The sequence below is a fragment of the Dendropsophus ebraccatus genome, chromosome 4, assembly GCF_027789765.1.
Source record: "Dendropsophus ebraccatus isolate aDenEbr1 chromosome 4, aDenEbr1.pat, whole genome shotgun sequence".
NCBI lineage: Eukaryota > Metazoa > Chordata > Amphibia > Anura > Hylidae > Dendropsophus > Dendropsophus ebraccatus.
The window spans coordinates 110,304,164-110,376,252 of record NC_091457.1 but is presented as its reverse complement, the minus strand read 5'-3'; the positions used below and the strand labels follow the sequence as shown (position 1 = coordinate 110,376,252).

The following is a 72,089-nucleotide window of genomic DNA, read 5'->3' as shown; positions in this document are numbered from 1 at the left end:
CATAAGCAAGGAGACAATAATCCGATGCACTCACCGATCAGATGCAATCTTCAGTAGTTTGATATCGTATCATACCAAGGAGGGGGAAGGGTGGAATAGGTGCGGGAGCGTCTCTACAGTAACAACAGTTTCACGCCGCAGCGCTTTGTCAAGTTCAGAGTACGTCACTACCGGGATAGGAGTGTCTTATATACAGTTAGTATACACATGTGTCAAAACAGAAATACAAAGTGCAAGTGAATAAACAAATAAAAACAAGTCTTGTGAAGAAGAAATCTTACAAGAAAACACTCCAGTCGTTTCTTTCATTTAGCCCGTTTGGGCCAATAGCGTCTAATTCCGCTATCCAGACAGCTTCTCTTCTGAGAAGCCTCTGGTGTTTGTCACCCCCTCTGTCTTTGGGATCTATCTTTTCCAGACCTAGGAAGCGCAAGCACTTTGCGTCTCCTGCATGGACCGTATTCACATGGTCTATTAGGCGGGGGACGCCTTTCCCCGTTTTAATAGAATACATGTGTTCTTTACATCGGGTCCATATAGGTCGTTTTGTCTTCCCTATATAGAAGCGGTTGCATGGACATATAATGCCATATACTATGAATGCTGATCTACACGTGATTAAGTTATGGATATAGCAATCTATGCCATTAAGCTTGATGTAGTCGGTGGTAATGAGCTGGGAGCAGTAGTTGCAAGTCCCGCAACGCTTATTGCCTTTTAGGTGAGTGTGGGTCAACCATTCACTGCCAGTTTTTTTAGAGGCTGTGTTCATATTGAGAACGTCGCCAATGGTGCGATTTTTTTCGATAAGTGATTAGAGGGCCATGTGCAGCAATTTGACCAATATCCTCGTCCTGCTCAAGTATGTGCCAGTGTCTACGTACACTTTGGGCTATGATGTTATTAAGTGGAGAATTTTGAAAAGCAAAGGTAAATCTTTTTTGCTGTGTATTAATGAGGGGTTTTGTCCTAAGTAGGCGATCTCTGGGTAGCATGTCAACCTTCTTTCTAGCCTGGGCTATGATCTTGGGGGGATATTGTCTTGCTAATAATCTGGATTCAAAATTTTTAGCTTGGCTGGAGAACGATTGTTCTGTGTTATTTATTCTTTTTAAACGGACCAATTGGCTGAATGGAATCGAGTTTTTAACACTAGCGGGGTGGGAACTGGCGTAATGGAGGACTGAGTTGCAAGCTGTTTTCTTCCTAAAGACGGATGTCAAGAGGTGGCCATCTTTTATATCGACTTGGACGTCTAGAAAATCTAGGGACAAACCCCCCACCTTGTATGTAAACAGCATATTTACTCCATTGGAGGAATTGAGGAATTCCACAAATTGTGCAAAACTGCCGTGGGGTTCCTCCCACACAACGAACACGTCATCGACATACCTAAAGTATGCCTTGATGCTGCCGATGTGCGGATTACGGGTACTGAAAACAAGATAATTTTCGAGTTTGGCCAAAAATAAATTTGCGTACGTGCAGGAGACCGGCGTGCCCATTGCCGTCCCGATCTCCTGCACGTACCACTGATCCTGAAATAGAAAGACATTGTTATTCAAAATGAAAAGCAAAGACTCTTTAACAAAATCCCTGAATTCTGTGGACTTGTCACATCTGGATATAAACCAGTTGATCGCCTCTACACCCGCATCATGCGGGATGCGGGTGTAGAGGCTCTCAACGTCAATGGATGCCAAAATGCATCCTTCAGTGAGATGGATATGCTCCAGGACATTAATAAAATCACCCGAATCTTTTAAATACCCCGGTGTCTCTACCAGGAGAGGTCTCAGCACCCAGTCCAGGACAAAAACTCAGTGGTGGATCCTATAGCTGACACAATAGGGCGCCCAGGCGGTCTGTCCAGATTTTTATGGACTTTAGGAAGGAAATACCACCTGGGCGCTCTCGGTGCCAGGGGAAGCAGTTTTTCTGCTGTGGATCTGTCAATGGCTCCTATACCACTGTACTTGTTGAGGAGGCATCGTAGTTGTTCAAATATCTTGGGCAAAGGATTCTTGGCCAACGGGGTGTAGGTAATACGGTCCTGCAGTTGTCTGTTAGCCTCCTCATTGTAATAGGAGCGTGACATAACCACGGTGGCCCCCCCTTTATCCGCCCTCTTCACAATTAGGTCAGGGCGACCTTTTAACCATTTCAAAGCGTTACTTTCTGTGGCTGATAGGTTACTAGTGGGCTTAGGATAAAGGAGGGCTTTCACGTCCCGAGTGACGAATTTCTGGAATGTGTCTATGGGGCCTCCTGGTGTGACTTGGGGGCAGTAAGTTGACTTCTTCCCTCCTTTAAAGGGTTCATATAGATCAGGTCTGTCCATCAAGATGTGTTCGTCCATGTCCGCTAGTAGGCCTATATGGACCCGATGTAAAGAACACATGTATTCTATTAAAACAGGGAAAGGCGTCCCCCGCCTAATAGACCATGTGAATACGGTCCATGCAGGAGACGCAAAGTGCTTGCGCTTCCTAGGTCTGGAAAAGATAGATCCCAAAGACAGAGGGGGTGACAAACACCAGAGGCTTCTCAGAAGAGAAGCTGTCTGGATAGCGGAATTAGACGCTATTGGCCCAAACGGGCTAAATGAAAGAAACGACTGGAGTGTTTTCTTGTAAGATTTCTTCTTCACAAGACTTGTTTTTATTTGTTTATTCACTTGCACTTTGTATTTCTGTTTTGACACATGTGTATACTAACTGTATATAAGACACTCCTATCCCGGTAGTGACGTACTCTGAACTTGACAAAGCGCTGCGGCGTGAAACTGTTGTTACTGCAGAGACGCTCCCGCACCTATTCCACCCTTCCCCCTCCTTGGTATGATACGATATCAATAAACTACTGAAGATTGCTTCTGATCGGTGAGTGCATCGGATTATTGTCTCCTTGCTTATGCCAATTATAGTAGTTATACTCTTGTACATAGGAGGCAGTATTATAGCAGTTATATTCTTGTACATAGGAGGGAGTATTATAGTAGTTATATCCTTGTACATTGGAGACAGTATTATAGTAGTTTTATTCTTGTACATAGGGGGCAGTATTATAGTTATACTCTTGTATATAGGAGCAGTATTATAGCAGTTATGTTCTTGTATATAGAAGACAATATTTTAGTATGTATATTCTTGTACATAGGAGCAGTATTATAACAGTTATATTCTTGTACATAGGGAGCAGTTTTATGGCCTCCCTTCCCTCACTGTGCACGCCTGCGGGGGTGGTGGTCACTGACTGGCACAGTGTGGACTTAGTGTAGGAACCCATGTGTATCAGATACCTGCACGTGGTACATGGGGCAGTGTGGCTTGATCAATTCATACACCAAATTCTGATGTTTTTTATGCAGCCGAGAGGCACTAGTGTCAGCCATAGGTGTGAGGTGCAGCACTCTTTTCTCTCCTGTATTGCATTATAGTAGTTATATTCTTGTACATAGGAGGCAGTATTATTGCAGTTATATTCTTGTACATAGGGGGCAGTATTATAGTGGCCAAAGCAGTGGTGACTTCTCTTGGTGAGCCCTACATTACTCAGCATCCTTATTCTTGCTAAGAATCACTATAGTAAGACCTTATTTTGTTTGAAGGTTTGGAGATGTAATGTGTTTGGAGATGTGTGTTTTATTTATATATATATATATATATATATATATATATATATATATATATATATATATATATATATAATATATTGTGATACAGTATTATGCTGCTAGGTTCTAGACACCACTACAGACGTGCAGACAACTTGAGCAGAGTGATATAATCTGGAGAAAACAAAACCGCCCTGAAGATGATGGGAGAGCTGTGAGCTGCTAACACTGGCTGTCACATTAATGACTGGTAATTACCCCAGAATATATATGTATACGTACCTACTGAGTGCATTCTCTGATCCTGTGTAAACATCTCTTTACAAAATTACAGCATCAAGATGATGTGAGCAGGAACAATAGAGAGAACATCAGTGAGATGATCATTCAGATTAAAACTCCCTCCTACACACAGGTGCATGCACAGATCAGACACTGCAATTGATTCACAGCTACCATTAACGCTGCAGCAGTCACAGATATAAGTAACTGATGACAAACACGGGGGGGGGGGGAAATACACAGTGCTTAAAGGGTAACTCTGGTCACTGCTGAAAATAATACCAAGCTTCCAGTCCACAGTGATATGTTGACAACACATTCTGTATTTTGAATGTTTCATTTCCATCATGCGTCAGGATGGAGCACAGATTTTATATTCATTGTTCCCTCGGAAGAGTTTTTCCTTGTTCTCCCCAATTTGATAGCTCTTCTACATCTGACAAAAAGCAGTCCTTTGTTTACTGTGCATTAGTAATGACAGCAGTGGGCAGGAAAGAAAGCGAAAGGGTCGGTACATGAACAGACCAATCGGGGAGAAGCACTGCATGATGGGAAGTGTAATTTCCTGGCCAGCGACATCTTGGATATAGACCGGCTTTAAACCCTAGACAATCCTGGATGTACCTGTACGCCATGGATGCCTGTCCCTAGACCACCCTGGGTGTACTGGTACGTCCTGCGCTTTCTGCGGCTGCAGGCAGTAGCGGATTCTAATAGGTCCGTTTCGGGCGGTAGCCCGGGGCCCATGGCCACCCAAAAAGACATACTTTCAGTGGTGTATTTGCTACGCCCTGGCCCCTAGGGGCCACTCCGCAGTATAGATGGTGCTAACAGGCAGGAACCGGGGCAGCTGTAGGATAATGTGGTCACGGTGTAGGCACGAGGGTGATACAGCTGGAAACCGGACTCCTGACCCTGCGGGAATACTGGGCATGCGATTCTTCGTTGTCCTTAGTCAGGGCACCAATTATCACACCAATGCCAAGGTTCAGAAACAACGGTAGTTGTATATTTATTGTAACAGTGGTAACTAGTAGCAACAGTCTCTCCGGATGCAACCGGGAATAAGGCAATCTTGAATAAAGCAGAGTAATGGGTGATGCTGCAATAGGCTGTGGGAGTAGCGTGCTGAATGATGGGAGTAGTAGTGAAACCGAAGTTGAGATGCTGGGTGGAATGAGACTTGAATGAGATACTTGCTGTTGATGATTTGAGAAGATGATGATGAGAGGAACTGAAGAATGACTGAAAAATCGACACCCAGATGAGAATCTTGAGACTTGAGACAGGAACACAGCCAGTGGACTGGAGCAGCAGAGCACACGCAGGTCTCTCTCTTAGCAGGGAGAGAGGATGGACAGAACTTGTCTCCTGAAGGTGGAGGACAAGACTAGACTGCACAGGAACAGCAGAGCAACACACCCTATCCCCTATGGGGCAGGAGATAGACTGAGGTAGCACAGGAAGTCACATGGTAACCCCAGCCAAAAGCTCGATGACCATTGGAGTTACCATGGAAGCAGGGGCACAGTCACGTGACATCCAGCCATTGCATCATCACACCATTAGGCATATGCAGAGAAATATACATGAGAAGTACCATACTTGAACACTAGGAGGCGACATAATACCATTAGGCACTGATACCTGAATATACATGCAATAAATGAATGGAATAGCAGACCTGAATACTGCAGGGGTGTCACAATACACGCAGTTTGCAGTGGACCATAGCTTTCCAAAACAGAACTGGTTGTAATAAAAGTATGAGTATTCTGGGACACTGCATATTGTCTCCTGGCTACAGCTCTGCCATGATTTGCAAAAAAATCACTGCTTTTTACTGCAATTTTGCACAAATCCGAGCATCATGACATTATCTGTCCTGTACTATGAACACCACGCTAGTGCTGCCATCGTTACAGTGGAGTTGGGGGGCCCAGGCTTATTGAACAGCCCCGGACCTATGATAAAGTTAATGCGGCCCTGGCTGCAGGGGTTATTTCTGCCCATATATAGTAAAAATGGCTGCTGCTGCTTCTCTTACTAATATGCAGCTGGGAAATCGCTCCCCACCTCCCTGATCGCTGTAATAGGCTGATCAATTCTGACCAGCCAATCACAGCCTTTCAGGGGGATTGTGGAAGTCATGCCTCTCTGCTCGCGTCCTTTCTGTCAGGAGAACGCGAGCAGAGAGCGATCCATGCGAGTCCTGCTTCCCCCCCTTGTGCCCAGCTGTCCGGCCCTGCCAGCCCCAGTGCCACTGCTTCCACCCCTGTGCCGCCTGCTGTGTGTGCAGGGAAAGATCCTGCTAGCAGTTCTGTGCCTGCCAAGTATGCCATCAAACTCTACAAACTCTTTGAGAGTACCTCAGGGTACACTCACAAGTTTAGAGTTCATGAAGGGAGGGACACCCACATCCAACCTCCAGAATGCTCTCCCACTCTGGGAGTTAGTGAGAAGCTCGTCTGGGAACTGGTATTTCCACTACTGGATAAAGGTTACCACCTCTACGTGGACAACTTCTACTAGTCTCCCTCTCTTCCAATCCCTCGTAGCCCGAGCTACTGTAGCTTGTGGCACTGTGAGAAAAAATCAGAGAGGCCTCCCGACTCATCCTGTGGTACAACCACTGCCACTGGGTGACAGCATGGCACTTTGTAGCTGCAACCTGTTGTTAGTCAAATATAGGGACAAACGCGATATCCTTATATTGACAACAATCCATGGTGCTGGGACGACCCCTGTCCCAGTCTTTGGTACCACCGCAGTTGCACTGAAACCCGATTGTATTTTGGACTACAATCGGTATATGGGAGGAGTTGATCTGTTGGATAAAGTCCTCAAACCATACAGTGCTCTGCGAAAGACCAACGTGTGGTACAAAAATCTGGCAATGCACATGGTCCATACGGCAATGTACAATGCTTTTGTAATTTATCGTTGTGCTGGCCACCCTGGGAAATACCTTGAGTTTCAGGAGGCAGTCATCAAAGCCCTAATTTTTTTGTGGTGGAGACGGAGGAGGGCCTAGTACTTCTGGAACTGGAGGTCCCCGTATTGTCCCAGGGCAGCACTTTCCTGGCCCAGTCCCACACACTGGCAAGAGGGGCAGAAGCCAGAAAAAGTGCAGAGTCTGCTACAAAAGGGGGTTTAAAAAGGACACGTGTTATCAGTGCAATATCTAACCCGATAAACCAGGCTTCTGCATCAACGAGTGCTTCAAGGCGTACCCTACTATGCCCATGAAGTACTAATTCCCAAATTTCAAAACTTTCAATTTTCCCAACCTTTACATTTTCCAGTCTTCAAATTTCCCAAAGTTCCTAATTTTTTTTTTTAATTTTTATTTTTTATAGGAGACATACACGGCATAATTAGTGGAGGGCAGACTTGTTTCGTGTCGGCATCACATACCTATGTGGAAAGTCATACTGGCCTGACAGTTGAGCAGTGTGAAAATTGCCATTTCTACTTTTCAACCGTGCTTATCTCCTAATTTAGACCACATTTAAATTTTTTTTTCTAAAGGGGAATGTTCACAATGAGCAAAATCTGGAATTCCGTGGCAGAGCTCCGCCTGCCTCAGTGTCAAAAAGTGTGTCTATGGGAGGGCCTGTGCGCCTCAGCTCAAAAAATTGACATATCAATTCTTTGAGCAGAGGGGCGCAAGCCCTCCCATAAGCACACTGGTTTACACTGAGGCAGGCAGGATTCCGCATTTTAGAGTTCTGCCGCAGAATTCTGCCAATTTTGCTCAGTGTGAACGTACCCTCAGGGTAGATTCACATGGAATGGATCTGCAGCGGAATTTTAGCTGCCAATTCGCAGTGATATCAGCCCGCTGTGGGTATGTAACAGTCAGCCCCCTTAACCTAATTGAAAATGACAGGAAGGGATCCGCAGTGGCTTTCACTGCGAATTTGCAGCATAAAATCTACTGCGAATCCATTCCATGTGAATATACCCTAAGGGTATGTTCACACTGAGCAAAATAGGTGGAATTCCATGGCGGAGGAGTGCTGGCATGCCACTGCTCTCGGCTCACAGAATTGACATGTCAATTCTCTGAGCGGAGGCACGCAAGCCCTCCCATAGACACACTGGTTTACACTGGGGCAGACAAGATTCCAGTCCGGAAAGCTCTACCATGGAATTCCACCAATTTTGCTCAGTGTGAACGCACCCTTAGTGAAGGGCAGACTTTCCATGTCGGCATCAAATACCGACGTGGAGAGTCAAACTGGCCTGACAGTTGAGCAGTGTGAAAAAAATTCTACTTTTCACCCACTGCAGCATATTCAGTCCAGGAAAATACATTTTTGAAATGCTCATACACCCTACACCTCTAAATACATTTTTTGGGTGGTGTAATTTCTCTAATGGTGTCTTTTGGTTTTCGTTTTGGGGTGTTTATCTATTTATTTTCCTGAAAATGTCTGCAATCAATTGTCAGCCAATTCTGTGCATGTCTAATTTAATTTTCCTCTATTATCCCTACCTATGTGCCTGTCATCAGTAAGGTCCTGGTAGCATGAGGGGTCAAAAAGGCACTCTGTCCTGTGTCCACATAGTGATTTATGTCCACTTGTGAGGTATTTCCCCCTTGGGGGGAAATTGCTCTACTCATTCCCCACCCACCCCGCTTTTAACCCCTTGTGAAAATGAAAGATTCCAGGCTAGACCAACCTTTTAGTCTAAAAAATTAAGGTTTTTTTTAGACTAAAATGTTGGTCTAACCTTACATTTTTCATTTTAACAAGGGGCTAGAAGAACAAAAAACCCACTAAACATGTAGAGAATTTGGCCCCAAGTACAGATATACCCCACATGTGGACGTAAATTGCCAAGCGGGCGCAAGAAAAGCCTTCAAAGGCTTCATTTTTTCATTTTCACGCCACATTGTTCCACATTTGTACCGGTCACCAGTGGGGTGCATATGCTCACTATACCCCTTGTTATGTTCCTTAAGGGGTGTAGTTTCCATAAGTGTCACTTGTGGGAGGTTTCCACTGTTTTGGCAGCACTGGGGCTTTGTAAACTCAACATGAGCTCAGTCCTTCAATCTGTCCAAATCCAGCTTCCAAAATCCAAACGGCGGTCCTTCCCTTTGGAGGCTTTCCTAGCGCCCGCTTGGCATTTAACGTCCACATGTGGGGTATTTCCGTACTGGTGGGGAATTGCTCTACATGTGTAGCAGTTTTTTTTTTCTTTTTTAACCCCTTGTGACAAAATTCAAAGCTAGACTAACTTTTTAGTAAAAAAAAAAGTAATTTTTCATTTTCTTGCCACATTGTGCCTGCCACCAGTGGGGTCCATATGCTCACTTTACCCCTTGTAATGTTCCTTAAGGGGTGTAGTTTCCATAAGGGGGTCACTTGTGGGGAGTTTCCACTGTTTTGGCAGCACTGAAGCTTTGTAATTTCAACATGGCCTCTGTCCTCCAATTTGGCCAAATCCAGCTTCCAAGATCCAAACGTCGCTCCTTCCCTTTGGAAGTTTTCCTAGCACCTGCTTGGCACGTTATGTCCACATATGGGGTATTTCTATAAACTGCAGAAACAGGGTAATACATATTACTGTACATTTCTTTTGTAATAGGTTTTCTATTATGAGAAAAAAATTGGATTACAATAGAATTTGTGCACAGAAAATTGAAATTTACAATTTTCTTACACATTTAGCTTTTATTTCTGTGACTCAACTAAAGGGTTAAAAAAAAAACTTTTGGGAAGTTATTTTGAACAGTTTAGGGCATGCAGTTTCTGAAATGGGGCGATTTGTGGATGGATTATAACATACAATCCCCTTAAATTCAAACATACATTTAGTGATTTTTCATAAGGATTCCCAATAAATATCCACTCAAATTTACAGTAATATAAAGTAGAATATGTCACGAGAAAACAATCACAGAATGATTAGGATATGTAAAAGCATCCTAATGTTATTAATGAATAAAGTGAAAAAGATCAAATTCACAAAATTTGGCCTGGTCCACTTGGTCATTTTGGGAATGGTGCTTAAGGGGTTAAAGAGTCAATGTTGTTATAACTTTCAAAATCTAAATCAACAGTAGATGTGATATAAAGCGAGTTTGCAATTTACATTGATTATTTATTATATTTTGTTAGTTATCATGGAGAACACGCACTTCTTGCTGTATACAAGCCAGACCCTGTCTCTGCATGAACCATTTCGCCAATCCTCTGGCCTCCTCCCTCCACATATTATTGATTTTAAATGTTTTTTTATTTGTCTAGATAGTTGTCTTTCACAATGAAGATATGTGCTACATTTTTGTCATAAGAGTTTATCTAAAGAGACTTTATAGAAAAGTTTTGATGTTCTATGATTCTGAATATAGAATATTTGGTGAATATTTTAAACTTTCTAGGTAGAAAGACTACAGCAATGAAAATCAATGTTTTTTTCTTTCTTTTTAAATAGCTATTTTTTCCATCTCACCAAATAAATAATATAAAATTATAAATGTATTAGAGGGTGAATCTAAGGGTGCGATTTTAAACTTCTGCAAATAAAAAGGCCTAATACAGATAGGTTGATGAGAGTTAGTTTAAAAAAAAAAAGGAAAAAAAAAAAAAGGTTATGGTCCTTAAAAAGGTGAGGATAAAAAGGCAAGAACACTGGCAGAGATTACTTATGCGTCTGGGCTATAATTCAGTCCAAAAACTGACTTTTCTCAACATTTACACGTACAGGATCTGCAGCAGATTTGATGGCGCATATTCAATGCAAAGCAAATCTGCGCCATCAAATCTGCTGCAGATTCTGTACGTGTACACATCCTTAGGGTAGCTTCACACGTACCGACTAGGTCTGGCAGATCACTTTGACTACATACACACAGCGGTCTGAACGACCGCTGCGTGTATGTAATTCTGCCGGCCGCTTAACCCCTTCAGCTCCCGCTCTGTATACATTACCTCTCCTCGCTGCACAGGGTCCCGGTGTACTGCTCTCCCGCCCGGCCAATCAGTGGCTGCGGCAGGGCAACACACTGATTGGCCGGGCGGGAGAGTAGTACGCCGGGACCCTGTGCAGCGAGGACAGGTAATGTATACAGAGCTGGAGCGGAGCGGGAGCTGAAGGGGTTAAGCGGCTGGCAGAATTACATACACGCAGCGGTCGTTCAGACCGCTTTGTGTATGTAGTGAAAGTGATCTGCCAGGACCTAGCCGACTCGGAGCGTTATTAACGCTGCAAGTCGGTACGTGTGAAGCTACCCTGAGAGTTTAGAGTGGACAGTCTTCACATGCGACAGATTAATCAACCATCCTGCACCACATTTATAAATCTGGCACATTTGAAGACTGTCTACTCTTTTGCACATAGAAAGTGTTAGCAAATTTGGGCCACCATTGGGAAAAAAAAAAAAAAAAAAAAAGTATGAACAAATTAGCAGATCCAACTATTTTAGTCTGGGAATGAAACCGCTTTCTGCCACTAGGTGGTGCTGTGAACTAATATATAAAATGGTTTTGTAATAAAATTATCATTTTTATTCTCTGCAGTTTATTCACCCTCTTTCCTGTTTTAATATTTACTGAAGAATTAACCAGCTTGTGGCTTATGAACCATAAATAGTTTCAAAAATATTTAGTTTGTGGTCCCAGGGCTTCCTTTAGAAATAAAAAGACTCTGTTGTACAACAGCATTTTTGTTGCTAACAGTATTTGCCCCTTACACGTCATTCTAGACGGAAGGCTGCTGGAGGTATCTGGATTGTGATGAATTCTGATATTGAAAGTAACATCCCTTCATCCTCTGTGGCCCAGCATACACATAAACACCTAAAGAAGCTTTCTGTTATATATCATTTATTACTTTTATTTATTTATTTATTTTTAATTTATTTTTTTTAATAGGTGACTGGCACTAAGATGCTGTGCTCACTCATCCACACCCCTCTGTTATCCTTCTTTGTACTACAGGGCCCACTTGTCAGAGACCTGGTCTCTGGCTAGTTACTATTACTATTTACAGCTTCTTTGGACAGACTCCATACAAGGTCTCATAAGGAAACATACAGAGAAGTGACTTCCAGTCACTGGTGCCACCTAAGAAAAGGGGTGGTACATATGTGCAAATATTTGCAATATACCAGACTACAGAAGATAAGTAATGTTGGTTTCATATGCCAAAGTGCTGTATGTCTGTGGTATACATTGGAAAACTGTCAGAAAGGTGTGCTGACATATACCATGGTGTAGTGTAGTTTTCTAATGATGATGATTTTCCTAAACATGATTTAAAAAAAAATTGCCATTTTTACTCATCTCCACAGGACAATCCTGCATAGGTACCTGCTTCTTCCCTCCTTTCCCTCTTGTTCTTCCCCTCTCAATGTGTCTTGTCTGGTCTCGTCAGTTTGTCATGGTTGTTTTTTGTTTGTTCTTCACTTGTTTGTTTTTTTGCTACAAGACGAGGTTATTTTGGAGGACGATTTTCTTGAGCCTTTCGCCTAATTGCCCTTCATCGTAAACAAGCCTCCTACCTTAAGATGATATTTGACTGTTTTTGAATGGCTATTATATTTCAAAGTACATCATTGATAGACAATATTTTGCCTCCCGCTATTGTACTTTCCCCTGCGTGGGACCTGCTTCCTTCCTCCTTTCTTATACATTTCTGTCATTGTTGTAAAACATTCATAAAAACTTTAATAAAAATTACATTTATAAAAAAAAAAAAAAAAAATTGCCATTTTAAAGTAGACCTCTAAAATGTAAAAACAGACCACTCTTTACTGGTGACAGTAAAGAGGTAAGTCCCCAAAAAATGTTTTCACCTTGAAGCTTTGGGTTAAAGGTAAACCTTAGGCTATGAAAAACTTTATAAATAGGATACTGCCAGGGGCGGTCTTGGCATTTCTGGGGCCCCAAGCGAAGCTATGTCTGGGGCCCCCCCCTCGACATGCGTTCCAAAACAATAGACCGATGTGTGTTGCCCCGAGTAGTATATACCCCTTGTGCGCTACCGCCAGTAATATATACTCCTTGTGTGCTGCCCCCAATAGTATATACCCCTTGTGTCCTGCCCCCAGTAGTATATACTCCTTGTTTGCTTCCCCCAGTAGTATATAGACCCCTGTGTGTTCCCCCAGTTATATATAGCCCCCCGTGTGCTCCCCCAGAAGTATATAGACCTCCTGTGTGCTGCCCCAGTTGTATATAGACCCCCTGTGTGCTGCCCCCAGTTGTATATACCCCCTGTGTGCTCCCCCACTTGGATATAGACCCCTGTGTGCTCCTCCAGTAGTATATAAACCCCCTGTGTGGTTCCCCCAGTAGTATATAGACCCCCTGTGTGCCCCACCAGTATTATATAGACCCCTTGTGTGCTGCCCCAGTAGTATACAGACCCCTGTGTGCTCCCCCAGTTATATATAGACCACCTGTGTGCCTCACAAGTAGTATATAGACCCCCTGTATGTTCCCCCAGTAGTATATAGACCCTCTGTGTGCCCCACCAGTAGTATATAGACCCCTGTGTGCTCCCCCAGTAGAATATAGCCCTCCTGTGTGCTCCCCCGCTTGGATATAGACCTCCTGTGTGCTCTCCAAGTTGTATATAGACCCCATTCTGCTGCCCCAAGTAGTATATAGACCCCCTGTGTGCTGCCCCCAATAGTATATAGACCTCTCTGTGAAGCCCCAGTAGTCTATAGCCCCCCCTGTGTGCTCCCCTTGTTATATAGCCCCCCTGTGTGCCCCCCCCCCCATTTATATAAACCCCCGATGTGCGCTTCCCCAGTTAAACAGACTACTGTGTGCTCCCCCTCCCCTATAGTATATAACACAATAAAACAAACACTTATACTCACCTGGGTCCGGGTGTCTCCTCTTCTCTTCACTCTTGTGGCCGCAGGAAGGGTTTTCCCTGCGATCACAAGAGGCCGCACTCCCCTTGTCCTGGCGCCGATGCTCCAGTGATGTCTCTGGAGCGCCGGCACCACAAGGACAAAGCTGCCACTTATGACCGCAGGGAAAACCCTTCCTGCGGCCACAAGAGTGACTGACAGGAAGGGAGCCAATGTCTCCCGCCCTGTCAGTGCTGCTGCATGTAACTATGAGCGCTCATTACGAGTGCTCATAGTTACAGTTCAGATGGCAGCAGCGAGCGGGGCAGCGGCCCTGTCCAGCGGTCTTGAGCACAAGAGCAGGGCATGGGGGCCCCCCTGGATGTTGGGGGCCCCAAGCGATCGCTTGGGGTGCTTGGTGCCAAAGACCGTCACTGGATACTGCTGTACTCATGCTAACCTGCGGAAGAAAAGATGACAATTCAGATTTACTGCACAAAAATTGTATTGCTTCAGGTTCTATTATTCCCCATTGACTATGACAGCCCCAGTACCAGGAGAGAGAACATTCACTGAACCTGTATATCTGACCCTCCTATATCATACGGCATATTTCATGCTTCATTCATGACAAGGGACATGTTGGGTCTTATACCAATGGTTCCTCCCTTCGGCTCACATTCCACAGCTCTGCTGCTGGCGACACAAACTGTTTCAGATGTAAGAGGATTTTTTTGGGTTCCATAACATTTCCCCTGCTCTGAGCAGCCGGTCATGTGCCATGGGGTGGACAGAGGCAGCTATTGTGTTAAGGAGCTGGATTACTTTGCCAGCTCCTTATAGGACTCCAGTCTCCTGGCCACATAAGTGTTTATTTCTTAGCCGAAATCCATAAAGAACAAGCAGAGCGTTACTTCCTAAAATTTCCACTAAACACAGTCATGCTTAGATGTACTGTATCTGTTTTGGAAAAGCACAATACAGCCACCATCATCACTGCAACCCAAAGGTATCACTCAGCTTTAATGGACTCCAGTTATGGAAAGATATCAGGGAAGGAGATGTGTCACAGCATAACTAGACGGACTGACAGTTCAGGCCTGGAAAAGATGGGTGACATCTTGGTTGTCATTCAGCTCTCCTAGAAACGGGCTTTTAATGTGTTCATTGGAATAAAAGTTATCCTATGAGGGCATATAAACATAATAGCAGGAGGTCTCCTATTTGGGACCCCTCTATTTAGGTCAGAGCTGTGGCTTCTGCACTGGAGGTATCACCACGACCATGGGCTACGTCACTTGTTTATATGGGCTCCACGCAACACCTCATTGCTCCTGTAGAAGCCGCTGACGTAAAAAGTTTCTTCCTTAAAAAGAAAAAAACAGTGGCACTCTTATTCTCTGTTTGGTTGTGGTATTGCAAATCACTTTCTTGGAGGTTAATGAAGCCGAGTTGTAATACCACATGAAACCTGAGGAGAGATGTGGTGCTGTTTTTGAATAAACCAGCTATGTTTTTTTTTTTGTTTTTTTTAATTCTGGAAGGCCTACTTTTGATGCCTATTAACATCTGCTTTCCCTGCCAGGCCCATCATTAGGCTGTATAGAGGGTACTGCTGTCAGGGGCTCATCTGCCTACTGACTGTTTAGGAGAAGCAGCTTAGTGATATATACTTTTATCTGCTAACAGATACCAATGCATATAAAAGGGATATTCCCATCTCTACTAATAATAATATACTTGTAGGACTCATCAAGTTAATTATTTTTTCAAACACATTCATTTAGCAAGGATGTCTCCTTCTGATATGCTGCTCCTTCCCTCTGATTGCTGACAGCTCTTAGTTTAGGTTACTGACCACCACTCTGCTCCTAAAAAAAAAAAAAAAAAAAAAAAAAAAAGGTCCACCTGATATATATAGCGTATATATTATACATTAATATACTAAAAGTAAGTTTGTTAAATAAATGCCCTACAAGTTTAACTAGATTAGCTAATATGGGAGTACCCCTTTAATAATTTATACAGCTCCCAAAGAGTTATTTTAACTCTTATTTTATTAAAGAATTTTTGAAATAGGGGTTACAGACATATCAACAGAAACATTATCATAGTGCTTAAAGTGTACAATGACATTAAGGGCCCAAAAGTCCAACGGAGAGCCTTGTAGAATAGCACGAGCACCAAGTCCAGCGCGAGTTCTAAAAATCCGTGCCAAGAACCAATAGCTGGATAAAGACCCTCCCACCACGTATGCACAGCTCAACTGCCCCAGATGAGATGCTCGAGCTAGTATGAGAACACAGATACGCATACCTATAGCAGGAAACCAATAGATGTTACACAGCAAATATATAACAACTTATTTGCAAAGAAAGGGTGAACAGGCAAGACTAACACAGACAAAAGACACAGGGAAAGCACAAAGGGGAACAGTCATGGCTAAACAATGTTCATATGGAAGGAAAAGCACGGCAAAGATAAGAGACCTACACTCACCGGCCACTTTATTAGGTACACCTGTCCAACTGCACGTTACCACTTAATTTCTAATCAGCCAATCACATTGCGGCAACTCAGTGCATTTAGGCATGTAGACATGGTCAAGACAATCTCCTGCAGTTCAAACCGAGCATCAGTATGGGGAAGAAAGGTGATTTGAGTGCCTTTGAACGTGGCATGGTTGTTGGTGCCAGAAGGGCTGGTCTGAGTATTTCAGAAACTGCTGATCTACTGGGATTTTCACGCACAACCATCTCTAGGGTTTACAGAGAATGGTCCGAAAAAGAAAAAACATCCAGTGAGCGGCAGTTCTGTGGGCGGAAATGCCTTGTTGATGCCAGAGGTCAGACTGGTTCGAGCTGATAGAAAGGCAACAGTGACTCAAATAGCCAACCGTTACAACCAAGGTAGGCAGAAGAGCATCTCTGAACGCACAGTACGTCCAACTTTGAGGCAGATGGGCTACAGCAGCAGAAGACCACACCGGGTACCACTCCTTTCAGCTAAGAACAGGAAACTGAGGCTACAATTTGCACAAGCTCATCGAAATTGGACAGTAGAAGATTGGAAAAACGTTGCTTGGTCTGATGAGTCTCGATTTCTGCTGCGACATTCGGATGGTAGGGTCAGAATTTGGCGTCAACAACATGAAAGCATGGATCCATCCTGCCTTGTATCAACGGTTCAGGCTGGTGGTATTGGTGTCATGGTGTGGGGAATATTTTCTTGGCACTCTTTGGGCCCCTTGGTACCAATTGAGCATCGTTGCAACGCCACGGCCTACCTGAGTATTGTTGCTGACCATGTCCATCCCTTTATGACCACAATGTACCCAACATCTTTCAGCAAGATAATGCGCCATGTCATAAAGCTAGAATCATCTCAGACTGGTTTCTTGAACATGACAATGAGTTTACTGTACTCAAATGGCCTCCACAGTCACCAGATCTCAATCCAATAGAGCATCTTTGGGATGTGGTGGAACGGGAGATTCGCATCATGGATGTGCAGCCGACAAATCTGCGGCAACTGTGTGATGCCATCATGTCAATATGGACCAAAATCTTGTTGAATCTATGCCACAAAGAATTGAGGCAGTTCTGAAGGCAAAAGGGGGTCCAACCCGTTACTAGCATGGTGTACCTAATAAAGTGGCCGGTGAGTGTATGTTGTCACAAAACACATGGAATATAACAACAGTGCCCCTAAGTCAGGAAGGAGAGGAAATCAGGTGAGCTCTCAAAGAGAATCAACGGGGTCCAGATTTTAGACGTTTGTTTCACGCGGTCCTGCACCTCGGCTACCAGTTCCTCCGCTCTCTGTATGGCCCGCAATTCTTTATGCCACTTAGACAGGGTAGGAACCCCCACCATTTTCCAGTGGCGTGGAATGATGGTCTTGGCTGCAACCAATATGTGTCGGAGCATGCTCTTTTTTTGGGAGGCGAGAGTGCCAGGTAATAGCGAGAGGAGAGCAATCTGCGGAGTGTGCGGAATAGTTTTACCTGCATACTTTTCATAGATGGCAAAGACACCTTCCCAAAAGCGTTGAAGCAGGGGACACTCCCACCAAATGTGGAGGAGGGAACCCTCCCCAGTGTGACATCTCCAGCACCTATCGGACACTTCTGGATACATACGATGCAACAAGGTCGGACACCGATACCAACGAGATAGGATTTTATAATTCTTTTCCTTGGAGTGGGAGTCGAGGGACAGACCGTGTGAAAAGAAACACATTTCAATTCATCTTCCGGAGTAAAGGTGACACGAAGGTCTCCTTCCCACGCGGAGAAAAAGGACGGTCTGTCAGTATTGCTCAGGGTAAGAAGTAGAGCATACAATCTGGACAATGTGCCCGACTCATCCCCCGAGGACAGAATCCAGTTATCTAGCTCTGTGAGTTCCGGGCTCGTAGGAACACCCACAGCGGAGGCTTGGAGAAAGGAGCAAAGCTGATTGTAAGCAAACCAGGACAGGGTTCTATCAGGACACTGCGCCTGCAATTCAGGCAAAGTTGGAATCTTCGAGGATATCAAGACCTGGTGTAACCTAGGAGAGTCGCCCGCCCGCCAAACCAGAAATGAAGAGTGTGCCATACCTGGCCCAAAAGCTGGGTTAGCGAACAAAGGAGTCATCAATCCCGGGCGATGGGAGAGTTCATGCCTGGTCACCCAAAGGTCCCACACACAAAAGGTATGCTTGGCCAAGTACGGCCAGCCCTGAACAGAGTCCCGATCCATCTTTAGGAGCCAGGGCGTAGTGACCAAGGTCAGGGGCGCTAAAGTCTCCTCGAGAGTCACCCATCGTTCCGTGGCTAAGTGATGGGACCAATCTACTATTCTGGACATGACAGCCGCAGCATGATACAGGCGGAGGTCCGGTAGCCCCGTCCCACCCCGAGATTTATGCTTAGTGAGAAGTTTGACGCTCAGCCTAACCCTAGCATTACCCCATACATATGTGACAAAGGCACGCTAATGCTGTTTAAAGTAGGTAGCCGGAACATGGATCGGTACTGTCTGAAAGACATAAAGAAAGCGCGGCAACACATCCATTTTAAGCAACGTTCATCCGACCAAACCAAGAGAAAAAGGTGCAGTTGTAGGATTGGAGCATGCTCAAAGTCTTCCTCTGCAGTGGGAGATAGTTCAGCGGAAACAGCAATTCCAAGCGTGAAGGGATCTGGATTCCCAAATAAGTAATACTCTCTTTCTGCCACTTAAAAGAAAAATTCTCCTGCAGCAGAGAGAGTTCATGAGGGGTGATTGAAATGTTAAGGCCCTCCGTTTTGGAAAGGTTCACTTTAAAGTTGCTGAGTCCTCCAAATTGCTCAAACTCTTTTAGTACTGTGGGGAGAGTTGTGTGCGGGCGTGTATCATATAGGAGCAAATCGTCTGCATAGAGCGCCAGTTTAGTGTCAAACAGATCAATTTTATTGCAAGCTCAGGGCAAAGCATAGTATAAGCATACAAGCCTTTTCGGCCTCTAAAGAGAACAAAAAACAATCATGCAAGTAATAAACATAGGGAACAAACAGAAACAGTGCAGTTCGATATCAAAAGCTAAAATAATCAAGCAGTGCCAAATCATGTAGTAATATAATACAAAATATCCCTCACGTGGGAAGAGTTTAGAGCGCCAGTTTATGATGTTCTCCCCTAACCTCTATGCCTGTCACGTCAGGATTATTGCGTAACGCAATGGCAAGGTGTTCCATCGTGATTATGTAGAGCGAGGGCAACCAGGGACACCCCTGCCTCGTGCTGTTTTTTTATTGGGAAGGCCTCCGACAGGGATCCGTTTGTCCTGACCCTGGCCGAAGGAGAAGAGTACAGGGCCATAACTATTGTGATAAAGTCAGTTCCGAGACCAAGCTGAGTCAGGGATGCGATCAAAAACTGCAAACGGACCCTATCGAAGGCCTTCTCCACATCGACAGATAAGAGGCAAGACCTGGTGGAGGTAGTGGTCGCGTGGGCTATCAACGTTATAGTACGCAGGGTGTTATCCCGCCCCTCCCTCCCCGGAACAAAACCCACTTGGTCGTAATTGATGACCTGGGGGATAATCATGTTCAGTCTAGTAGCTAGGACCTTTGAGTATAACTTGATGTCACAGTTGATAAGCGAAATAGGTCTGTAGCTACTACACTGAGATGGATCCTTCCCTGGCTTGGGTAAGACTACAATGTGGGCCTCCAGGGCCTGCTTTGGGAACCCATTAATCGCTGAGATGGAATTAAATACCTTAGTCATAAAGGGGAGCAACCGCTCCTTAAACACTTTAAAAAACACCGCCGTATACCCGTCCGGGCCCGGGCTCTTCCCACTTTTCAATGCCGTTATAGCCGCCCCCAACTCCCCCTCACTAAAAGGCATATCTAAATCGTCCTTAGCCTCTTGATCCACTACCGGCAGAGCCATGGCCTCAACGTAGTCCCGTATTTTCCCCTCCAGAGTATGAGCAGGGAGATCAGAGTAGCGCCCAACCAGGGCATACAGGGAGCTGTAATAGGTTCTAAATTCAGCGGCAATCAGCCAGAGATCGTGAACTTGCACACCCACGTGATCTCTAAGGAAAGAGATATATACGTCGGGGCCGTACGTGGGTGGAGATATCGGGCCAGGGCTCTACCACATTTGTTAGCGTTTGCATAAAGATAGCCTTTATACCTACTCCTCTGAGTGTTGTCAATAGTGGTGATGCATGCTTTAAGTTGTGTCCTAATGTCTGTCAGTTGTGGCAGCAGTAGCGGATCTGGCGTTCGTTTGTGTTGTTTAGACAAGTTGTCAAGGTCATGGAGCAGCGCCCTAACTTTAGCCGCATGCTCCTTTTTCAGCCAGGAGCCCTGTTGGATACAGATTCCCCTTCCTACGCATTTCAGGGCCTTCCACTGCAGAGGAAGGGGAGTAGAGTCATGCTCATGAACACTTAAAAACTCTGATATAGCTTTCTCTATCTCTGACTTACAGACCAGATCCTTCAATAGCGATTCATTCATAGCGAGTCGCCACGTCCATTCAGTAGGAACTCCGCCCGGTATAGCTATAGAAAGAAATACGGGACAGTGATCCGACCAGAATGCTGTGCCTATGGAGGCACTTGGAGAGTGAACCAGTGCATTATGCGAGAGAAACAGCATGTCTATACGGCTGTGAGAATCATGGGCAGGGGAATAATAAGAGTAGTCTCTGTCCGTCGGATGCAGAATCCTCCACACATCTACTAATCCCTAGGTACAGAGGGTGTTTTTCACCGAGGTTACGACCTCCCCGCCAAGGTATCTAAAAGTGGGTCTAGAGTCAGGTTACAATCGCCCCCCAGGATCAAAAGAATATCGCTGAGAACCCTTCCCTGGTTTGCATTAGGGAGATAAATGAAGCCCAATGTGTATAAAGTATTTTCTGAGATTAAGCTATAACTGGTGATCACTTTTTTTTCAAAGTTGTCTTTTCCAGAGAAGCAAACATTAGAATCTATTAGATGTAACGTAAGTAATGTATAGCATAAAAGTCATAGGTGCAGAGTATATATAGCCATATATTGTAAACACAGGCTACAGAGGATGCATTCACACTGCTCAGCTCAGAACATAAAGCTCTAACCACAGGGACACAAATCGGAGGTTGTTTCCTCTCCTACAACTCCTGGCAAATAATATGGAATCCTCACACTTAGAGGACCCAGCTTTTCACTGTACAGAAATACAGAAAGGCAGATGTTTTACTACATCAAGCAGTGGAAAAAATTATGGAATCATCAACTAAAGTCACAATTATTCCTGTACTGCTCTCCTCAAACTTTTACTGTATAATATATACAAAGGTATAAGGTGTATGGGGACTTTTAGGCTGAAATCACACACAGCAGGTTTTTGTGCCAAAATCAGAAGTGGATTACAAATGGGATGGAAAATATAAAGGGAGGACGTGTACTTCTATTTCCTGTTCGATCCACTTCTGGTTTGGGCACAAAAATCTGTTGCGTGTGATTCCAGCCTTAGAGAGAAGTCCATGCCTATCCAGCTGCTCAGGAGGGAGCGTTTTCTGTGATTTAAGCTCATCTTGATACCAAGGGGTACAAATAATACCCCAAATTTGCTGGCCCTCTGACACCCACAGTGAGAAACGTAAAGAGAAGTGTTGAGCAAACTTGCGGAATGTTTGAGTTGGATGCCGCCCTAGGGAGTCGAGGAAAATGTGGATGCAGCCATATACATTATCCTTGTTTTCCTTGCAGCTCTATGGCTATATCCATGTTCTCCAGGCAGCTGGAGTCAAATGCCAAATGTTCAGGTGCTAAGGGTTCCGGTAAATGTTAGGTAAGTTTACACAACGCTATAGTTGCCTTTCTGTATCCATCACGGACTATAATACTATCTTCCAATCACTGTTCTGACCCACAGCGAGGAGCCCAGGGGGCGGCAAGTCCACTACAGTTACTGTGACACATTTTTCTGCTCAGTATCAGGGCTACATCTGCCGGACAAAATCTGCAAATATCTGAAATAAAAAAAAACAAACAACTTAAACTATCTACATTCACTGTTGTATTTCTCATAACACGTATGGACTAGATATAAAGTTTGCGCTTGTGACATGGAAAGGTAATAAGATATTGAATAAAGAATGACGTGTGTACCTTCTTTTGTACGACTAATTGACAAAATGCTATCATCTTAGCTTTTCCCAACATTTCTGTACTAAACCATTTTAGCAGTGAAATTGTTATCAGAGTGTTTCTATTAAAAATGCATGATAAAACATTCGGGCCATACCATACAGTCTTTATCAAGAACTTGCTTTTTTATTTTAATAATTATTTTATAGACCAATTAGAATATTTAAAGAGACATGCAGTAAGGGTTAAAATCTTGAAGTCAGAGAATGATCTTATAGCTTCTAGTAAGAGATCCCCTTTATATATATGGAAAAATAGCTAGCTCCATACCATCACCACTTCAGGGAGCACAAGAGATTACGGTATACTGTATATGCAAGACCGTATAGTTACAGTATGGATGAAAACACAGTATGTTAGTTATCACCCAGCTTTCTTGCAATCAGACAGTATTTGTGTAAGTTTAGACCTATATGAAAGAACAGGACAGAGTAGCGTGCCCCATGATGGATCTCGTAATTTATTCTACACTAGGTTAGTGGTGAGTGGATCAGATTCCCTGTAGCGACCAATAATTTATGGGGAGGTAGAGAATCCACAAGACCCTGCAAAACATATTTCTTCCTCCACTTCATTACTCTAATTCTATTTATAAAAATTCTCAGCTGTTCTTGAAATTTGGAAAATTTCTCATACAACCTTGTGGTTTTGGGAACAGCAGACAGCTAGACAGAATGTAAGGAGCTGACCACAACAGAGCATGCAGCGGATGGTGGATTCTACAGTTCCAAAGTTAATGAGATGGCTGCTTAAAGATGACTTTTTAACACTTCCTTGAGACAATTTGAGGAGACTGGAGTAATTGGTGTCCCCCTTGCAGTACCCAAAGGAAATGCGCTAGTTAAATGGCCTAGTTAGTTAAATGTCCAGAGTAGAGATGAGCGCAGCTCATGCTGGAGTCTATCCAAACTCTGACATCTCAGCATTTGATTAGCTGTATCAACGTTTTCCAAGCAGCCCTAGGGCTGCATCCAACTTCTTCAGCCACCGCTAACCAAATGCTGAGACTTCTGGGATCGGACGGACTCGAGAATGTTCGAGCTGTGCTCATCTCTAATCCAGAGAGATCTCCATTTATTACAAGGATAAAAATGTCCGCCTTCTCTGGATAACACAATGCTGTATTTGGAAACAAGTTTAGTCAGACCCATCCTAAGAAATAACAGGTTTCCTACTGACCGGGGGCTGTGGTGCCTATTTCCTAAGAACACTGTGGTGTGCGGTTACCACCATGTCCTATCTTATATGAAATTGTAGGTTTTGTAAGACATGGTAGTCGATTTAGTAACACAGTTAAAACATTGCACTGGGCGATGATGAAATCGAGGTTTTGGGGAAGCTGGTAATAGAGAGATGAGAATCATGTACAGGGGGAAAATATGTGCAAGTAACTGGCTCAGTGATCGGAAGCAGAGGGGGATTATGAAAGGAACATACTGTAACTCATGGGATGCATCAGAAAAAGGCAGAGATGCTATTGACACGGTTTTGCCTCTGTACAAAATCACTAGTCAGACACATATAGAATATTATGACCAATTTTGTGTATCGTTTGTGTCACGTACACACTTACCAGCACGTGACATGGATGCCACTGCAAGGGGTTAATCTATTTCCACTCACTCAATCTTGCACTCACCTACCCTTCAGGTGGCAAATTGAGCATAAATCACACCCCAACACAGTCCCAGCACCTCAACAAACACGCTGCCACCACCTTTCAAATTAAGTGTCAACCCACAACACCACTCACTGGCACTCACAGGGTTAAAACACTACATTCAAAGGCTATGGATTCTTAGAGCATACAAGGACCAAACTTATTAAGGTTTTAAGCTTTAATAGACAAAAAGTACAGTGCTTACAAAAATAAAGGTAAAATAAGATGACACACATACATGCAATAACAGTATAAAATAAAAGGGAGAAATAAGCAGAAACTATCTAAGACTTACAATAGTTGTTGCCTTCCCAGGGGGTAGGGGAAATCATGGATCGCAGCTCAGTGAGACTGACCCCCTACACTGCCACCAGGTTTTGCTGTTGCCGCCATATTTTATACCATCAAAACTCAGCTTAGATTTCATGGCCGCCCATCAGGTGATTAGGATAATGAGTTGTCCCTAATTGGCTGATTAGGTGATAATGAGGAAGGACCAGGGACACCTCATTGCATATGTCCTTTAATTCAACCATTGTCCTACGGTTGGGGGGTGTTGTGCTTGAGTGGATCTATCCATTCTTTGAAGTAGGTAAGAACACCCTCAATAAACCAGGCCTAGTGTTTCCTGACCAGAGACCCTCAATAAACCAGGCCTAGTGTTTCCTGACCAGAAACCCTCAATAAACCAGGCCTAGTGTTTCCTGACCAGAGACCCTCAATAAACCAGGCCTAGTGTTTCCTGACCAGAGACCCTCAATAAACCAGGCCTAGTGTTTCCTGACCAGAGACCCTCAATAAACCAGGCCTAGTGTTTCCTGACCAGAGACCCTCAATAAACTACTCAGAGTTTATGATGTTTGGACAAGCTAAGGTATAGAGAGTGGAATACACATAACAGTCTGCAGTGTTTGAATGAGTAAAACACTTTCATAACCACATATAATATAACTGTACACACAATAGGGACAGGGCTGTCCATATTCCTCACAGTATGTGAAAAAGACATGGCTGAACTGGAGTGGGTACAGAGGCGGGCGAACATGGTATGGGAATGACTGTTTTGCAGTACCAAGCAGGGGCGTAACTACCACTATAGCAGCCATAGCGGCTGCTATGGGGCCCTCCACATCAGGGGGCCCCATGGCCTGCTCCTGCAATACACTGGGCCCCCTGAGCCGTCATCATTTGCAGCACCGGGTGGCCCTGCTGGTCTCCTGGGTTTTGCAAATGTCCCTTTAACTGCAAGTACTCCTGACCAGAGCTAGCAGTTATGTAGTTATGACTTCACTTGACCGTTTAGTGGTCAGTCGGGGGGGGGGGGGGGGGGCAATCAAAAGTTTGCTATGGGGCCCAGCCATTTCTAGTTACGCCCCTAGTACCAAGACTGATTTTCAAATGTATGGTTTGATAAAAATATGAATCAGTGGTGGGCCAATGTAGAAATAAATGAATGGACAGTACAGAGAGATTTCTGCTGATGCTCCATGTCTAAAGGAAAGAAGATTTCACTATCATCAGACACACTGATTCTTTACTGTAAGAGCAGTGGGACTCTCTGGCACATGATGATGTGATAGCTGACTCATTACACTTGTGCTAGAGGGGCCTGGTTGCTCTTTAAAAAAATAATATAAATTATTGCTAGATCTCTAAACAGGATGTCGATCTAGGGATTTATTGTATTGTTTGGAGTTTAGAAGGATTTTTCCAGGTATGAAGCAATTGGTGGTTTCTTCCTCTGTATCAATACAGTGGGGTTATAGGTTGGACCAGATGGACTCTTGTAACAATGTACTTTCACATGGTCATTGATTTTTATGGACCCTGATTTTAGTTCACTAGCTAAATCCATAAAAAACAATCCACGATTGCTTCTGTGATGTGCACATGTGTCACATTTTGCAGCACATCACACACCCCCCCATCCCGAGGACAGACACTGGCAGCGCACGCCCCACAGGCATACTCATATTCACCTGAACCAGTGCAGTCCTCCAGCATTCAGTCTCCCGGCTACCTGCCGCAGGAGTGACATCAGTCATGCACTGGGGAGCCAGGAGAAGGAAGCAATGGGATGTGTGAATAAGGCTTAAAGTGACTGTACCACCAGGCCCAGGCTGAAGCACTAGAGGCGGGCCGACCCACCCTCAGTGGGAAGAAACCCTAGCCCCTCCATAAATTGACTCGTTTAGAATCAATGGAACCCTATCATAGAAGGCCTAGGGTTTCCTCCCACTAAGGGTGGATCGGCCCGTCTCCAGTGCTTCAGCCTGGGCCTGGTGGTACAGTCACTTTAACCATAGAGCCTGCTGGTTGTTCTACAAGCTGTAAGTTTAGGAAACTTTCTCTCAGCTGGTTGATGAACCAACCAGAGGAGACCATTTACTGGATCTAGTCTTGTCAAACAGACTAGATATATTAAATCCACAGGTTCAGGAGCACCCAGGCCTTAGCATAGCATGCTGTCTTTAGATTTAAGATGTAACAGTGTACAGCAAGGTGTTATATCAGTAGTTGAAGAATGGCTGAAGTCTTACCAAAAGTGGTGTTTGGCTTTTAGTGCAAACAGCGACATAACTATTGTGGTCACAGGAGGTCCAGCTGTAAACAGGCCCAGAATGGCAGCAGACCTACCACGAGACAGTGCTGCCTCAGGCTGTATCTGCATCTTTAGAGCATGTATCCAGTTGGCTTCCTACTCTAGCCCAGGCTCCTTTAGTGGCCTACCGCAGGTCTTAAAGGGCTACTCCGGCGGGGTGATTTTTTTTCGATCTGGCCGGGGAGGAGGTTCCAGCGGTGGGTCCCGTATCGGTCCCCGCTGCCCGGCGGGAAAAAAAGCCCCCCGCCAGAGTACACCTTTAAGTGTTATGAGGATGTCCCAAACTGGTGCCATGTTATATGGAGGTGAAGGATGATTTTGTAGGATACTAAATATTACAGAAAGAACTGATAACCTATCAGCATGAGCAAGAATACAAGAGATCCATTTTAATGCTGACAAACATAATTAATGCACCCAGACCACTGTAATCCTATTAAACACTTAAGGTCCCATGACCTTTATTTTGGCCATGGGGCTGTAAAGGGATATGAACAAGTCTTGGGACTCAAGCCTGCTCAATACCCAGCTGGCTGTTTTCAGCACCTGGGGGGTGCTGCTAATAGTTTAACCATTTAGATGCCACTGTTAAAACTGATAGTGGCATTCAAATGGACATTCAGAACTTCATTGGTGGTGCAGTGGTTCTATGGCTGCGGCTGTCTGACCCAGCTATATTGTTACAGCCTGCCAATGCCTATGACTGTACCCAGGTTTTCCAGGAATCCCTTCTATTCAACTTCTTCAGCCACCGGTTTTCAATTGTTGAACGATCGAACTTGAGCATGCTGGAGTAGCAATCATCTCTATTTATAGTAAAATGAGCAGGGTTGTTACACAGTACATTTGGTCCCACAAAAAAAAATGCAAATGTTCACGTTTTACAATGAAGTCTACGGTGATGGATGTAAATAGAAGATTATTCCATTTGTGCCAGTTTGACATTCGTTGTTTAGGAACCGTTTGTCTTCATTTTAACTTCGTAACTACGTAGCTTGGTAACTATGTATGGCCGCCACTAGGAATGTAAGGAATTTATTGTCCGCTCCTGTGTCCAATTAGGAACAATCGCTTCTCTATCTCACAGGTCAAAAGCGTTGATGTCTATAATGCTACAGGTTTACCGTTTACAGAATATGTGTCTCCTGATGAATCACAGATCTCTCAGGAGGTTGACGATCATTCATCACACTGTACCGCAGCTGACAGAGAAAATGTCTCATCCAATATACACAGCACAATTTTCCATCTCTCCTACATGAGATCCTCCTCCTGTCTATTGTAACACACAGGGAGCAGTCACTATACAAAGGCATTCCTACCTATCCACATCATTGTAGAGGTGATGAAGTATTATTTTAGTAACAATGTATCCTCTATAATACTGCCCCCTTTTGGCAAGATATTAACTAGAATCTAGCTAATATCTTGCCAAAAGGGGGCAGTATTATAGAGGATACATCCATACATATGTTTGGAAGTTTTTATAAATAAGTGGGCAATATTATAATGCATGTATTCTTGCTACAATAATGCACATTGGAGGCATTATTATAGTAGCTATATAATTGTACATAGAAGCAGTATTGTGGTAGTCATATTCTTGTTTTAAAGGGGAACTCCAGTAAAAAAAAATTGTTTTCAAACAACTGGTGTTTGAAAGCTATACAGATTTGTATATTCAATTTAAAAAACTAAAGTTGTCCAGTACTTATCAGATGCTGTATGTCCTGCAGGAAGTGGTGTATTCTTCTAGTCTGACACAGTGCTCTCTGCTGCCACCTCTGTCTATGTCAGGAACTATTCAAAGCAAAAAAGGTTTCCTATTGGGATTTGCTACTGCTCTGGACAGTTCCGGACAGAGGTGGCAGTAGGGAACACCTTGTCAGACCGTAAAGAAAACACCACTTGCTTCAGGACATACAGCAGCTGATAAAGATGTTTAAAGTAGAAGTAATTCACAAACCTGTATAACTTCCCAACACCAGATAATATTTTTTTTTTTTTACTGGAGTGACCCTTTCAGGGCACTATTATTGTAGTCATATTCTTTTACATAGGAGCAGTATTATAGTAGTTATAACTGATTGTAGATACAGATTACCCGCACCGCTAGAAAACAGTCCTTGGTATGGAGGATGAAAAGACACAAAGGAACTCAGAAAAATGCTCTGCATAGAAAGGTGTCCAGCAAGATACCAGGGTGCTAGCAAACGAGTAAAGTCCATCCAATGCAATACAAAAGAAAAAAAAAATTCCAGCAGTCACCAGTCCATGAAGCAGGGACAAGCTTTATTTCATTTTCATGAGAAGCGGGGAGAGGTATACAGGGGGTGCAGACTGCGCTGCGGAGCTACGTACGTTTCAGGCTATCACAGCCCTTCAACTGGCTCAGGATACAGCGTCAGGGGAAAGGAAGTGCAATTAAACAAACAAGGTGTGTGCATGTGACTTAAAAGCAGGTGTACAATAATGACTGAGCTGCTGAGAACACAAAGACACTAAGATCATTGCGCTCGTTCAGACCGAGCGGTCAAGTGGCGTTGAGACCCGAAATCCACAGTAATTCTTTACAAAGCAATACTTTATGTCTGTCTAGATCAGGAGCAACAGGTTTAATATGTTCTAAACCCATGAATCTCAGGCTTTTGGGATCACCACTTTGTTAGGTACGGACGTGGTTAATTAACCGCAGTACGCCCTTACCTGTTCGTATAGAATAAAGGTGCTCTTTAAATCTCACCCACAAGGGCCTCTTGCTTTTGCCAATGTAGAAAAAATTACATGAGCAGGTAATGGCGTATATGGTAAATGTGGTACGGCAAGTTATGAAATCTTTAATAAAACACTCTTTGGCTCCTAATTGTATATAGGCCGTGTTGTTCATTTGGCAACAGTATTTGCACTGGCCGCAACGTCTATTCCCCTCAGGGAGAGTACCCGACAACCAATTGCTCGTGCTTTCTTGGTCAGTGTTCACACTGAGGACATCACCTATTGTTTTGTTTTTCCTATAGGATATGCAGGGTTTTCGGATCGCGATTTCTCTTAGATCCGGATCCTCTTCTCAAATAAACCAGTGCCTGTGGATGGCTTTCTGTATTACATCATTAAGAGGAGAATTTTAAAAAATAAAATTAAACATTTTATCTGCACTTACAGTAGTCTTGGATTTTAGCAATGTGTTGCGGTCCAAATTATTAGCACGAGTACGAGCTTCTTGGACCAGTTTAGCAGGGACCTGCCTGCAAGTCTCTCCTCCAGATCCTTCTCATGAAAATGAAATAAAGCTTGTCCCTGCTTCATGGACCGATGAGTGCTGGAAATTCTTTTTTCTTTTGTATTGCATTATAGTAGTTATATTCTTGTACATAGGGGGGCAGTATTGTAGTATTTATACTCTTGTATATAGGAGCAGTATTATAATAGTTATATTCTTGTACATAGGAGGCAGTATTATAGTAGTTATATTCTTTTACATAGGAGCAGTATTATAGTAGATACATGCATACATACCAGCAGTATTTTAATTCTTACACTTAAAGGAGCAGTATTATAATGTGCTACAATAGTTAAAATCCTGTACATAGGGACAATAACCCTATTAAACCCCTAACGTCCCATGACCTTTATTTTCACCATAGGGCTAAGAAGGTGTGGAGAGGTCTCAAGACTCAAGCCCACTCCATACCCGGAAGAAGGGCATGCGTCCAAAACAGTTATTCCAGGAGTGAGCTCACCTGTTCATTCCACTCCCTTGCTATGCTTCAGAATAAATAAACCTCATATGTGCCAGCCAGTTGTCTCTTTATCATTCACATTTAATATATCAGGTCTAATATTGTAAATAGTGGGCAGTATTATAGTAGCTATGTTCTTGCATATAGAAGGCAGTATTATAGTAGTTATATTCGTATACATAGAGGACAGTATTAGACTATGTTTCCACGCTGTACAAACAATGGCTGTTCCATGTGAACGGCCATTGTTTAACACTACCTACAGCCAAAATTAATGATCATGAGGAATGGCCGTTGTTTGGACTGCATGGGAACATAGCCTAATAGTAGTCATATTCTTGTACATAGAGGATAGTATTTTACATATATTCTTGTACATAAGGGGCAGTATTAAAGTAGTTATATTCTTATTTTTTTCCCTCTCATTTCAGTCCCTGTGTTTTTTATTTTAATATTAGACTTTCAACCAGTTGTTATTGTGCAATGTGTACCAACCACACTGTAACATCTGTATTAATTTTATGCAATGCAAATCAGCCTACAGCCATTAAGGAAATGAAACTTTCAATATGATGAAATATAAAATTTGAGAATCTGTTTTGTGGTGGACAAACACAGGAAAGGGGTCCCTGAGGATATGCTCCCACAGGGTTTGACAAAATATGTGCTGCACAACATGTGTTATGCATGGCCATAGTTTGTGTTGGTAAAATGCACCCAGTCCAAACTCTGACGCATATTTTTTGAGCATGCATTTATTTTGTGCAGATGCAAATGCACAATGCTGATTATAATCATTGAATGGGGTTATGCTGTGTTTACGCGGAGCGATAACACTGGTCAACAGCTAAAAACGTTCCCACATGAAAACAGTTGAACTTAACTAATTTTGGGATGCTGAGATCGAAAATGATGTTCAAATTTTGAAATTGGCTCTAATTTTCAAGATATAGACATACTTTCTATATTTCTCACAGCCTGTGATACAATACTAGGAAAAGTTTGCATCATCAGTATTGCATCATCAACTGGTAAATTGCATTATCTTAGAATGACCAATAGTTATGGTATAAGGCTAGGTTCACACTGCGTTTTTGCTATCCGTGTTTTTCATCCTTTTTTTGCGAAAACGGATGAAAAAAACAGATGCATTTGATTTGCCTGCATCCGTTTTGATCTGCTTTTCCATTATAAAAAAAAAAAACGGATCCGTTTTTTTTTTAAAGGACACAAAAGTAGTGTCAACACTACTTTTGTGATCGGTAAAAAAAAAAGTGATCAGTTTGGATCCTGTTTTTTTTTATAATGGAAGTCAATGGAAAAATGGATTAAAACTGATGCACACAAATGCATCCTTTTTTCATCTGTTTTTGGCAAAAAACTTATGAAAAAGACGGATTACAAAAACGCAGTGTGAACCTAGCCTAAGGTATCGAGTTAAATGGAACCCATCAATGCTTGCAGATTACTGTTGGACAGTTATCAGAGACAATCCTATGTATGAATACAAAAGACATGTGTAAATGCCCCCAGAAGCCATTGAATAAGGACCTACATTCCAGAGTTCAATAAACATAATTGTAGTTGATTTCAGATAGAACTAAGTTTCTTATGAATATATTTCAAAAGTTTATGAACAGTAAACTTGCTTCCTTATGATTGCAGTAGTAATAAATATGTCGGCTATTATACTGTATTCTATACAATTCACAAAACAGTAACATGAGAACTCTTCCATATCATAGAAACTAGGGCCAATTCACATTTTTCCTTGTGATATTTGAATTCAACACATAAAAATCACTAAGAAATGGCTAATTTTATTTCTGAACCAAACAGCTTTTGAAAATTTGTTGACCAGTGTAATTCGCCCAAACGATTGTTTATTGATTTTGAAGCAACAATTTGGTTTTTATAACGAACAGTCTTTAGATGAATAAATCGTAAAAAAAATCGTTAAAAAATTCGTAAGAAAAATCGTTATTGCAATCATTTTAAGATCGCTTAAGCCTATCTCACACATAGGGTAAATTGGTGAAAGTCTGTTTACACGAAGCAATCTGCGAATTTTTTGCGAACAACCGACGATTTGAAAACATGTTGAAAGATCACAATGAATGATTTCTCGCTCGTCGCTTGATCGTTTGCTGTGTTTACTCAAGCCGATTACTGCTCAAATGCGATCAATATCGCAAAAATTCAAACGATAATCGTTACGTGTAAACGCAGCCTAAAGCTGTGTTTGCACACCGTATTTTTTCGTAAAACCACGGCCGTTGTGTAACAATTTTTACAGAAATAAATGTGCCATTGCTGCCTAGGAATCCTGGCCGGAGAGTATACACATAGTATGCCCTCCAGCCGGGATCTCTTGCGGCAACGCAAACAACTGACATGTCAGTGCATACTATGGAGCGAGCGGATCCGGCCGCTCGCTCCATAGTGTGCAGTGACGCATCAAAACTTTGCGGTCCGAAAGATCACCCGATCTTTTCAGAGACCAGCCGTTCCGTGACCCGATCACCTGATCTTTTCAGAGACCAGCTGTTCCGTGACCCGGCGTGACCCGCTGTGGGAACATAGCCTAACTCTGTATTTATGATTACAATTAAAAGTGAAGTCCAAAAATATGCAGCAGAAATATGAGGCTATTCTTGGAATTCTGCACTCAGGAATAATATGCCATGTTAACATAGCCTGAACAAGAAAAGCATATGGATCTCTTTCTGTCAAACAGAGGAATTTCCCACAGCAATGTTCAGGCCTTATAGACCATTTTTATTGAACAAATCTCAAACCTGGGGATGTAAACAGAAATAATGCCATAGCCATAAAATGGGTCATACTCTTTAACCCCTAGACGACCCTGGATGTAACACCATGGAAGTCTGTCACCAGATGACCCTGGGCGTAACTGTACGTCCAGGGTGTTTCTCCTGCTATGAAGTGCGCTCCGGAGTGGAGCGCGCTTCATAGGAGGTGGGGGCCGGCTGCAGTGAGTAGCCGTCACCTCACCGTTAATGACACGCTGCAGCGATCAAGCTGCAGCGTGTCATTAATCCCTTAAACGCCGCCGGCGTTTAAGTGTAAGTGACAGGGGGAGTCCCCTGTCACTTACCGATTGGGACCTCCGCAGTGTGACTGCGGGGGTCCCGTTTGTTGAAACGGACCGCCGGAGGTCTCTCACCTGCCTCTGTGCGGTCTGATCGGCGATTTGCTCACTGAGCCTGCACAGGCAGGCTCTACAAGCATATTGCCATTCACACTGATCAATGCTATGCCTAATGGTCCGTTTACACTGAACGATTTATCGTTCGAATTTGCACGATAACGATCGAATTCGAACGATAATCGTACGTGTAAACGCAGCGAACGATCAAACGACGAGCGATAAATCGTTCATTTTGATCTTTCAACAAGTTCTCAAATCATCGTTGATCGTTCGCAAAAAATTCACAGATCATTCAGTATAAACAGTCTTTCAACGATTTCACCTATGTGTGAGATAGGCTTAAACGATCGCAAAACGATCGCATAGCGAATTTTCCGTACGATGTATCGTTCTGTCTAAACGCTGATCTTTATAAAAAAAAACATTGTTCATTCAAAAACGTTAATTGTGCAATAGGGCGAATTATCGCTCCGTGTAAAAGTACCATAAGGGCCCTATTCCACCAGACGATTATCGTTCAGATTATCGTTAAATCGTTCGAATCTAAACGATAATCGTTCGGTTGAAATGCAGTTAACGATTAACGACCGAACGAGAAATCGTTGATCGCTTTATAAGACCTGGACCTATTTTAATCGTTGCTCGTACGCAAAACGTTCGCATTGAATAAGACATCGTTCGGTCATTCGCAATAGATACGAACGCAATAGTGAATAAATAGCGAAGAAAAAACGATCGCAATTACGATCATAAGTAACGATTATCGTTCCATGGAAATGAGTGAACGTTTTCAGGTCATTCGCAATAGCGGTCGTTTGAGATTGTTAACGTTAACGATTATGCAAACGATAATCGTCCGGTGGAATAGGGCCCTAAAGCTACGTTTACACGGAATGATTATCGTGCGAATTTACGCAATAATGGTCGAATTTGAACGATAATCGTACGTGTAAACGCTGCGAACGATCGATAAATCGTTCATTTTGATCTTTGAACAATTTTGAACAACTACTACACAAAACCCCTCCCCAAATAAAAGTTTAAATCACCCCCCTTTCCCATTATATAAATGAAACATATAAATAAATAAACATATAATATACCGTAGAGTGCGTAATTGTCCGATTTATTAAAATATAACAAGCGTCTTTGCGAACGTCGAACAGTGTACACGAAAAAAAGGAAAAAAGTGCGCGGATTACCGATTTTCTGTTACATTATATATATTAAAAAATGTATAAAAAGTGATCAAAATGTCCGATCTTCACAACTATGGTAATAATAAAAACTAGAGATTATGGCGGAGAAAATGACACCCCATACAGCCCTGTAGGTGAAAAACTTAAACCGTTATAAGCGTCACAATAGGCCCATTTTATTAATAATTGCCAAAAAAAAGGATTTCATTACAAATATATATATAACATTAGAGAATCTGTGTAAACCTTCATATGGTTGTGTTCGGACTAACACAGGAACCCCCCAAACGTTACCATATTGCATTCTTTTTTACGATTTCACCAATTTATATCTTCACAAATAATAATTTTGGGATTCCGTCATACATGTTATGGTAAAATGAAAGACGCCATTACACAGTACAACTATTCCTGTAACAAAGACGCCATTACAAAGTACAACTATTCCTGTAACAAATAAGCCATTACATGGCCTGTAGATAGGAAACTGAAAGTGCTGGAGCTCTTAGAAGGGGAGGAGGGAAAAACGAAAACACTAAGATCAAAATTTGCGCAGTCCACTGGGTCATTTTGGGCCTGGTCCTCAAAGGGTTAAAGAGAAGAGCCACAATTGCATTATGGAACTGAAGAGGCGCTGTATATGTTTGTATGCAGTGGCTGTGGGAAGCTGCTATGTTAGTGATACATAAAGCAGAGGAAGCATTTCGGTGCCAGGTCCTCAGTTCCACTCACTGTCAACTTCTTCAACTCTTCTAGCTCTTTCGCTTGTAAAGGGTACAATTCCAAATAACTAATGTACTAGTCAACTGTTCATAATGCAAATCCCTTATACTATATGGAAAGTGGTTGTATACTTGAACTTTCAGAATATGTAATGGGGGGGGGGGGGGGTAATGGTGTAACTGGTCAGCATTGGAAAAACACATGCCTTCTATTTACAGGTATACAAAGAGCAGCCTGTTCATTTGGCTAGTAAACAAGGCAAGCACTCACTGTAATGTGGTATATTACGGTAATAAGTGTGCAGTACAGAGGCTATTCTGGCAGGAATATTAATGTTTATAATGCAGCACAGATCCTTAGTGCAATAAATAGCATAACGATAGTGACCTTGTGCTTTGCTGTCCAATGCATGATACTAAAATATAATGGCCACCTTTACTTATCTAGTAACAAATCATTGAGACTGGTGTTGTGATAATCCCTCTTAAGGGTGCCTTCACACCAGCAGCAGATTATAATATGGGCGTTCTGGGCGGCTGCCCGGGGCCCGAGGCTCCGGGGGGGCCCATGCCACGCCGCACACATTATAATCCGCCACGGCTGATGCACGGCTGCCGGGGGTGTCCCATCCTATCCCCGACAGCGCGCGCATCAGAGTGCTCCCCGTGCGCCTGTGGCTGTGACTTCCGGCACTCTCTGATGCGCTCGCTGGCCGGGGATAGGACCCGCCAGCCGCACATCAGCCGGAGGCTGTAGAAGGAGAGAGGCTCGACGGGGGAACGGATGGCAGGTGAGTTGTGTTTTTTTTTTTTTTTATTATGTGCACAGGGGGGAGGGGGACCATCTATAAGGGGGGGGGAAGAGGGGGGACCATCTATAAGAGGGAGACCATGTATAAGAGGAGGACCATCTATAAGAGGGGGACAGAGGGGGATCATCTATAAGAGGGGGACAGAGGGGGACCATCTATAAGAGGGGGACAGAGGGGGACCATCTATAAGGGGGAAAGAGGGGGACCATCTATAAGAGGGGGACAGAGGGGGACCGTCTATAAGAGGGGGACAGAGGGGGACCATCTATAAGAGGGGGACCATCTATAAGGGGAAAAGAGGGGGACCATCTATAAGAGGGGGACCATCTATAAGGGAGGGGAAGATGGGGCCAGCTGACATCCTCTGTGCTGCTGTGACCTCCCCTATAAGATCAGCACCCTCCTCTCCTGACATCCTCTGTGCTGCTGTGACCTCCCCTATAAGATCAGCACCCTCCTCTCCTGACATCCTCTGTGCTGCTGGGACCTCTCCTATAGGATTAGCACCCTCCTCTCCTGACATCCTCTGTGCTGCTGTGACCTCCCCTATAAGATCAGCACCCTCCTCTCAACAAATCATTGAGACTGGTGTTGTGATAATCCCTCTTAAGGGTGTCTTCACACCAGCGGCGGATAAGGGGGAAAGAGGGGGACCATCTATAAGAGGGGGACCATCTATAAGGGGGAAAGAGGGGGACCATCTATAAGAGGGGGACCATCTATAAGGGAGGGGAAGATGGGGCCAGCTGACATCCTCTGTGCTGCTGTGACCTCCCCTATAAGATCAGCACCCTCCTCTCCTGACATCCTCTGTGCTGCTGTGACCTCCCCTATAAGATCAGCACCCTCCTCTCCTGACATCCTCTGTGCTGCTGGGACCTCTCCTATAGGATTAGCACCCTCCTCTCTTGACATCCTCTGTGCTGCTGTGACTTCCCCTATAAGATCAGCACCCTCCTCTCCTGACATTCTCTGTGCTGCTGTGATCCTTTTACCTCCCCTATAAGATCAGCACCCTCCTATCCTGACAACCTCTGTGCAGCTGTGACCTTTGGGGGAGGGAGGGGCAACAGCAGGAAACCAGGTGGCAATATGTTTATTGGGGGCAACATCGGGTGAACAAGTGACAATATTATTGGGGGCAGTGGAGATGGGGTGGACAATGTTTACTGGGGGTAGCAGCAAAGGAACCAAACATTATGTTTATTGGGGCCAGCAGGGAGGGGAGGCAGGCAGTGTTTATTGGGGACAGCGTGGGGGGGTGGGGGGGCAGTAGCGGATTATAATTTGGATGGTGTGGGCGGATGGGGGGCCCAGGGTACATTTAATCCGCCACTGCTTCACACACACCGGATCCACAGCAGATCTGCAGCAGATTTGATGGTGCAGATTTGATGCTGTGTTCTGTTATTTAGATCTAATCTGCTGCAAATCCGCAGCAGAAAATCAGCTGCGATATGGTGTGTGTGAAGCTACCCTTAGGGTAGCTTCACACGTACCGTATCACAGCGGATTTTCTGCTGCAGATCCGCAGCAGATTTGCCTAGATGAATAAACACAGCATTAAATCTGCACTGATTTGATGCTGTATTCATTCTATTAGTCAAATCTGCTGCAGATCTGCAGCAGAAAATCCGCTGCGATACGGTACATGTGAAGCTACCCTTAGACACTGTTAGGGCCGCATTAGATGGCCCAAAAATAAATGTAAAGGCCCTATTACACGGGATGATCAGGAGGAGCAAGCGAGCGCCGACTTGTCAGATCAGTGCTCCCTTGCTCCTCTCTATTACATGCACCAACAGCAAGCGGGTAAGTGTGGTGGGGTCGCAGGGAGCTGCAGGAGATCGTCTTAAGATTGTCCAAGGAGCCCATAGGACATGGGTCTCCAAACTGCGGCCCTCCAGCTGTTGCAAAACTACAACTCCCATTATGCCTGGACAGCTAAAGCTTTGGATTTGGCTGTCCAGGCATGATGGGAAATGTAATTTAGCAACAGCTGGAGGGCCGCAGTTTGGAGACCCATGCCATAGGACATGGTTCTCCACACAGCAGCCCTTCAGCTGTTGCAAAACCACAATTCCCATCATGCCCGGACAGCTAAAGCTTTGGATTAGCTGTCCAGGCATGATGGGAAGTGTAGTATTGCACCAGCTGGAGGGCCGCAGTTTGGAGACCCATGCCATAGGAGATAACAGCAGTCGCTGCTGCTGCTGCCTTTGTTGTTGCACGGGGCAACGGCCAGCAGACCTTCGCATCGAAGTTTGGCTGAGCGGCCTGACACTGCACAGATGGCTTGAGATGTGCCAGCAGTGTTTGCAGGGAGCGGGCAGAAGCTGAAAAAACACCGGAGATCACAGAGAGGCAAGTATAAAGTTTATTATTTTTCATTACACATGTCGACCATACATTGCTATTACACAAAGAGATGCGCGGCCGGTGGCCAATGATTTTTAGACATGTTTTAAAGACAACGAAACAAAAATGTGACTTATTTTCCTTGTAAAATGAGATGTGAACATAGCTTTAAAGCGGTACTCCAACATCAGATGGGTAAAAAATTAGATAGCAATGCTTACAGTACAAAAAGAAAAAGTAAGCCAGCTCACCAGAGGAATGAAGATTCCCGTATTGTGTTGCAGTTACGTATCTGAAGTCGACTTTTTGGAACACCAGGTGCAGGGATGCTGTTCTGGACCCCGCAGCTGGTGAATTCAAACATACAAAAGGTTGTCCAGCATACTGTTAGAAGCAATACCTTATTATTTCAGAAGACGAACAATTATGATGCAGTCGTAGTGTCCTGATTGACCCGTTTCTCGCCTCATCATCGCTTAGTTGTAAACATGACTCATACATCACGACAATCTTAGTAAATCTGAGCCAATGTAACACACAGCAACATATCACACGATTACAATGTATAGCTCACAGTCACAATGTATCACATATAGGAACATAGCACATAGTTACCATTCATCACACAAAAGAACATAGCACACAGTTACTATTCATCACACAAAAGAACACTGCATGCCGTTACCATTTATCACACAAAAGAAGATAGTACACAGTCACTATGTATTACACACAGGAAAGAACCACAAAACTACAATGTTTCACATACAGTAACATACCATACAGTACCAGTTATAATGTACCACTTTATGTATCACATATAGTAAAGTATAGTCATAACATACAGGACCGCACCACAGTGACAATGTTAAAACACAGGAAGGTAGCACACTAAGGAACACACCATAAAGTTACAATGCATAACATACAAGAATGTTATGTACTACAGTTCTGCTTCCCTAGCTTGTTTCGAAGCGATCTGAGGCAGGTCATTTACTTGGAAATCTTCGCCCAGCCCCGTAAACCACACAGAACCTTTTGGATCGAAAAATCAAGTTCAATTTGGCTGAAATAAGTACTCCGTACGGGACCGCAAGGAAATCCACGGCCGTGAGTTTCAACATTTCCGTCCTCAAACAATGGTCTTGTTCATTTTTCACGGCGCTGCATACGATCCGACCGTAAGCTCATGCGTAGTGTGCATTGTGCGTCCGTATATCGTATACTTTCAAGCGAACGCATCAACCTCGAAACTACGTGCGTATATTCGCGGTTCGCACTACGGACGGAATCATACGCAGTGTGAACATAGCCTAACAATGTATCACACACAGGAATGTACCACACAGCTACAATGTATCACATATAGGACCATACCATAGTCACAATGTATCACACACAGGAATGTACCACACAGCTACAATGTATCACATATAGGACCATACCATAGTCACAATGTATCACACACAGGGATGTACCACACAGCTACAATGTATAACAAACAGGAATGTACCACACAGTTAGGCTATGTTCACACAACGTTTTTTCAGCTCTGTTTAAAATGACGCCCGTTATTTTGAGGCTAATAGATGTTATTTAGCAGCCTGGCCTCCCCTTAGTGCAATGACGGGTGTTTGTACATTATTTTAGTTTGGGGTTACTAATTGGCCTTTGCATGCGGCTTAATTGAAAAGTCCATTGATTTTAACCCTTAGAGGATCGAGCCAATTTCAATTTTTGTGTTTTCGTTTTTTCCTCCTTGTGCTTAAAAGGCCATAGCACTTGCATTTTTTCACCTAGAAACCCACATGACCCCTTATTTTTTGCGTCACTAATTGTACTTTGCAATGACAGGCTGAAAATTGAAAAAAAAAACGCATTTCTGTCATTTGGAGGGTATTTTTTTACGCCATTTGCCCTGTGGTAAAACTGACGTGTTATATATGTTGCTCAAGTCGTTATGATTACAACGATATGTAACATGTATAACTTTTATATTATCTGATGGCCTGTAAAAAGTTCAAACGATTGTTAACAAATATATGTTCCTTAAAATCGCTCCATTCCCATGCTTATAGCGCTTTTATCCTTTGGTCTATGGGGCTGAGTGAGGTGTCATTTTTTGCGCCATGATGTGTTCTTTCTAACGGTACCTTGATTGTGCATATGCGACTTTTTGATCGCTTTTTATTACAATTTTTCTGGATTTGATGCAACCAAAAATGCGCAATTTTGCACTTTTGGATTTGTTTGCGCTTACGCCGTTTACCGTGCGAGATCAGGAATGTGATTAATTAAGAGTTCGGGTGATTACGCATGCGGCGGAGGCTTTTTATTATTAATGACACTTTTTTTTACTTTTACACTTAGGGTGCGTGCACACTACGGAATTCCCACGTATAATCCGCTGCGTATTCCGTCGCTCATACCCGCACGCGGCAGCGCGCATCTCCGCCTGTGCCATAGACACTATTCTATGCACGGGCGGATTCCGCATTCCGCAGAAAGAATTGACATGTTAATTCTTTTGGCGGAATGCGGAATCAGCCGGCCCATAGAATAGTGTCTATGGAGCCGGCGGAAAGGCGCACGTCCGTGAGCGCGTACAGCTGGCGGAATTCCGCAGAGTTTATCCGTGAGAATTCCGTAGTGTGAACCCGTCCTTACAATGTATCATACACAGGAGTGTATTACACAGCTACAATGTATCACACAAAGGAATATACCACAGTAACAATGTATCACACACAGGAATGTACCACACGGCTACAATGTATCACATACAGGACCGTACCATAGTAACCATGTATAACATACAGGAATATACCACAGTAACAATGTATCACACAAAGGAATATACCACAGTAACAATGTATCACATAGAGGAACATACCACCATACAGGCACAATGTATAACATGCAGGGGTGTACTACACGGTTACACTGCAGCGGTGTGTCACTCACATTACACTTTATTTGCACACTCTATCAAACTTTGCAGATACAGCAAACTGTGTGATAACAGAAGCTCCCAGGATGGTCTATACCATTTATACATAGGAGGGGGTTTGCAAAAGGATAGTTATTTTTGGCTCCATAGGACTCCCTAAATCACATGATCACTTATAAAAGAATACTAAGCCTAGACATCTAGCATTCTACCACACTAAAACTACAGGGCGGGTTTAGTAAAAATGAGCTCCAGTATATGTGGACTGATCCACCCCCATCAAGGTAGAGGCAAGTGGTATATTCCTTTGTGGGCTCTCTGGCTGTACAGGGAGAGTGCAGGGACTGAGGGGATCTGTGCACACTTTGCAGGCAATGAGCACCCAGGGCTGGCTCCCTGTGCAGCATGAGGAGAGGCAAAGTGATGGTCCTGGCGACCTGTCTGGGATCCTTTATATTAATCATCTTCTACTTCCAGAACAGCCTGAGCTCAGGTAAGCGGCACAGATACCTCTGGGAAGGGGATAGAGGGGCTGGGAGAGGGGACACAATCCACTAACTTATACTCCATCGCCGCCACTTAAAAGGCAAGCCCAGTAGGTTAGTTACTAATTATGGTATTAGATGCATCAAGAATTCATAAGTCAGATAATTTAAACTTACATTGATCATTGCTCCATCTATGGGAACCAAAGACCAATTGGATACGGCTATACTGTAATAATTTTCCGTCAAGTATCAAGTTCCATTGTGATTGGCCAGATGTGACACAGGCAGCTGATACAATACAGTCTGTAGAATTGCATTGTGTCATGCTGTAGTCGCAACAAAGTTGCAGGAAGGTTTCATATTGTATACAAGTCACTGTCTGTGAATTCAGGAGCTTATCGCAGTGTTCTCTAATGTGTGGTTGCAAAACTACAACTCCTACCTTTTTTAGTAATAGGATTTCCCTTTTTGCAACAATCTTAAGCATTGACATACATTTTTTTTTTTTTACCATGTGGCAAACAAAGTGTTAACTCTCCTGACCCATTTTTGTAGGCCCTGAATCTGTGCACCCCCCTCCCTTCTCTGTGTCATAGGTATAAAATATTCTTTATTTGTCCATCGGCTCCTAGGTCTCAGGAATGTCCCTCCCTTTAATAAATGGAGCCTCTCAGCAAGTCTTGGTTTACATTTCCACATTAGACACCAGTTGGATCCTGTGACTCATGGGGTTAATTGTACCCCACTACACTACCATTAGGGGAACTGGTGGAGACATGGCCCTACACAATTGTCTGCACACTAAGAAGTCAGGGGACGGTACTGATGTTGCTGAACTCTCGGAATAACAATATCACAGTTCCTTAACAACATGCTTGAAATCGTAAAAAAAAAATAAATAAATAAAAAAAATCTCTGCTTCATCTGTATTGAGAACACCTTATGGAAACGTTCATTCATTCTGCGGTCCAGACTACATAAATAGGTTAGACCGCAGTGGCTCTAAAATTAACTGGCATTGAATGAGTTAATTGTTTAGGCTTCAGCTGCCCCTCCCATAGCCTCTGCCAATGTGGCAGATCAAAATAAACACCTTCATTTACCCCCCACCCCCACCCCTTTCCTTCACCAACACATGCTCCCTGTGTCTGGCCGCATTGTGGAAGTTTCTCTGGCCTCACAATCTGCTTCAGACCCCTGGAGGCGGTGGGCTTAGAAAAACACTGAAATATTTTAAAGCTGACATCACCCCAGAAACTTAATTGCACTTTTTATTTACATTATGTGCAATATTTTTAAAAAATCCCCTTTAACAATCTTAAAGGACCACTGACACTAAATGAGGCAGCTTATAGTTGTAGCATATGTTTACACAGACTTGTCTAGAGGATATGTGACATGGGGGGCTTTCTGTACTTCCTTCCACTCATCCTATTGAAAAATAATATGGTAATGGCTGATAACAGGGAACAATAGTCTGCACATCCAGCTACTAACATCCTCATCGGATGATCAAAATTATTTTCCATAGGATGGCACAGTAACTGGACGTGTATGTGGACAGTGGCAAATGCTTGTTTCTATGGATATTATAGTTCATGTACAAAAGGGGCAGATTGATGGCTCCAGTGTCCCCATGTTAACTAGTGACATGACTGCATATGAGGTGTAAGGAACCCCCTGACTGGCTGGTCTATTCCAATCCGCTATATATGCTGTAACGCTGCCATGCCGGTGTGCGTACAGATGGCAAATGTCCCTGTCACATCCTATGAGACCACACAAGGAAATAGCACCTCATTTACAGTCCATTACTGTGTCATTGCTCCATCTGATGAGCAGTTGTCACCATCACATTGATGGCTATATATTGGCTGACTTACATTCTCCGTTTCATATTTTCTCTTCCTCCTCATAGAAACCATGTGCACTATGAGAAAGGTTGATCAAAGCTGTAGCAGATCAGCCATGTACTAGGACCCTTCACCTCAGGGGGTCCCAGCTTGCCCTCAATGCTACTAGCACATGTTTCAACCTATCCCTAGATACAATATATCTGACCCTCTGTAACCTGGACGTAGATGTATGAGTGATGGATGAATCGACTGATGAAAGGTTCATGGCTGTAACTATAGACTGAGCAGCTGCTCTTGGGTGCAGGTAGCATTGTGCATAACCCTGATTTCCATACCGTGATGCTTCAGCTGTTACAAAACTGCATCACTCGCTATGCTTGGACAGCACGTGCTGGGAGTTGTAGTTTTGCAACAGTGGAAGAGCTTATAGAGACCACTTGTGTATGACAGAACCCTTTTACTGAAGACTGTGGAACTACAAGTTCCAGAAAGCAGTAGAATCCAAAGACTGGTAAAGTACTTGCTTGAAATAACCCGGGTCATAAAAGGCCCCTGTGTGTTCTATGGGTAATTTTCCTACTGAGCTGCCACAGGGGAAATAAGGTGTCATGTGGAACCAACTGGCATCAAGTAGATTATGAAATGCATGGCTACTAATCCTGTTCTACAGGGGTCTCAGCACTGAGCATAGTTCATACACAATTGGTGCAACCAGAGAGAAGGATTCCTTCTGTCATAGCTGCTTGATCTATCAGTGGGGCACCTTTATAGTCTGAGGAGCAGTGGTGTAAAGTGTGGCCCTCCAGACAGACAGCACCCTTTGTAGCCCCTTGGTCCTTTTATGAACTCTTACTTATTTTTCCCTTTTTTTTGCTCTCCAGCTGCAGGCTGGCATGTATACTCACCTGTGATGATTGCTTTCTCGCAGTGTCATTCCGATGCTCCTATGACGTTCAAATCCCGCTGGTGCCCAAATAACCTCTTCTCCGACTAGGACACATTTAAAGAGGCCGGAAGTCAGCGTCTTTAATGCATTTCTATGAGAACACTGATTTCTGGTCTTTAAAAGCCTTTGGCAAAGAAGAGGGGCCAGTAGAGATGTGATACAAGCGCCAGCAGGATCCGAACAGCGCCGGAGCACCGGAGTGACATCGCACCACAGGAAATCAATCATCACTGGTGAACAGACAAGAAGCAAATAAAAAAAAAAATGGGGTGCTACTTTAAAGTGAATGTTACAGGAGTACATTCGTTTTAAGATTTTCACATGAATAGAACGGCGCGGGGAAGCCAGTGCTGCAGTCCTTTTGCTGCAGTCCTTTTTTTGAACGGCGGCCGTTTCCCGCGTACGACTGCTTTGCCCGGGCCCTGGCCGGGGGTGATGCACTGGAGGCAGGCTGGACCGCACCCAGTGGAAGGAAACCACTGGCCTTTTATGATGTGGCTCCATTGATTCAAATGGAGGACTGCGGTACCAACTTTCCCACGCCAGCGCTGTTCTATCCATGTGAAAATCTTAAAGCGAGTGTACTGCTGGTACATTCGTGTTAAGGTATTTAAAAATAGGATGATGCTTTAGGGTGCGTTAACACGTACCAGATCTGCAGCGGATTTCACGTTGCAGATTTGCAGCGAAATCCGCTGCAGATCCATGTAGTGTGAAGATCTATGGGTTACATATCCGCAGCGGAATTTTCATTCCACTGCGGATATGTAAGCCGGCCCCTTTAACCCCACAGCAGCCCTGGCCTAAAGCATACATTACCTTCTCAGCGCTGCGATTGCAGTGAAGCTCCTGATTGGCTGATGGGGAGCCGGGAGCCTCACACAGCCGCAGCGCAGAGCAGGTAATGTATGTTTCGGCCGGGGGCTGCAGGGGGTTAAAGGGGCCAGGTCACGTATCCGCAGCAGATTGGGGTATGTGACCCCATACACCTTCACTATACCAGAATCTGCAGCAGATTTCGCTGCAAACTCGCAGCGGATCTGGTACGTGTGAACACACCCTTTAGGGTGGGGGTCACATGTACCAGATAACAGCAAATTTCACGCTGCAAGTTCTGGGGATGGGGCTTTACAATCATATTTTACATACTCGCAACAGAATGAAAATTCCACTGCGAGTATGTTAAACGTATACAAAGATACAGTAACGGAATCGCAGTGGCTTTCTGGTACGTGTGAAGCTACCCTTTGAGTATAAAAAGAAGACTCTAACACAGCTAAGATTTATAATGGCTCCCCCATGCTTACAGATAACGGGGGTTTCAGTCAGCCCTTTCCAGTAGAGACCTTGTCAGATATCATCCATATTTCATGAGTTTGTTTGGAGACTGTAATGCTTAGCTGATGTTTTATCTGTTGAGCCATTCACACGGCCATATACAATATTTTTTTTTCCCTGTGTTGATGTTCTGTTCAGCTGACAGTTGCACTTATACCTCTGTCTCACAGTTTGGGAAAAAGTCTGTATTTATGTAAGAGCTGGGCCTTTTTGATCCATATAAAATATACATGTCTTTTAAGTAGATGCACTCTTTTCATCCATTTCGTAAACCAAAAACTTAAGTCTACAAAGTCAGATTAAAATACAGATACATCTGTATCTGATCAATATTTGTTTTTCACCATGTTTTCTAAATTGTAACTTAATTTCCTGTTAAGAAGCCAGTACTTACTGCATGGAAATACAAAGGCAACATCAATGCTGTAACACATCTGTATCTCCATTCTGTATTATGGAGCATCATCAATATGATTGTGTAAAACAGGCCTTATAGTCAACATCAAACATGGACCCAGCAGCGCCCACTTTAGGTTCTGTTCACAGTGATGTCTGTTGGATCCCTTGTTGTATTTTGGGGTCCAGCAGGCAAGATGTCCACTATTTTTGACAGGAAAATATCCCTGCATGCAGCACTATTTTCCCCCCATCAAAATAGCTGAGGGCAGAAATGTTGTAGAGTCTGTGCAAGTCAGAACAGGTTGCAAAAATGTCTATTAAGGATAAAGGTAAAGGAAATGAAGTTCACTGCATCCTATAGCCACATAGTGCTATCCTTCACAAGTGTTTTGAGAACGTTGATAAAGCATCATCCACCATGATTTCCTAACTTTTTTTTTTTTTCCTGTCTCTATCATTTCAGTGTATTGACATGTTTTGTAGCACTGAATTATCCTATTATAGTGACTACAACTTCCAATGAAACCTACATGTAATGTCTGGGCAGCGCTGTCAAGTAAAGGGTTAAAGCAAGTGTCAGGATTGGAGTTGTTTGCTCAGTCTGGTCAGTATTCTGTGTGATATTTACCATCTCCAGCTTCGCACAGGGTAAAAGTCGCTGCAGACGTCATGCCTTCCCCTAGGCTCATCTCTAATAATCCTTATATCACTGTATTTTCTTGTGACGACTGCAGGAATAAACATGACCCGACCAGGCATGACCCGGGCAGGCAGTGGTATACATACTCATTGATGGAGAAATAATGCATAAATTGTATAACTCTTCATATGTGTGAATGTAATGATGGTATACAGCATACATGATTACAATATTAGGCTGTACTACAGTGCCACAGAGATTCAAACATTTTTCCCGCTGCCAGCATGATGTTGATGCATCATGCCGGGTGGAAAAACAATCAAGGACAGATATTCACTGTCCATAGGTATGCAAAATATATGGACATGTGAATGCAGCCTTAGGGCCTTATTAGACAGAGTGATAATCTGCCAAATCAGGACGATTCAGCAGATCATCGCTCCGTCTAATAAAGACAACAATCAGCCGATGACAGCGATCTTTGGCTGATTGTGTCTTTTGGTCCTGATCTAAAATCACTGGCCGCCAAGCGTGCATGACTACATGCCATAGCGATGCATAGCCGACAGCTGATGACTGTGTAAAAATAAATAAATAAACTTGTACATACCTTTCCATGCTCCCTGATGTCCCACTGGCTTTGGCCGGCTACCCGCAGTCTCTAAAGTGACAGGACATTCAGCCAATCGCTGTCTGAGGGGCTGTCGCAGTGATTGGCTGAGCAGCCTTTCAATTTAAACATTGCAGGAAGGGGGCCAAAGCTGCAGGACATCATGGATTGCGGAGAGGTATGTATAGTTTATTGTTCACAATAGATACAGCTGGCTGGCAGCACTATTGAAACAGCACAATAAGAAACAGCAGGTACCATGTTGCTCACAATGATCGCACTTGTAAAGTGGTAGACGCGGGGATAATGAAGCTAGCAACTGTACAGTTGGTAGAGTCAAAAAACGAATCTTTATTCAACTTAATTTCTTCTTTGCAAGTTATGTATAGTATATTATTTTACCAGGGCTGCACAATTTATTGGGCCGTATAAGGGCTCAGCAAGTAAGCACGAATCTAGCAGATCGGCACTCGCTTACATGAAGTCATCAGGCCGTGTAATACAGCCTTTAGGTTGCCAAAGATGACGTCTCAGCTGGTTCCATAAAGTGTTGGTCCTTCTGGTCCTTGCTGTAAGTGGTTGAGTATTATCCTGCTGTTAGTCCTGCCTTGAGAGGCAACATGTGGTAGAATATCTAGGCACAAATCACTTGTTAATGTCCCTTATATCACTACTAGGGGTGATCAATGTCATAAGATGTCTCCTCATGTCATCACACCAGCAGTAGAAGCAGTGTATCACTCTTAAACAAAAGCAAGATTGATATCCCACCGTGAGGCCACTATACGAGAACCTGACCATTATTCGATTCCGGACAGAACCTACATCCATCACCATAGGCTATGTGGTTCCAGCCAGTAGCAGTTTCAGTAACATCACTACAAACCTAGTGCAATAGTGGGTGGCTGTCAATGGCAGCATGTGCAACGGTCTATTTTCTTCTGCTACGCACCTGGAGATAGTCCGGGCAGACATAGGAGTCCGTAATGAAGATGCCATCTGAGTCTGGATGTGGGTCAAGGAATCTGTAGGAGCTGCTGACTCTTAAGAACTTACAAAATGATGCTCTCTACCGGTGGTTAGTCTGGGCCATCCGATGCCTGTTTGCCGTGTGTGCCCTTATGTAACCACTGCTAGATGGCAGGAAAACTATTGAAATGACCATTCATACAGTCTGTCAATTGAGAAAAATGTTTTGCACTGCAGCAGCAGCTCTAGTAGTCAACAACTAGATTTTTTTTCCGGCAATTGCCGTATGTTTATATAATGTATATCTATGGAGGGGCAGAGCTAAGCCTGCCTTGTACTGTATCACAGACAGCAAGCTGCCTCCCACCCATAAGCTGAAAAATGTAAGGCTAATTCATTTTCCCAAACATCTTATGGACTAGCACTGTAAGAGAATGTGACTGTCTTCCTGGGCATGTGAATAAAGTATCTTTACATATGTGATGTGATTAATATTGAATAAGTAAGGTCAGGTGTCCAGAAACTGGAGACAAGGTTTTGCGTCCTAGTGTAACTAGAGAACACTGTCCATTTATCTGAGCATCCATTTTTCAGAACCTTCTAGGTACTGGTGTCTAAAGTCTGGAGGAAGAAAGTTTGTGAACTGAAGAACTATGTAACATTAGAACTATAATGCTATGTTACTGAAGCGGTGCTAGGTAAGCATAGGTAGCCATGTACTTTACTGTAGCTTGTTGTCACAGATACATCATGATGATGATCACGTTCATTCATTTTAGCATTCATGTTGACTTATAAGACTGCTCATCCTGAGATTAGTGGTTCATGAATGTCGTTACTATGATGCCACAGATACTGGTAATAATACAGTTGGAGGAGGCAAAGTGGTTAGGGCTGTAGTACCACCACCCATGGTTTCTTGATGACTGGTGGTTGACCACAAATGGCAGCCTTTATAGTATTTCTTTTCAAGTCGGGAACAGCTGTCTATACGTATGGTCCATTTATTAAATGCAAATTAGACCGGAACATAATATAATTCTCTACATCGTTGTAATAAGCTGTACCATTCAAGTCTTCACAGTCAAAATGCAGCAAGGAAAGTGTTGGCAGGAGACTAGAATAATAATGTGTCCGGTAAACCTTCTGCGGCCATCCGATGATAGGACTCTATTGAGAGTCTCTAAATCTGGCCCTCAGGATAACTGTGAATTCTGAATTTATGATCCCAGGAGAAATATCAGCTGGTAATTTTCCACCGCGCTCTTGCAACGTATTAGTACAAAGTGCTGACCGAGGAATGGATAGTAGTTACTGCAATTTTTTCAAAAACCTTTGGGGAATCAAATGTGGGCATTGTTGTTTTTAGTTATTTATTTTTTTCTTTATAGTAACAGGACACTGGGGCTAAATTTTAATGTATGGTAATTTCATGGAACACATAATTCTTTAAACTTAAAGGGGTTATCCACTTGTACCATCGGATAGCTGCTTTTAATCCAAGATCTGTCCTGGGGTCCGTTCGGCAGGTGATGCAGTTATTGTCCTAAAAAACAACTTTTAAACTTGCAGCCCTGAGTCAAACGGCCGTGGCTTGGAGTATCTGTTCCATAATTTTGCACCACCCCTCCTCCCCACCCTCTTCATCATTAAGAATGCCCCTAAAATATTTTCTCCTGTCTGAACATTGCACAGATGCATTAACGATCCTGCCCATGTGCCGTGCTGACACAGCTGATGAATAGTAGAAAATCTGCCTGGAGTATTCCTAATGATGAGGAGGGCGGGGAGGAGAACAGAGGTGTTGTGCCAGCCTAATGTATACACAATCTAAGCCCTGGCCGTTGGGCACAGGGATGCCAGTTTAATTGTTGTTTTTTAGTACAATAACTGCATCACCTGCCGAATGGACCCTATTACAGATCTTGGTTTAAAAGCAGCTGTCCGAAGAGACAAGCGGTTTGGGGGGTGTCAGACTGTGGGTACAGAGTTGCTTTAAGGTCCTTACATGGGCTAATTATCAGCAAGAAGTGTTGCTAGAAACTATATGAGAAAAATCCTAGAGCGAAAAACCATAGGTAATAATAAAGCATAGTGAACCCCCCCTGGGGCACGTAATCCCTTGGACTTTAGACTCTGATCTTGATTATTATACAGGGCAAACAGCATCGCCTGAAAAATTTCTGTATTTTCTGTGCGCAGATCACTGAGCAGAAGTTAAACCATTAAAAAGCTAACCACTAAGTTGAGCAAAAACCCAATGACGCAGGGGAATTTTCATGACTTGGAAGAAATATTATTGCACAATGGCCAGCGCTGCGGAATCTGTTGGCGCTATACAAATAAATATTATTATTAATATTATTATTAGTATTTATTATAATTGGTGGCAGTTAAACAAATGCAACTAAAGACAATGACAGTCTATTGCATCTCCTAGGCTGATACCGTTGTGTGTATATTATTATTTATTATTATTATTATTATTATTATTACCAGTTTTTCGCCCTACCATGTGCCGCACAGCGACCAAAATATATTCTGGCTGTAGCATTGACGGGTGTGACAGTCATTTAGCACTTGAACATTTCCACACCTCTGTAGGCCTCTGTATGTGTCTCACACAAGTGGTGGCAGTGCATATTGTCTGAACTCCAACTCCAGGACAGGCCTTGGTGGTCACTGTCAACCAGTCATTAGTTTGCTTCTCAAATTCCACCATAGGGCCAGAGGATCGTAATATGGCTTGTATGGCCCTACTATGACTCTGACCTCTGTCTCATCCTTGGCTTGACATGCAAAAAGCATCATGTCCTATCACTACACACACACACACACACACACACACTCCACACACACACACACTTTCCATACACCCAGTGAGTCCTGATATCTGCTCAGGCTTGCCTTTTGCTGGTTCATATTCACAAAATTGGGGTACTCCTCCTTGTACCCAGTAACCTTTTATAGGAGCTTATGTCATGAGTTATCCTACGGTCTCCTCTACCGTAACATAACCAGACCTGTCTTAAATTGTATCAATTCTGCCCTCCTGTAGACAATGTCATCTGAAGAAGCTCTAACTCTCTCCAGATGTGGAACTGCAAAAAATTCCAGTCCTGATACAGGAGACCCATTCACTGCTAATCATAGATGGGGGAGTGGGGGTGAATAGCGGCCCTATTACGCAGGTTATGAGCATGAGTTGTGCTCATATTAAAAGTTTAACCTCCATGGCAAAGTAGGTTATTTTATGTTGTGATATGGCACATATGGGTCTAGGAAAGCAGTATCATGTCCACTGCCAGAGCTTCCTAGAACACAGTGCAGAAGACCAAACAGCGACGTCGGATCATATAGGTAATTTATTGGGTGAACCTGGTCCTTTGGGAGACTAGGGGCCCTATTACACCAACAGATTATCTGACAGATTTTTTTTAAGCCAAAACCAGAAATAGATTTGAAAAAAAATAGGAGAAATCTCAGTCTTTCCATTATTACCTGTTCTCTGTTTATAATCCATTCCTGGTTTTGGCTAAAATCTGTCAGATAATCTGTTGGTGTAATAGTGCCCTTACCAGGTGTGCTAGTACATCTCTCACCTGCATTCTAAAACTTTTCCCTGTCCTCAAGATTTTATGCAAATGTGGTTGTGTGGCTTCCTGCAGGATAGGACTTGACTTCAGCCTGGTCTGTATGGACTTGTTTAACAATGTGAGGGTCAATATCTTTGTTCCTATATTTTCAGACCATTGTCCCTGCTCTGTAATATATAGTGTATATAGTATAAAGTGTCCAATAACACTGCTTTAGAAGCCCTGTGCAAGATGTCTACTTCATTTTTTCTTAAGGGGGGGGGGGGGGGGGGGCTTGTGAGGGTGGTAATAACAGTCAACTCCATAAATGTAGATCCTTATTTTGCAGATGTCTCTTTATGAATTTTACCTCTTGCTACATTGGAAGGGGTAAAATCTGCAGAGAAATATTAACAGGCTGTAGATTTTATAATGTATACTAGATGTAAATTTCCACATAGGTCTGCAGTTGCCTGGTACTCTTAAGTGTACATCTATTACATGCTGTTCAGACTGCAATACTGCTTTATTGTAGCCAAATAATTGTGCCATATTATTAGTCAGACAACTCTTTTTAGGGTGTTCTCCAATTTGAGGACAGAAGGGGTGCTGTTTCTAGATTAAAGGAGAAGTCTGGTGAAAATTTTTATGAAGTATTGTATTGCCCCCCCAAAAGCCACACAAATCCCCAATATACACTTATTACGGAAAATGCTTATTAAGTGCTTTTTTTCCCTGCACTTACTACTGCATCAAGGCTTCACTTCCTGGATAAAATGGTGATGTCACGATCCAACTTCCAGAGCTGTGCGGGCTGTGGCTGCTGGAGAGGATGATGGCCGAGGGATGATCAGTGTCCCTCCAGTGCCCTGTGTCCCTCAGTGTCCCCCTGCCATCAGCCACAGCCCGCACAGCTCTGGCAGTCGGGTTGGACATCACCATTTTATCCAGGAAGTGACATTACCATTTTATCCAGGAACTGAAGCCTTGATGCAGAAGTAAGTGCAGGGGGAAAAGCACTTTATAAGCATTTCCCATAATAAGTGTATTTTGGGGATTTGTATAACTTTTGGGGGGCAATACAATACTTTCATTAAAAGAAAATTGCCGGACTTCTCCTTTTAAGGCAGCCATGTTTTTCCAAGCCTGAATAACCCCTTTAAAAAGTTACAACCTGCTGGGGTGTAAAATAATACTCTACTCATATTGTCCAGTCTAGCAGTGGAGCTTTGGTCCACCCTAGTATGGCAACATTGATGCAAGTTCAAATAGGATGGAAGGGATTTCTGTAGGTAAAATCCATAGTGAATTAAGAAGAGCTCTAGAATATACAGTACAGGGGGGGGGGGGGGGATAGCTCTGTATAGCACTGAGCAGCAGTGCTGAATCAGAGCAGCTTTATTAAAGTGGTGTGTGTGTGTGTGTATATATATATAATATATATATATAATTTATTTATTTTTTTGTGTTCACTAAAGCGGAGAATAAACTATTCACCACATGCATGGTTAATGGCTGTAGGACTAAAAATACTTTAACGAAGCCTATCATGTGTGAGGGTAGGTTCACACTAAGTCGGATTCTGTAGCCTCTCCACCCGTGCTATAGACACCTTTCTATGGCCGGACAGATTCTGCATTCCGCTGAAAGAACTGACATGTCTATTCTTTCGGCAGACAGCCGAATCGTCTCGACCATAGAATGGTGTCTATGGAGCCAGCAGATATGCACGCCGCCATAAACGGGTACAAGCCACAAAATCCGCTGAACGTATCCGCGCGAATTCTGTAGTGTGAACCTACCCTAATACTGACTGCTGTATCTAAACTTCTCATATGATACTGTCATTGTATCTAAGCCCATTAGGTGTCCTGCTGTGTCAGTCCATACTGCTGGGTCTACCTCCCACTTCTCTTTATGAAGTACTTTTTCATTTCCCTATAGCATTTTAGACCCTCATACAGGGGGAACTTTTATTATGGCCTCTGTCTACCATGGTCTGATATCACTGGCTGACACCTCAGTGCTGTATTCTGTATTGTCTGGAGTCGGTCCCACAGCTGTCGACTTGTGCTGTTTTAAGCATTAAAAGGGAAACAAAATCTGCATGAAAGCTTTGTCGCAGCCATACACCTATGTGTCATTCTTTCCATACATCATCAGAACATGAGGTATTCAGATCGTCTTGGAGAATGTACTGATGCTTGAGAAATGTGTCTGCTACGATGGAAATAAGATTCCGCTTCGTTTGAAAGATGAACACTCAGTAACATATGGACCTATGCCGATACACAGCTCCCCAAAGTCACCCCCAAGAGACATAATAACTAAACTTGTATTAAATGTTCTGTGTTTCCTTTAGTTTTGTCAAAATCCTAGGAAGTTGTCAAACAACCCCACCCTTGGCCATTGGCTGTCCTGCCCTACAGCTAGTATTCACTGACGCAGTACCAGGCAGTGCCCATATACAGGAGACGCAGATGTGTAATCAGCCGATTACAGGACCAAGAGTCGAATCCACACCAGGTATAATAAGCGCAGGAGTATTTAAATTTGCACACAGCGGTGTAACCAGGGATCATCCAGAGGTAGATGACATAGTAAACATATACTCTTTATTGCTTAACGCGTTTCGTCCCTATATTGTCTAACATGAGCAATATATAGGCACATCTTAATGACATCATATTGTGCTTCCGGGTCAGTGACCTCAGGAAGTCCTGGGACAAAGGTAAACAAATATGAGCACATGGCAGACCGAGGTAAACAAATAAATAAATATAAGCACATGGCAGGTTGTCACTATGTAAACAAAGGGCAAATAACATATGTAAAGTTCATCAGCCCATATGTCCATGAGATTCCAAAGTTCATAAATCATAAGTCCATAAGTCCATGAATTCATAACCAGTTCTTACCAGTAAATCAATAAAATAAATTAACAAACAACCATGTATCTCCACATAAATAAAGAGGTTAGTCCATGCACAGAAATGATCATAAAGTATATATAGTCACTAAAGTGCATAGTCTGTTCAAATGAACATGATTGTGTTCATGTGTAGGTAGAATTCATTGCTTACCGTGCTGGAGGACAATAACCCCCATCCTGGACTGATAGACAGGGCTCCAGTGGTGTGGAGGAACGGAGTGATCCTTCTGGTGTGTGACGTCATCACATCAGAGCACGCTACGTTGGTTTAGCAATAAAGAGTATGGGGGAGATTTATCAAAGGGTGTAAAATTTAGACTGGTGTAAACTGCCCACAACAACCAATCACAGCTCCTCTTTCCTTTCAGCACTGCCTAAAGCTGAGCTGTGATTGGTTGCTGTGGGTAGTTTGCACCAGTCTAAATTTTACACCCTTTGATAAATCTCCCCCTATATGTTTACTATGCCATCTACCTCTGGATGATCCCTGGTTGCACCGCTGTGTGCAAATTTAAATACTCCTGCGCTTATTATACCTGGTGTGGATTCGACTCTTGGTCCTGTAATCGGCTGATTACACATCTGCATTTGCTTCTCCCACCGTTGGTGGTGACGTCCCCCAGTACAGCTGCGGAGTACACCCCTTTATGCTGCATATAGAGTTGTGCCTAAATTTTGCACAACCTATCCAGGTGAGTGGATCCCTGTAAGACCCTGCTACCATCCACCTGGTTATCTTTTATTACACGAGGAAGCGCCCCCTGTCTCTCTTTTTTTCTCATATACAGGAGAGGCGCACTCTTTGTATTAAGCCTAGTCCTATTTTAAAAGGCTTAAGTGAATCTATCAGGAGTAGATGGATATCAGTGACTTTTAACGCTTCCAAAATGTGGAAGCTTTAGACACATACTACTAAGATCTTGGATCTATTCATTTTCCAAATGATCTGTGATGTCGTCATGTTATAGGCAGTGATGTCATCACATACCAGACCTTTATAGTGCTCTTTCCACATTCCCCCCCCCCCCCCCCTTTCTATTCTGCATTACTGGGGGAATAAAAACCAGATGTGATTTGGGATTCCTGAGGAACCACGGGAGATTACTTTTCAGAATTTATTCCCCCTCCCACTATTTTAGGATTAAATCCTGATGATGGGAGCTCTAAGCTAAATGCTCTCACGCAATGCTGACCGGGTTATAGAGACAGAAGTGACCAGTGTGCTTGTAGCAGAAGAATGATCAGTTTATCTATAGATTTTACTCTATAGATTCTATACTTTTTTTTTCTTGATTAATTGATATCTTAAAGTGGGGGATAATAAAAATGCAGGATTGCTGGAAAAATTGTCTGGTGATGAGGTAAGCTGCAGTGTTCCCTAGAAGAGCTGCTACAAAATATGTGAAGAATCCCTCATGTCACATTTGAAAAGCTTCAGACGTTTCATTAGTAGCTCATAAAGTTTTCCTAAGAATGTCATGGAGTCTGCTGTCTAGTAATCTAAACAGTCTGGGCTCCTGGAAGCTGCCAGAAGTTCTATTAAACCATTATGTTAATGACAGGGATTTGGTGATATTCCCTGTGAAATTGGTACCTTCCTTCCTCACATCTAGGTCTCAATGGAAATTTGATAGGTTAAATTCTTGCTAATTTTTATTTATTTATTTTTTCTTGCGCTTTAAAGGTGAGGATCATTTTGTGGGCAATTGGAATGGGAAGCCAAGACGAAGCCCCTTGCAAGCCTTGTACGACAGTGAACAGGTGTGTTGATGCCCCTTACAATCACTGCTCTTTACCTTCTTGACCTTTAAAGATATGTTGTTAGAGGGCCTAGCAAAGTTATGTCTAATACCAAGGGATGTTCATAGCATAAGCTCACAACAAAAGTTATATTTTGCCACTGTTTATAGAAAAGGAAGGGCAGGCACCCTTAGGCTTAGTGGTTCCCGCTGGGGTAAACTTAGGGCAGTATTAGATAGAACGACATTTGCTGTAAGCAAGCATCATTCTGCTAGATCGGTGCTTGCTTATTGAGCCTATTACATGGTGATGATCATGCATCAAGGGATGCACTGGCAGAAAATAAGTTTTAATTACCCCTCCACACTCCTCGATGTCCTTCTGCCTTTTCCCCACTCACTGCAGCCTCCGCTGAAGCTTTGAAACCCGTGTGTGCAGTGACAGGCCGCTCAGCCAATCACCGACCAAGATGGGACAGCGCTCCAGCAAATGATTGGTTGAGCAGCCTGTCACTTTAGAAACTGCTTCAGAAGTTTCAGCTGTGGTGAGCAAGGTGCAGGCAAAAGGACACCAGGGGAGCAGGGAGAGGTAAGTAAAAAGCTATTATTTTACATACTTTCATCAGTCACTGTGCACCTCCTCTTACTATAAGCTCTTCAGCCTATTACATGGGGCGATATCTGCCCAATTCTGCCTAATTGAGCAAATAATCACCAGTGTAATAGGACCCTAAAGCTCTTGAAACCTAAGTGCAATGTCTGTAACCAGACTCCCAATTCTGATGAGTCATTTATAGTCCTGATCTCCTCCGATGGGACAGAAGGACCTTCCAGGATATGACTGCAACACCCTTTATACTTATGCCCCTGACTCTGTTGTCAACTTTCCAATGTTAAACAAGGATGGAATTTCACCATAAATATGGGAGAAGGGTAAGGCCAACATGACATTGGTGCCTCTCTCCACAAATCTCATAGTCAGATACTGTTCTAAATAGTATACATCCCATTTTCCAGAGAAAGTATGGAGGAAAAAATGCTGTCATCTTCAGATAGATGGAACCAATACACTCTGTAGACACAGGGCACAGTATACTCACATCGTCTTCATGACTTTTAAATTCATTTATTTAGAATGTAGATGAAGCATTTACAAAAGCACAACACTCACAGCTGATGTACACATCAAACTCGGACGCCCAGGTACGTCCTCCTCGTGTCAAATTCGGACGCCCAGGTACTTCCTTCTCACGGACGTTTGGGAGGAAACCAACTCCTCCTTCCTCATGCACATGTTCAAATGATAAAAAAAATGCTAATTTATAAAGTATGTGCCAAGTAGTAACATGTTTTAGGGATATAATCCCTTCTTCAGACAGATACAGGACAGTAAAATCAAAATACCAGTTTGTTAGTCGGGGCGGAGGTTTACAACTGGTATTTGGCAGAGTCCACTGGTAATGTTGGGCACATAACTGTTCTCGTAGAAAAGAACAGAACATGTTCTACCTGGCCTAATCCCTGTTCCTTCAACAGACTTGGAAAGACGTCATTGATGTTTTGCCACTTACATAAACAGACTGTTTCTTCAGAACCAGGGTTCAAGAATTATCTTTAAGAAGGCCACACCCCTGTGAAATTAGCAGATTGGGATAGAAGTGGGAATTTAACAGTAAAGATGACCTAAGACTATGACCGATACATATTGAATGGGAGGTTGATGCTGTTGTGTGTGTGTGTGTGTGTGTGTGTGCGTGTGCGTGTGTGTATGTGTATGTATATTATATATATATATATATATATATATAATTTTATACTATTATTTTTTTTTTTTTATGTTTTTTTTTTTTTTTTTTTTTAACCCTTAGTTTGAGCCTTCATCAATCCAAGCTAAACACCAGAAACGTCGGGAGCTGCTGAGCAGCGCCTGCAAGACCTACACAAGAAAACGTCGTGTCCTCACTGCTGATGACCTCAAACACCTGATTGTGGATGACACACATGGGTTGCTGTATTGTTATGTACCTAAGGTGGCGTGCACCAACTGGAAAAGGGTTATGATGGTTCTCACTGGCCAGGGAAAGCATAAAGACCCTACACTCATCCCAGCCAACGAGGCCCATGTTCCAACCAACCTTCGCACCCTCTCAGAGTTTAGTACTTCAGAGATCAATTATCGGCTCCGGAACTACCTAAAGTTCATTTTTGTAAGAGAGCCATTTGAGAGGCTGGTCTCTGCCTACCGAAACAAATTTACTCGTACATACAACACTGCCTTTCACAAGCGATATGGCACCAAGATTATAGAGCGCCATCGTCGAGACCCGTCACTTGAAGCACTTGAACATGGAGACGATGTTACATTTGAGGAATTCCTATATTACTTAGTAGACCCACAAACACAAAGAGAAGAGCCATTCAATGAGCACTGGGAGCGGGTCCATTCCTTATGCCACCCTTGTATCGTCCAGTATGACATAGTAGGCAAATATGAGACTCTAGAAGAGGATGCCAACTATCTATTACAATTGATAGGGGTAGGAGATTCCATTAAGTTTCCATCTTCTTCCAAAACCACACGGACCACCGATGGGATGGCAGCAGAGTTCTTCAAGGGCATCACCCGTTTTTACCAACGCCGTCTTTTTAACCTCTACAAGATGGACTTTTTGCTTTTTAATTACAGTATTCCACATTACTTGCAGATACATTGAGCGCGGGGCAAGGGAGAGAATGCAGGGGCCTGGTGCTCTCTAGCACTTTCCCAGTGGAGGGAATTCAATGGAGCCAAATTTATTTATTGCAATGTAAACATTTTCAGCAAGTGTTTTTGCTTTGCCTGTGAATGCAAAGAAGATTCTGTGCTATATATTTTTGTAGTCAACCTTTCATAGAAACCAGGATTTGAATGCTGTAGTCTTAGATACTCTTGCTAGCCACCTTCTTCATCGGCAAAATAGGCTGCAGGGATCAGCCATTTTGCTACCATACAGAATCAGTTGGGGCGGCTTGAGTGCTTAATATTCATCATGAAATACATTCATGAGTTGGAAATTTTATTTGTGTTTTTTTTCTTCCCTGAACAGGGTGACCCACATCAATGACTCAGACTTTCAGACCTTGACAGTGATGGGAGGCCCCAGGATAACATTTACAGAATGTCCAATGATTGCTTCCATGGTGAATGGATTTCTAAATGTGTTTATAATTATACCGATGGAAATGGCCTTTTGCTTTACAATAACATTCTATGTAAGTTTTTTTTTTTAGATTTTGCCATCTTTGAAGGCTATATCTGCCTAAACAACCAAATGTTTTTTATATTGTTGGGGAGTAAAAGGCAACTTTTGTAACCGTACAAAGGCCTGTATTTCCATGATAACAAACCCAATACTTGTGCATGGGACCCTTACTTTTTACTAACATAAATTTAGTATGTTATGTTGGGTTCACACTGCTTTTTCCTGTTAATCTTTTATGTTTGGAAAGCTCACAAAATATATGATAAACATCTCTAGTAATCGGACTAAAGCCCCTATTACATGGGACGACATAGAGGAGCAAACTAGCGCTGTCTGCGCTCGTTTGCTCCTCGTTCCTCGCTTGCTGCCGGTGCTATTACACGCGCTGGCAGAAAGTGGGTAAGTGCAGGGGAGGACGCAAGGAGCTGCGGGGGGCTGCCCGGGTGATCGCTAGATTGTCCGGGCAGCCCATAGAGGATTCCACAGATTCCTATTCCACAGAGCGACAGCAGCAGATCGCTGCTATCACAGTCGTTTATCTTTCAAAATGTTGAAAGACAAACAACAGCAACGATCAGCCGATATCGGCCGATGATTGTTCCTTGTAATAGGGCCTATGTCACTTAACACATGCATCCATTTGACGGATACATCAGCTTTTCAATAACTTTATCATGACTTACCTGCTAAGTGGATGCCATACTAGGCATTTGTTTTAACTTTCTTTTCCCATCAGGTTAGTGGTGTCCATTTGCTGTATGCATTAGGAAATACATTGTGGCCCGATGCCACAAAAATTTGATGAGAAAAGATCTGAGTGCATTGTTGCTTTTAGGCTATCAATGGCATCCATTTACAAAAAAAAGAAAAGCTTGAATATCTATTAAATTGATCCCATTAGTCTGAGTGATGATGGTACTTTTAGGCAGCCTCTATTTAATGTATAGAATGGTAGCTTCTCCTGGTGTGTACGTTAAACAGTGGCAAAAATGCAGTGAGATTCCAACTATAGCAATTTCTAGAGGACAGACAGAAGGAAGTATGTCTACGCAATCCCAATACACAGGGTTTGTTTGTTATTATGAGATATTGGCCCATATAAAAGCTATTTGTGAAACTGGTTTACTTTTTGCTTTATATGCTTTGAAACAATACAAAAAAGGTTGCAAAGATAAACATAGTCTTAAAGATCTACTGAAATCTAAGCACCATGGTGAAGAAAATTATGGGCCTCCTGTTAAAACCTAGTGCTGATACATCATGTTTAGAGATCTTACCAACAATAACCAATAGTTTTTTTTTTTTATTAAAGACAATGAATCAACAAAAATGTCATTTTTTAATGTGTTTTTTTTATTAAACATTTTAATGTGAATAAAAATATAAAATAATGCACTGGCTCATTGAGCACACACACGCGCAGAAGGGTGGCATACTGTTTTCTACAACTCACTGTAAGGCTATTTTTCAGCTCTGTTTAAAATTACGTCCGTCATTTTTAGTCTAAAATATTTTACGTTATTTAGTTGTCTGGCCTCCCCTTAGTGCAATGACTGGTGTTTGTACATTATTCTAGTTTGTGGTTACTAGTTGGACTTTGGGTTCGGCTTAATTGAAAAGTCCATTGAATTTAATTGTAAAAACCGAGAAAGAACGGTGACAAAAGAAAAACTGTGTGTGAACAACTAATAAAAAAGTCAGCTGTTTGCAAAAGACGTCCGAAAATAATGATCACGATCATTATTTTGATGTCCGCGGTAAAAAGTCTGTTATATCAAAATCGGTAAAAAGTCTGAAATATCAAAATCTGCCGCCTTTTCTCTATTTTTGACGTTGTGTGAACATAGTGTAAAACAACAACAAAAAAACATAAAGGCCAGTGGCACTATATTATGTATTTTGACATGCAAATTCCAAAAATACCTATTTTGCTGTACGCCCCACCATTTTCTGATAAGTCAATTTAAAAAAAAAAAAAAAAAGCTGTCAGCTATACACAAAACTAGAAATTATAAAAAATTTACTTATTGTTTTGCATGTAATTTGGTTAAATTTGATATGTCACTTTGTTGTATAAGATTTGTTTACCAGAACTATATATTGTTGTAGAATGGCGTTCTGTAAATGGCCTACATAAATAAGTTACATCATGTGGTTATTAATTTGCCCATTGCAGCCAATCAGAGCTTTCCTTTCATTTTTGAGAATTATTTTTAAACAACTATTCTAATCAACTGTGGGATCTGTGATATCACGCTATATTTAGTGATTAGATCTGACTTGACGTTAACATGTTTAGTAGGCTTGTTAGTATGCATCAGATAATGCCATTGTTAAAAGTCTTCATAAAGTTACTTTTTTTTTCTTTTTTTTTTGTAACGTGCTACAGCCAAAGAAGTTGGATGCAGCTCCAGGATGCAGCTGTATCCACCTTAGGGCTGCATCCAACTTTTTCTGCCACTGCTAATCAAATACCATGCACTCGGGTTCGTCTTTCTCTAACTACTATTGGATTTATAAAGCTAAAGATGCACAGTTTGGCTGTATAGTGAACTCTACACTCTTAGGCTAGGTTCACACTGCGTTTTCAGCATCCGTTTAACGGATCCGTTTTTTTTAACGTCCAGAAAAATAGGGTCAGCAACGTTTTTTGTCCGTTTTGGTCCGTCAAAAAAAACGGATCCGTTTTTTTTTTATAATGGAAGTCAATGGAAAAACGGATACACACAAATGAATCCGTTTTTTGCAATCCGTTTTTCATGCGTTTTTTGCAAAAAACGGATGCGTTAAACGGATGCTGAAAACGCAGTGTGAACCTAGCCTTAGGCTGGGATAAGTTCTGGCAGATTCGATCATACCGGTTCATGGCGGCGCGCATCTCCGCCTGTCCCATAGACTCAATTCTATGGGTGGGCGAATTCCGCCAAAAGAATTGACATGTCACTTCTTTCGGAGGAATGCTGAATCCGCCCGGCCATAGAATGGTGTCTATGGAGCCAGCGGATATGCGCGCCGCTGTGAGCGGGTATGAGTGATGGATTCTGACGGAACTTATCTGATCTGCGCGGATTCCGTAGTGTGAATCTACCCTAAGGCCATGTTCACACTAAGTATACCGGGCATTCTGCTGAATTCAGATGCGGGCTCCATTGTGTGAACTGACAGGTTCTCTGTGGCCGCTATTCAATGAATAGCGGCAGCAGAAAACTGACGTCAGTTTTTCATGCGGCCACAGCTGTTGTTGCAAACTGCAACAACGGACGTGATTTATACAACACATATGTTGTGTGAACATGGCCTTACTCCTTAGTTGACTGCAGAGCGGTGGTGCTGCTGACAGCCTCCTGACGCATAATTCTAACACACACAGTTTGTCAGGTGGCAGTCTTCAGTATCCACTGTTCTGGAGGAGAAGCGGCAGCAGTTTCACACACCTCTGCGTCAAAAACCTTCAAAGATGGTATTGACAAGTGATACTAGAGCTTTCTGAGGTATCTGTTAAACAGATGCCTGGGATGAATGCCATACTTGGACTTCAAACAACCATCAGCTAATATGGTACCATTTAACGGCCACTTTTTTCCCTTATTTATTAAAATAACATGTCTATGCTAGTGTACCCTGAAAATAATCCCTAGTTACAGTCAGCTGACCAGATCCCTGACACTGGGTGCTGAGCATCAGCCAATCGGTGCCAGGCTTGTTACGCTCCGCCCCAACATGCTCAACACAAGCTGCAGGGGAGGCGGAAGGGGTAAAAAGATGCACAGTAGGGGACATTGAATATGGTGGACTGAGGGTACATGGGCCAACTACAGAGGGGGCAGGGAGGCATAGAATATGGGAACTACCTGCAGAGGAGGATGTATATGGGGGGGGGGGGGGGGGTTGGTTTACAGTATAGTGGTCCTTACTGCAGTGGGGGTGTATAAAGTATGAGGTAAGAACTATGGGGGGGGGGTTGGTATGAAGGCCTAACTACAGGGGAACTTTTAGTCTAGAAGCATAACAGCGGGGTATACAGTATGGCAGCTAACTACTGTATATAGTTGGGCTACAGTGTAAAAGCATACTGTGTTTTTCCAAAAATAGGACCTAGCCCTTTTTTCAGAGAAAAAAATAAAGTAAGATCCTGTCTTATTTTTGGAGGAACACGGTATTCCATCCCAAAAGGGATTATCCATAATTAGGATAACATAGCAGTTTCTTCCAAAAACAGAAGCCCACCTGTGCTCAGGTTGTGCGTAATATTACAACTTGGCTCCATTTACTTTAGTAGAACTGAGCGGCCACACACAAACTGAGGACAAGAGTTGCGGGGTTCCTGGTCCGGATAACCCTCTTAATTCCATATAATGTATACCAGCCTCTTCATTTTCCCCTCTGGCAATGTGGCAATAAAAGTGTATGGACATGTCTGGTTAGGCACTTTATTGCTTAAGTTACGCAGCTAGAACCTAGCCGAAGCACTTATAGTGACATGTCTTTTCCATATCTTACGCTATATGTCAATACCCCCCCCTACACACACACACACACACACACGTACACACACACACACGTGAGTTAACCGGCACAAGTTTGGGCTACGCAAAGAGTATCGGAAAGGGCAGAGGCTTGGTAAATAGGGGCAGTGAGTGGAGAATAAGTCTTCATTGAGGTGGGAACAGTCGCTGCTGTTCTCCTGTGTGAGCTGTGGTTCAGACTGTGTTTACCTGCTGGCAATCACTCTGCCTATAACAAGTCCAGTATCCCCCAGTGTGCTCATCTTACAGCAGAGGAATTAACCCAGATGTGTACACTGCAGGCAAGATGAGAAGTGGAGCAACAGTGTGGTAGAGCAGGGATCCCCTGCACATTAACCATTTCATTACCTATTTACAATCCTATAAGCATTGCTGTGCTTTTGTAGAAAATGGAATCTTCCTCCAATGCTTGAAATGAACTAAAGACTTTCAAAGAGATTTTCTTTTTCTTAGTATGCTTCTACTGGCAGATTCTCCTGCTCTGAGCTGGCCTCCTAGAGGATTGGGCTTCCTCTAGTGACAGGCACGCGCCTGTTCACCTGTATTTATAGCTCAGTCCACACCTTTGTGCTAAGTTGTTGGTGTATTTGAGTCAGCAAACCAAATCTTTGCTCCCTGGCTATCTGCTACTTCCTAGTGTCCTTCTAGCCGTCTTGCTCCATTTCTGATTCTCAGCTCTAGTCTGAACAGCGCCTTCTCTTCCTATTTTGAAGTGTGACCGCAGAAGAGGAGCATCTAGTTCCTGTACTCCTCCACTACCTTCAGTTGGTGGTCACCAGGGACCTTCTTTCCTGCAGCAAAGCCCTTGCAGACGGCTCTGGTGAAAAACTAGGGTTCCTTAGACTCCGTTCCAGGAGATCCACCTCCTCGTGTCCCAGTGCTGCCGTGCACTGATTGGCTGATTTGGAGCGAGGCGAGCCGGGAGCCTCAAACACAGCCGCCACGCCAGGCAGGTAATATATGCTCCGGGCTGGGGGGCTGCGAACTGCAGGTGGTGGGGGATTAAGGGGCCCGGGTCACATACTGGCAGCGGAATGAAAATTCCGCTGCAGGTATGTTACCTATTCACTTCACACTACCAGGATCCACAGTGGATTTCGCTGCAAACTCAGAGTGAAATCCGCTGCGGATCCGGTAATGTGAAGTTACCCTTAGGGCTCATGGACACTGAGCAAAAGGCGAGGAATTGAAGAGGAATCTGCTCTTAAATTCTGCTTGAAATTCTTCCAGTAAGATATGAACAGAGCAATGTCCCATTGTGTTTAAGGGGATTTCTGCTCTGTTGTTCACACTGAAGAATTTTCTGCCGCAGCTCTGCTTTCCGCCCAAAGGCCCCGTTCACACTGAGCAGGAACATCGGAATTCCGTGGCTGAGAGCTCCCCTCAGCCACTGCTTTCCGCTCAAAGAAGTGACACGTCACTTCCCTGAGCGGAGAGCGGCGGCAGCGGAGGAGCGCGCCCTCTCAATCATTCAAAGCAGCACACTGTGCATGGCTGGATTCCACAGCGGAAAGCTCCGCCACGGAATTACGACTTTCTTGCTCAGAGTGAACGAGACCAAAGAAGTAATATGTCACTTCTTTGGGCACATTCTGCTAGAGCAATCCTATAGAAGTCAATGGGGCTTGAATTCTGCTTAAAATTCTGCTTGCATTCCGCTCAAATTCTGCCAGAGCAGAATAGAAGGGGAATTTTCTAGCAGAAATCTTTCCTCTTCAATTCCTCGTCTATTGCTCAGTGTGCATGAGCCCTGAGGGTATGTGCACACTAAGGAAAAGGCGAGGAATTGAAGAGGAATTTCAGCTTAAAATTCCTCCCGTAAAATATGTACAGAGCAAAGTCCTATTGTGTTCAAAGGGTTTTCTGCTCTGTTGTTCACACTGCAGAATTTCCAAGCAGAATTTTCTGCTGTAGATCTGCTAGAGGAATCCTATAGAAGTCAATGGGGGGCTTAAATTCTGCTTGAATTCTGCCTGAAAACTTTCTGCCTCAATTCCTCGAGAATTCCTCAGTGTGCACATAGCCTGACAATGATGAGAAAAATGGAAAATGGAATCAAACTCTCTCTAAAGAGGTGATTTGCCCCTTGACCATTGCTCCAGTACAATTTATCTAGGAGATTTAAACTCCGGATAAGGAAAACTTGTTTTCTATTAAAAGTACATTAAAAGTTATATAGATGTGTCTATACCAGTGCTTCTCAATTCCAGTCCTCAGGCCTCACCAACAGGTCTTGTTTTGAGGATTTTCTTAGTATTTCACAGGTGATATAATTATACTCAGTGCATCAGGTATTAGCACAGGTGTTCTTTGTATGGGAAATCCTCAAAACATGACCTGTTGGTGAGGCCTGAGGAGTGGAATTGAGAAGCACTGGTCTATACAATGTATTAGGCTACGTTCACACAGAGCAAAAGGGGGGGATTACGCAAGGAAATATTTCCGCCTGAAATCAACTGACGCTGAATTCCGAGCAGAATATAAGCAGAATCCCTGCGTATTCAGCTAGCAAAGTGTTCAGCTCGTAATCAGCTCTTGACAAATTCAGCGCGGAATACTCGAGGAATCCGCGCTGAATCCGCATGCATTCAGCGCTGAAATTCAGCGAGTATTTGGTGAGTAAACTAGACTATACCAGAACATATACTAGAATCCTCCTCCCCCCCTTTTCCCCATTTCCGCGCTGATTCAGCGAGTAATTTCCGCTTGTATTACGCTTGTATTCCGCGCTGAATACGCGAGTATTCAGCGCTGAAACAGAAAATCAGAGCCCCATTGATTTGTATAGGCTTCCGCTAGCGGAAGAATGAACATGTTCATTCTTCTGGCGGAAAGCGGATTAGTTCAGTGCGGAATTTCCACTGTGTGAACTGCAGAGCAGAATTTCCATTCAACACAATGGAAATTAGCTCTGCACCTATTTTAACGGCTGAAATTTCAGCACTGATTCAGCGCAGAAATTCAGCTGCTTTTGCTCAGTGGGAACGAGCCCTTACTGTATCTGTGCAGTTCTGCCACACTGGTAGCTGATAGAAATCCAGGAAGTGAAAAAAATGGCATCTGTGCAAATCCACATTGTCTCCTGCTCCCACTGCTCTCCACCTTTGGAGACAAATATTCCATGCCTCTGTCTCACATTGTGTGTGTCTGCTAGGCACAGGCTGATAATGCATACAGGGGGCAGGGCGTGATTTACCATCACTGACCAGCCAGAAGCAGGTGTTTCAACTTGTGCAAAAGTCTACAGAGAAATTAGGGCTGTGTTTACACATGTTGGAGTGTCATTGCAGTACTGCAGTATCTGCACAAAAATGATGCAGTAACACAATTAGATAATGCTAAACAGCAGAGAGGATAAGAGCCAACACTGCCAATCCCACCTGCACAAAAAACAAGGCATAAACAGTATATCCCATGTAAGATAATATCGGATAATTTCCTTATTGTGGGAATCAACTTCAAAGATAAAAGATGATTGATTATAATATGTGCGTGAAAAGAAATTAGCTTAAAAAGTTCTTTGCTTTATTCCAATATCAGCATTACAGTTAGAGAATATAGTGTGCTGGGGGGGGGACCACAATGAAATGATAAAGTACTGCAAATAATTCAGTAACACAATGGAACTGCAATGTGTGAACACAGCCTAGATATTCTGCAACAGCTTTGGGCGGGGAATAGGCAGGGTGGGGGACTGTGATGAACAGCTGAGGGAAAGCATTGCATTCTGGAACCTGTAGTACTGAGTACATCTGCTCAACCAGGAAATATAGACACACAATACAGAACAAATCCCCCCAAAAAAATGGATTTTTGGTAGTTTTAAAACTGGGATAGACAGGTAAGTATTGTTATATGCTTCTGCAGAAGTTTCATTTTTTTCTACCTCTACCCCGAGTTCCCCTTTAACAATATCTGATAGCAGATCAGTTTAGGCAGTTTATGTCTGAAATAAACATTCAGAGACACTGACTGACAGCTGAGAAAGCAGGAGGCCTGGCACCAGAGATTATTCATGAAGAGGAGGGAGTTGGTGAGGTGTGCTAATTTTTACTCTAAAGTAGGAGACCTGAAATTAAAGGGGTACTCTGGGTAGAGGAAGAAAAAAATGAAACTTCTGCAGAAGCATATAACAATACTTACCTATCTATCCCAGTTTTAAAACTACCAAAAATCCATTTGTTTTAGGGGATTTTGTTCTGTTTTGTGTTTCTGCACTTCCTGGTTGAGCAGCTGTACTCAGTACTACAGGTTCCAGAATGCAATGCTTTCCCTCAGCTGTTCCATCACAGTCCCCCACCCTGCCTATTTCCCTCCCAAAGCTGTTGCAGAATATCTAGGCTGTGTTCACACATTGCAGTTTCATTGTGTTACTGAATTATTTGCAGTACTTTATCATTTTATTGTGGTCCTACCCGCACAACACACTGTATTCTCTACCTGTAACGCTGATATTGGAATAAAGCAAAGAACTTTTTAAACTAATTTCTTTTTCCTTTCTTTCCACACACATATTACAATCAATCATCTTTTATCTTTAAAGTTGATTCCCACAACAGTGACTTCGATAACTGTGCTCAGCCAATCGTGGCTGAGCAGCTGAAGACGTGGACGCATTATCCGCTGCTCAGCCACGATTGGCTGAGCACAGTTATGCCGATGATGCTGCAGAGGGGGTCCGGCATCAGGGACCGCTGCAGCGATTTGGCCGGCCTCCGGAAGATTACGTCATTGACAGAAGGTCGGGGACGACGCGCGTCAGGTATGTATGGTACACTACACTTCCAGGTCCACGTGCGGGGGTGGGGGAACACGGGGAAGGGGGGAAGCTATGGATCATACCAGCCATGGCTACAGCAGTAGCTTTACAAATTAAAAAAGATGTTTTATTACTGCCCGTGAGAGGGTAGGCAACTAGTGGTCTAAGTCGCCTGTTATTAGACATGGCTCTCTGCCAGTCAGCGTGCAGTGCATGGATGATTGAAAGGCAGAGAGGCCACTAAATGGGTCAATCATCCCCGCACTGTGCGCTGACAGGCAGAAAACCATGACAGGTCACAGGTGGCTCCCTGCTGCTGCAGCCATGGTTGGTACACTCCATACTGGTTTGCTCTATACTGTGCTGCTGAGAACCATATAAGCACAATAGTGCTTATTGGTTCCCTTTAACTCATCATGAATGCTCACAGTTAAAGGGCCAGGGGCATGTGGGCCCTATAGCAGTGGCATAGTCTGCATTTATTGTAGCTAAGCCGCTGTCTATGGGCAAGTAAAAAAAAAAGTAAAAAATTTCCACCACTATTTATGAATGCCATAAAATGTTGTCTACAATGACTTATTATTTTTTTTATCAAATGAAATTACAAGATGTGTTTGCAATTCATTTACCCATACCAAAACATATTTAGAGAAACATGGCCTCTGTCCCTATTGTTCCAAAGCTGCTTACAGGCCACAATCTGCACTCTGGTTACAGTCAGCTGGGTGTTTATAGGACAGTGCGGGGGTGTACATCATATGTGGGTACGATGAGGGAAAGGAAACGTGTTGTTTCCCTTCCAGTAGAACGTTTCGCTCACAGATATCTCAAGCCCACAGTGTTCTGCTGCTCACATGACACTATAAACCTGCATCCAGCTGTAGTTTACAGTGCACCAAATCACTAGCCTGACACCAGTACATAGAGTATGATGAATGTATGCTATCTGCCTCATCTGCTGACCAGACATTGTGGAGCTTAATCATTTACATTTCTGGCAATTCAGCATCTTCCACTTCTTCATTGTCAATGTGTTTTTTTCCGTTTCTTGTCGTTTGCATATAAACTGGCTGTTATCATATAAGACCTCCCTCCGTATTCATCGTTCTCCAGCCAAAACAAATTCACTGTTATACCTAGCACAGGGCTTGAGAGGTGGAGCGTGACACAAGGGGCCCTCTCTCTTTGCTCTGCCTCCATATGTAAAATGTATGGTATCCGTTTTCACCACAACTACTATTATGCTAATATTTTCTCAAAACAAAATTACAGACATTAAAAGGGGATTACCATCTGGGAAATGTATGTCTGAGTTAGGGAAAGAGTGTAGCTCGCAGTGCTATGCTGTTTACACAACTCACAGTAATGTCAATGAAAGTTATGTAAACTGCATGAAACGGGGGGTCCTCAATGGCATATCCTGTGGCTATGTCATAAATGTCCAGATGGGAATAACACTTTAAAGCATATGTATTACAGTTTTCTAGTTTCTACAGTACAACACATTGAATAAATTTTATAACCCATAGATCAGTGTGGGGGAGACGCTGGGTGGAACTGCTGACCTCTGGTGCCCAGCAAGTTCCACGGAAGATGCTGGACATTGGAGAGTAGCCTTAGTAACTCTACCGCCCAGCGTGGTTGGCATATCCCCGCACAGATCTTTGCAGAGCAAGCGGGAGGTACACTGTAAGTTACCAGCCCAGATTGTCAAAATGTGTCCAAGGTTGTTGGTAGTCTTTAACCAGAATGATGACTTGGTGATAGGAAATGAGGGCTTCCTCAGGCAATGGCTCTCCCGTGCTTCCCCTCTTAGGGCCGGTACAGAGGTTAGGGGGGCCGCACCAATGTTATCTTTACAATTCTGGGGGTACATACGTAGACAAAAACAGACATTACAGAGATACACATGCAAGAGCTTCCAGTCTATGAGATGCTGTAGGTGAGATGTAAAGCCAGACAAGGAAGAAGGTAGTCAAAAAGGAACTTTTACCGAGAGTCTTAAAACTGGTGACATTGAATGGGTTACCCAAGCTAAGATAGTGAATTACTAGTGGGTTACCAGTCCTGTAGCCACTGCTCTGAGGGGGCCAAGATACCTTCTTTGCACTGAGGTTTTCTCCATTACAAGTACAGGCCCTCACTCGCCCCAAAATCCTATTTGGGGCCACACTTTAAAGGTCAGCTGGGTGAGCTAAAGGTCTATAGGCCAGGCTGGAAGCCAATGTATGGGCTCTAGATTACTGCAAAGTTACGGCTGTATTCATGTTTTTCAGCCAACCTTAGGGCTGCATCCAACTTCTTCCGTCACTGGTAGTTAAATGCTGAGACTTCGGGATATGGACACACTCAAGCATCTATGAGTTGCGCTCATTTCTACTATGGAGCACCAGTGCATCTTCTCTCCTTAGACATAAAAACGCTGCAGAAAATATATATTTTCTTGACTG

The 72,089-nt window shown here is 43.3% G+C and overlaps 1 protein-coding gene across 1 annotated transcript; it reads left to right on the top strand.

The window, feature by feature from the left end:
* The first annotated feature begins 41,952 nt into the window (after positions 1-41,952).
* Positions 41,953-62,612, top strand: CHST13 (carbohydrate sulfotransferase 13). The gene is made up of 3 exons (XM_069966725.1): positions 41,953-42,113; positions 57,058-57,134; positions 58,981-62,612. The coding sequence occupies exons 1-3, from the start codon at positions 42,026-42,028 to the stop codon at positions 59,824-59,826; spliced, it is 1,011 nt and encodes a 336-aa protein (XP_069822826.1). The 5' UTR covers positions 41,953-42,025; the 3' UTR covers positions 59,827-62,612.
* The last annotated feature ends 9,477 nt before the right edge of the window (positions 62,613-72,089 follow it).

Excerpts from the sequence above, each read along its gene's own strand:
- CHST13 (XM_069966725.1), top strand. The coding sequence starts at position 42,026 with ATGAGGAGAGGCAAAGTGATGGTCCTGGCGACCTGTCTGGGATCCTTT. Across the intron at positions 42,114-57,057 it reads CCAGAACAGCCTGAGCTCAG|GTGAGGATCATTTTGTGGGC; the intron begins GTAAGCGGCACA and ends TGCGCTTTAAAG. Across the intron at positions 57,135-58,980 it reads CCTTGTACGACAGTGAACAG|TTTGAGCCTTCATCAATCCA; the intron begins GTGTGTTGATGC and ends TTTAACCCTTAG.